At 35.0% G+C, this 72,089-nt stretch overlaps 2 long non-coding RNA genes and 1 pseudogene across 2 annotated transcripts in view; 2 read left to right on the top strand and 1 right to left on the bottom strand.

The window, feature by feature from the left end:
• The window catches only part of LOC132613521 (uncharacterized), a 4,023-nt gene extending 1,086 nt beyond the window's left edge, over positions 1-2,937 (bottom strand). The window contains exons 1-2 of the long non-coding RNA XR_009571997.1: positions 2,742-2,937; positions 1-2,287 (exon numbers count right to left, since the gene is read on the bottom strand). The exon at positions 1-2,287 is cut by the window's left edge and continues 1,086 nt beyond it. This is a non-coding gene — a long non-coding RNA (uncharacterized LOC132613521). The remainder of the gene's footprint in view (positions 2,288-2,741) is intronic.
• A 2,000-nt stretch (positions 2,938-4,937) lies between these two features.
• LOC132615180 (uncharacterized) lies at positions 4,938-6,451 on the top strand. Its single transcript, XR_009572603.1, has 2 exons — positions 4,938-5,091; positions 6,114-6,451. It is a non-coding gene; the product is annotated as an uncharacterized LOC132615180 (long non-coding RNA).
• Positions 6,452-30,984: 24,533 nt separating this feature from the next.
• LOC132615223 (probable peroxygenase 5) lies at positions 30,985-41,868 on the top strand (annotated as a pseudogene).
• Positions 41,869-72,089: the final 30,221 nt, after the last annotated feature.

Genomic DNA, 72,089 nt, shown 5'->3' with positions numbered 1-72,089 from the left:
ACAAAAAAGAGGCAACTGCAAATAGGACAAACAAACATAGCACAAGTAAAACAAAGCACAGAAAAGTCTAAGTACATGAAGATGGTACAGGATTACCTTTTTAAATTCGAGTTAAGTTTATTTAGTGACAGCAATATGTGACAAGTATTTGCAGGATTCATACACAAATGTAAGCCCAGGACAGATGAAGAGGATGCAAAGAGAAAAAAAAAACACAAACATGCTTCTTTAGCAGAATCCTTAAAGAAAAACGAATCACATAACTCCAGTGATCCTAATGGTTCAGTACTTAAATATTTAGATTTCATGCTTCTTTTAAGTTCTTCCTTTTGTGTGTCTAATTTAAGCATACACATGCACCCGGATTACCCACTTAGTCTCAGCAAGTTATTCCTAAGTGCATCCTTAAATCTAATCTAGGATTTTTTTGGTCCAATGGTAGAATCCATATGACTCCAAGGTCCTTTACAGTAAGTATGCACCCCCACAGGCCATAGAAGTGTCATGGTGCCCTTTATGTGAAGAAGAGGTGTTATGAACAAAGCAAGGCTTGGTTCTCCCTTAATCCTTTCTCCAGGGCACCTTTTAAAAATGATCATCTTAGGCTATGTGGTCTTAGCTCACTTTCAGCCCCTTATGATCATATGGAAAACTTGACACTTAAATTGTCCACAACCAAGAATTCAACCAAGCTCAAATGCATGTACACATAAACAGACAGTCATTTAAGCTAGGATTATGATCATTTCTCACCACTAAGGTCTCATTAAGTTATTTAGAGTCACAACATGGGTCAGCTTGTCATTAGTAGGCTCCTTGAGTCATTTTAACTTCACAGAACCATCACAAATTGGTCTAAGCTTTCTACAGGTCATGCCATGTCATAAGGTCTATCCAACCAAGTCCCAGAGATTTATACAACTAGATAGTCAAGCAATGGTAATTAAACAAACAGACAGTGTATTCTCATAGATGCAAGAAGGCAAAGATTCAAGCAATGACACAATATAGACCAATTATCAAAATTCAGATCAAAGGCTCAAAATAGTTCAAGAATGGACATTGCAAGCAGGTTTTCATTGATCCGGTTAACTTTGAACAAGACTATGCAGGAACTTTATGATTTAAAGCATGAATTCAGGTTTGGTATTTAACTAAGATTCTTTTACAGACCTCAGACATGGAACAATCACACACATGGATGGAAACCAGTGTCATTCAAGAAAAGAAGAGAAAACATGTAGGCAAGTAATCAGACAGACTAGGATCTAATTTTAGCTTTCAATACTGATCTCTCAAACTTCCAACATAGATAAACTCTTAAGATTCTTAGCACAATTAGGTTCTCATAAGCAGAGTATTAACCTCAAACAAGTCCCAAGAGATAATATACAAATGCACAGACCAACAGAAAGCAAGATATTTATGTTATCAAGCAGACCACGGAGCAAATATTAATAAACAGTACATTACTATGACTAGTGACTCAGTAATTTAGACCATTAATAGGTTGGACTTTAGGTAGAACTATTCATATCAATAAACAGTACATATGCCAAGGTCATACAGATCTAAATAGCTTCATCTCTCCCTTCCCCTCTCCTACTTTATCTTAGATACTAAAGAGATCAATCTTATAAGGCAATTTATCTTCCTAATTCATTATTAACAATCAATGACCTATATTTAGTCCACACCTTTCACCTTAACAGTCTCACAATTAGTTCAGGCCCCTTCTAAACTCCTTTTTATCATGGTTATGATTTTGATTATTGTCTAATACTAACTTAACAACAGTGAGTTTATCCAAATAGGGCTAAATCTATTCAGTACCCATCAATACAGACTTAAGTTGTCATATTCAGGACCATATGCCAACATTTTAAGTGTTTAAAGGACTACACAGCATTCAAGGTTCAGTTAAGAGTTCAAATACACCTCAGTGCCTAACACACTATCAAGCTAAGCCATTGTTTAGTTTCTGCAAGCATCTCATACCCTTACCCCAACAAAACACCTTAGTAATAACTAGCTAAACATTACACTAAGCATGAATTGAGGATTTTTATGCCATTACTTCAGCCAGCACCATGTTAATAACTAGCTAAATATCACATTAGCCATAAGCTGAATATTTCTACACTATTACTCCAACAAACATCACATTAAGAATTAGCTAAACATTATATTAAACTGAACATATAAAGGGGGGCAAGAAAATGATAAAGGCTTACCCTTTTTGATGTGCAGCCGTGTACAAGAACGAACTTGAAAGCCTGAGTGCTTCCTTTCCTCGACTCAGCCACACACAAGAACAGATAAAATCAAATTTTTGAACTAGAAAACATAACTCTTTGAAGTTAAGAATAAAATTTTACTAAAACACAGCTTTAAATTCGAGTGAACTCAAATTTTAAGTTTTGCTTTGCTTGAGGGTTCAAGACTTTGTTTCAATTGTGAGGGTTGGGTTTCTATTTATAGAACCCCAAAGTTCATACAAAGGAGTAAAAAATCAACGATGTGGGACAAACAATTTGCCCAGAATTTAACCTTTGCAAACGACATCTACGGCTTAAATTGATTCAACAACAACGAATAGTCAGATCTGAGCCTTGTTAAACTCGATCCGACCCATTGACCTTCAACCAATGAGGTTTGAATAAATACGAACACAGTACAAGAAATAAGACAGCAAAGATCAACTTTTTGACTCAGTAATTTCAAAAGAAAAGGGCGATTACCGCGTTTGGGAGAGATTCAAGTGAAAACAAAGCTTGAAATTAATTATTTCATGTAAATGACTCTGAAAAAGTGCGTATCTTCTGTCCTATCTGTGATTACCATTTTTAGGCGAGATAGAGTATAGGCGGCAGCTTTAGGGTTTGCGAGGAAAGGGAAAGAGAGAGAAAGAGGGTGAGGATAGGGTTCGTTTGGCATGAAATGAAATGTTAAGGGGGGGGGGGGTATTACCCCTTAAGCTTGCACGGACTTAGGCCGGGTCTTAGTCCATTTTTGGACTGGACTCGATCCAAGTTACAAAGAAATGAGGATGGCCCTTTCACGTATGTATATAACGTGTATATATATATACGGGTATAAAGGTAAGGTGGGTAAATTGAATAAGCGGGCAAAATTTAAAATGGTTGATTATTAACCATACTATTCCAATTATAACCTAATTAAGACATAATTCTGATTAATTGATTTAAAATCGGCTAATTATGTAAATGGGCTCAACTTTGCAAATATAGCCTTAATTGATTATTTCAATTATGGCCCTATTTGGCTTAACTAGCTAATTAAAGTTAAATTACACTAATGACCTCAATTAATTTGAGTCAATGAACTTGGTTATTTAAATTAAGAGGATAATTTTGCAAACATGACCCCAATTGTCTTAAACCATGAATTGGTTAATTCAATTGTGGCTATAATAGGAACAGTTAAACAATTAAAAGTCAATTTGAAATAACGTTCATAATTAACTAATCAACTAACTATCATAATTAAACACTAGAAATAATTATTAAGGATTGAGGGACAAAATGGTCAATCTTTTTAATTAATCAAATTCTTTGGATTAAAGGGAATAAAATATATGCTATTTTGATTTTTGAAAATTTAAGCAATCAAATAAATAATTATTTAAAAAAATTCTCTTTGGTTAAATCTAATTGTTATAAAATGTACTAATTAATTCCTAAATGATTTCTACTATCATAGAAATTATTTTATTAATTTAAAGAGTAAAATATCGACCTAAACAATTTTACAAAAATCATCCTAACCTCTAAAAATGCATGATTTACTTTGTTTATCATCCAAGGACTCTGAGTAATTAAAATAAATTACGGGAAGTCAAAAATTAGGTATAAACAGACCAATCAATTGCTACTGCAACTAAAGATAACAGAATGATATTAGCTCAAATTCAGTCCAACTTTTTACATGAATGAATTTTAGCGGGTTAAAATGGGTTGAGTAATAATTAATTCAAGATTATGTGTTTGTATTTATCTATTAGTACATTTTAATCTCTGGTATGGTTATCGGTATAATCTTAAAATTAAGGATTGAATATCTTAAAAGATCATTCAACTATAACAAATTCACTACCAAAGCCACTCATGTTTGTTTTATATCTATAAAGTCACTCAAGTTAGAGTAATATATCAACAAAGTCATTATAGTAAAAAACTAAAGGAACAATTACATAAACCAATCCTCAAGTTTGATTTTGTTTGACTTACCTTCTTTGTGGCTTTGCTTAATTCTCTTATTATTATTTGTAAAAAAAAATTAACTTAATTATTATTAATATAAAGATATATAAACTAACTTGTCCTTTATGATTTATTATTTTGTTTAATAAATTATATAAATATTGTTTTAAGAAATAATTATTTTCAACTCCATTGTTATTTATGTGATATATATAGAGAGAGAGAGTGTGTTTTGCTAACCTATGAAGGTAGTAGGTTAGGACCCTACCCATTTTTGTTCACTTAAATACCCTTACTATTTCATTATTAGTAAGGGCTTTTTTTGTTTTTTCACGTAAAAATTTAGAAATTTTTTGTCTTAGTTTGCCAGAAAAATTTGCAATTGTAGGTCAAATTATTCTCAATATTTAATTGATTATTCACCTAAAAGCAGGAGAAGAAGGATGTTCAGGTGTAATCCAATAAAAATGTGGAGCTCCTTTTCCATTTTCTTTCTCAGAGATGGTGAGAAAAGGTCCAGATTTTTACTTTACTATTATTATATTATAGAAATGGGAGTTGGGGTTACGAACAAGGGCAAATTGGGGTATGAACAAGGGCAATTTTGGAATTTCATGAATTTTCAAGGGAAAATTGGGGAGTCTAACATGCCTTTTAAAAGAGACAAGTGTGCTCCAATAGATTTTACAAATTTGAGTCTCTTCTAGACTCTTTTCTTCTTCTTCCTAATAGCCTATTCCAAAATTGCTTCTCTCTCACTTTCCCTGTATTTTCTGTGCTTCTTCTTCCTTTTGAGTTCTATGTTTGCATCTCTATTTAGTATTTAGTCATTTATGGTTACTTTTGATTCTTCAAGTGTTGCATGCTGGTAATTTCTCTTACTTTCTATTTTCATTTATGTAATTCGATATTTAATCTTCAAGTGTTGCATGTTGGTAATTTCCCTTACTTACTATTTTCATTTATGTAATTCGAGATTTTAATCTTGGGTTTTGAAATTGAAATTTGAGAATTTAATTAGAGATAGACCAAATAAAAGAAGGTATCAAACTGCGGATTGAATTTTTCTTTTTGAATTCATTGAGAAGAAACTACACGGCGGTGATCTTTGAGTCTCTCATATTTGAAAGGTAAGAAATGAACTTCTCAATTCCTCAATAAATTAGTAGTAACAACTTTCAGCGGCTATTTCGATGGTGACTGGTAAGACATCTAATTATATATTTTTTTTCTCCTCCTTCGTTTCAATTGGAAATCTCCTTCTCTTCTAATGTTCTATGGTTTGTTCACTTAGTTTTTCTCTCTTTCGCCCTTACTTATTGGATTGGAGTTACAATTTCTTAGTTCTGGTTGTTGCTTTCATGACTTTGCTGCTTTTTTTTACTCTGGGCGTTTGATGTTTATTTTTTAGCAGTCCCTTTTTTTGGGTCCTTTTGTTGCTTACTTCTATCAATGCGTATAATTCTTTAGGCCTCATTTTTACATGCATGTCAATATTTTGTTGAAATGGCAAGAATATGATAGTAAATTATTATTGTATTAGTATGCTGAAATGGTAAGGATAGAGTAAACTTTACATGTTTATGTACATCCAAAGTGATGTTTTCATTTATAGTCAATTTGCCAAATTTTACCTCCTTGACCCGTTTATTTCTCCCTGTGGACTTAACCCATATCTTCCTTTGGTAGGGGACTTAGTAGGAAACATAAAGTTACATTTTATGATTGTGCTTATCTGTTTGAATATGAGAATTAAGTTAGTTTTTTTTTTTTTTTTTTGCAATGTTGATAAGTTGGTATTTTCCAACTTATTTCTTCTTTAATTTTATACTTTTGACTTGTTTGATTGAGAAAATAGTGCATTTAATATCGTTTACTTCTATTTTATAGGTTTTACATGATTTAGAAGTGATCGGAAAGAAACCAAACGAAAACGAGGCAAAAAGGAGCTAAAATGAAGAAAATGAGAAGAGTGACTAAAATGCAAAGTATTTGATAGATCTACAAATCTGGGGCTATTTTCGTCATTTCCAACTAGAAAAGTTGTGGAGCTGCAAGAAGAAAGACTTGGAGAACATTATTTTCATCTTTAGCCATTTTACAATGTCACGACCCAACTAGGGGCCATGACGGGTATCCGGGGCTAACCACCGAGCACCGCTCATACCATTACCCATTGTACTCATCAAGCGTTCATTCATTAATCTTATACTCAAATCATAGGAAAACCATTTTTCACTTGGAAACATAATTACCTTTATATACATAAGCCCTTCGGCTATCAAAATAATGTACATACAATAGAGACATCGTGAGACCATGCTACCCACACATACGTATCTACGAGCCTCTACTAGAGTACTAGACATATGGACGGGACAGGACTCCGTCATGCCTAAAACATATATATATATATATATATAGACACACACACACAAAAGGATAAATCAATGGCACCTCCGGAATAAATGGGTGCTCTCAAAGTCTGCTAGTAGCTCTTACGAGTCTGGATCACCTCCCTGCCTACCTGTGGGCATGAACACAGCGTCCAAGGAAAACGGACGTCAGTACGAACATTGTATTGAGTATGTAAGGCATCGATGAAATGAACATAACAGAGAATCATAAGACATAAGATGGAAATATAACCTGCTTAACATTTAAGAGTGGATGCATTTCATACATATATCATATATATTTGTAGTACATGTATCATCATATCATATATATATATATATATATATACTAGTGTCATTTGGCTCGTGCTAAGCCCGAGCCAAATCGACGTTAAAAATTAAATTTTAGATTTATTTTAAACTTTTTTTTGGCTCTTACTTCTTTATTTTAGTAATATTAGTTTGCCGCTTTCTAAAAGATTCCAAAATATTAAAGTACAAAAAGGTATCTGAAAGTTAAAGGAAAATAATTTTCTTAGTTTATATATTAGACTTTTCAAAACAAAAATCAAATAAGTGAAAGCTTTTCTAATTTCTATTTTACTAAAACTTATTGAGATTATATTCTCCAATGATCGAAATTGAGAATTTAATATGTAAAATTTTCTCTAAATTGAGCAAATATTAGCTCAATCATTTTTTCAAAATGAACTTCGAATACTCAATTAGTGTCAAAAATAGATAATGCTATAATATTGTTGTACGATGAAATCAATAAAGTTAACTTATAAGTAAGTATAAATAATTAAAAGCCTTGTTATTACAAGATACTTTTGTAGATGTTCTTTCAAATTAAATCATACAAAAAATACTGAAAAGCCAAGATGCATGTTAAAAAATACGTAACGTTTTTTCAATTTTTTTTTAAATTTAATGAACTTTTTTATGGAATGTAGATTGCAATAATTTTGTCATGCTAAACTTAGCTATTTTTATCTTAAATTATATAAAATATTGACTATCCCGTATTTTTATATTTAAAAAAAAAAAGTGAAAATATACTTTTTTGCAATTGTTTAATATTATGATTGTCCGGAGATCAAATTGCATTTTCTTAAACTATTTTTTTTTCTAATATTTTCAGAACATATATGAAAACAATGTTTTATAGTTCCTCTTTTAATATATTCATTTATTACGTAAATTTTATGTTGAAATTATGCGAACATAAAATTAGATAACCTTACTTTGGAATTCAGTTTTAGATTGAGACGGGAGGACTATAATTTACATTTTTGATACATTTTAAAATATTTTAACAATGATATAAGTTATTTGTGTTTATTCTTTTAAATTAAAATTTAATCCCATCTTAAGTGAAAACTTTGTTAGTTACTAATGTTTGCAAGCATGTACGACACAAAATTACAGGAGAAAATAAAACAAAATATACTTTACATTTATCTGGCGAATAAAAGTTTAAATAGCAAATGATGAATGGTAAGTAACATCAAGAAAATTCATGTGAGAACTACAAAAATGGGTATTATGTCCCATATATAGAGTAGTAATGTTGTCCTAAACAGAATCCAATATCAAAGATGAGTATACCAACATCAAATTCATTCATTGTTTAATGTCATTCAGCTTAAAAAGATTCTTTTTGGGATTAAGAACTCAATTTTTATTTCTAAAATAAATCAGAATGTTCTTAGGAACATAAAATAGCATCAAGGTAAGTTTGATAAGATTTGACAAAAATGATCTTGAAGAACATTTTCTCAAAGTTACTTACTCCAAATATACAATTTTTCATGAATTATTCAACTTTGTGCATACTGTAAGAAGAAAAAAAGATGGCGTACAACATTTGCTGGCATCATCACCTTTTATGCCTTTTTGGGAGTTTAAAATGTCATGAGAGACGTCTAAATTTACAGAAATGTTTGTAATAATTTAGTAAATCGAGGCTGGAAAGAGACTTGATAAGAAGATACTTTTTCGTGTCCCATTGCAACCAAAAAAGGCATTTTGATTAGTGTATCAATCAGTAATTCCATAAATAGTCCAACTTTCACAAAATAATGTACAACAACCAATGCATAGCAAAATTCCAATTCTAGCAAAATGCAAATCCTTTTAGTTAGCAAATTACCCAACCAAATGGTTGAGATGTAATCAGGGACGACAAAATCATTGGATTGTCCCTTATTACATATAGTAATATATATATATCCTCATCGTTAACCCGCGTCCAGGTAAACCTCATACGCCGCCCACTAGTGGTGATCGTGTCCGGCCTTCTAGGCGCGGTGGAATCATAAGCAGCTCGCTTTAGCGGTGACATGTCCGGCCATTTGGGCACGGTGGAATCGCAAGCAACCCGCCTTTGCGGTGACATGTCCGGCCATTTAGGCACGGTGGAATTGTAGCATCGTGAGCACATCATAAACTTAACATTACTGTACATCTCATAGGCATATCATGACCTTATCATAACTTAGCATCATTATACATTTATCATCAAATCATACATTAGAACTTGAAGGTAACTATGGTGATGTCGAGGTGACATAAGGTCGTGAACCCCCGATTACATTATGGAGTGATCATAATCATTATGTCTCACCTTGAGGGGACTAATATTTTAAGGTGAGTGTACACAAGGAAAAGCATCAATGGAACCGTGCTTAGGATCATAAACCTCATGGACATCGTATATTACTCGAGGATTCTTTATACTTAAACTCATCATCATCATTATCATGCTTGTATCGTATCTCTTTTCTTTATCATGTGCGTCTGTAGCTCTTTATAGTCATGGACTCGTAATTTCCGTTATTTAGGAAGATCATGGAAAAATAGGAAGATTCATGCCATAGGAGTCATGCCTTAGAAGGAAAGGATTAGCCTTACATACCTCTTTCGTTTAGCTATTCTATCGTTTGATCGTTCTCCTTCGATGCTCGCGTTTCTACCTTCAAGAAAGTTCGTATTAACATTAGCTAATCGATTATAAGAACATGCTTACTAAGGCTAGAGAAAATTGGGCAGTATTTCCTTTGTTTATACAACTTTTCTCATATTACATATCAACTCTCAACCCTCAACCCTCCATAACAACATTCACAATATTATAAGCAAAAATCGTCACTCATCTACATTATTCACATTTCACAATTTCACTTCAATTCCTCCATAATCATGGTCATAGTACACTATTACGTTCACTCATATACACTGTTTATCCCATGTACTTAATTGTTTATCCCATGTACTTAATATCATTTATAACATGATCATAATCATAACATATCAAGAATCATGACTCAATCCAAGCTACTACTCAAAAATGACACTATTCCCACATTCATGACCCATTTTCTATCTCCTTCTACAATCCAAGTCTTCCAACCTCTCAATACCTTAAATAACATGGAAAGACCGTAAAACTTACCTTAGATAATGTAGGGATAAGCCTTGGGTGGAAATACTTCACTTGAGCCAAAACCCTTGTTCACCTCTAATGAAATTTCTTGACTTGGATGATTCTAATGAGTTTCTTACACTTGGTTTTCTTAGTTTGATGAAGTTGATCATAAATTTCTCTTGAGTTCTTATGGATGAAGAGTGGAGAGGGTTCTAGAGAGTTCTTGAAGTGTTGGGTGAAAAATGAAATGAAATAATGAACTTGGTCCCCTTTTTAATAACTTAAAAATCTGATCCGTCGAGAAAATATACAGACACTTATACGGTCCGTATAAACTTATACGGTCCGTATAAGTGACCGTGAAATCGTCGTTTCAACATCTCGCTTCTGTGACCATTATACGGCACATTATACGGTCCATATAGTTTTATACGGTCCATATAAGTGACCGTATAATCCCATCAGTGAGGGACCTTCACTGTGACGATTCTACGTACGGACCGTATATTCGGCCGTGTAACCCATCTTTTCTCTGATCTTGTTCTCGTCACTTCGTTTGATCTCCAATCCTTATAGAACCTTCTTGATACTTGTTTAACATCTCATTATCGATCTAAGGGACGTTATAATTCTTCTCTAAGACACTATTAAATCATCATTAACTTATTACTCATAAATCCTTTCCGATACACATCGTATGCCTTGCCCTCTCTTGGCAAACTTTCTCCTCTTACTCCGAATGTCTTTGAAAATCTCAATTAGGGTCATCAAATGTCATTTCTCACTTATTGCAATACCGTATACTTCGTGCCTTTCGTTAGTCTATTCACTGTGCATCAACGGGAAATTTTTCGGGGTGTAACACTCTTCCCTCCTTTTGGAACATTCGTCCTCGAATGTTAAGCACTCGAGAATTCTACGAAAATTTCGCCAGAGTTTCCCCTGTAATATGGCAGTACCATCCTGTCACAACAGCCCACAATAACATTGCCTCACAGGGCCACAACACAACAACAATATAAGTTAGCCACACACGACCCATATGCATAAAAAGAAAGCATACATACCTCATAATCCCGATGTCTTATCGTGGATCTCTTCTGGGGGCTGAAATAAGTGCGGGTATATGGATTTCATACTCTCTTCTGCTTCCCAAGTCATTTCTTCTCGGTTGTTATTTCGCCATAAGACTTTAACTGGGGCTACTTCCTTATTTCGAAGTCTTCGTACCTTCCTGTCTAATATGGCAATGAACACTTCTTCATAGACTAGCTTTTCTGTCACTTGAACATCATCTACTGGAACAATCCTCGTAGGATCTCCAATACACTTGCGGAGCATTGAGACATGGAAAACTGGATGGATTAATTCAAGTTCTAGAGGCAAGTCCAATTCATAAGCTATTTGACCCACCTTGCGGATAATCTTATAGGGTCCAATGTATCGAGGACTTAACTTTCCTTTCTTACCAAATCTCATCACTCCTTTCATTGGTGACACCTTTAAGAATACCCAATCATCAACTTGAAATTCTAAGTCTCGCTGGCGGTTGTCCGCATAAGATTTTTGGCGACTTTGGGCTGTCAATAATCGATCTCGGATCACCTTGACTTTTTCTACTGCTTGTTGAATTAACTCGGGGCCTATTAGCTGTACTTCTCCTATTTCAAACCATCCAATTGGGGATCTGCATTTCCTTCCATATAGAGCTTCATACGGAGCCATTTGGATACTGTAATGGTAGTTATTGTTGTATGCAAACTCGATTAGAGGTAAGTGGTCATCTCAACTACCACCAAAATCTAGAACACATGCTCTTAGCATATCCTCCAAGGTCTGAATGGTACGTTCAGCTTGCCCATCAGTCTGCGGATGAAATGTCGTGCTAAGCTTTACTTGAGTACCTAGACCTTCTTGGAAAGATTTCCAGAACTTGGCTGTAAATTGCGCTCCTCTATCTGTGATAATGGATATCGGAATACCATAGAGTCGCACAATCTCCTTGAGATACAACCTTGCATAATCTTCTGCTGAGTATGTGGTTCTAACAGGAAGAAAATGAGCTGCTTTCGTCAATCTATCCACAATCACCCATATAGAATCGTACTTGCTTCAGGAACGAGGTAATCCCACAATAAAATCCATATTGATCACTTCCCATTTTCAAGTAGGGATTTCCATTGCCTGCAATAATCCTCCTGGCTTTTGATGTTCGATTTTCACTTGCTGGCAATTTAGACATTGAGCTACAAATTCTGCTACGTCTTTCTTCATGCCATCCCACCAATATATTAACTTGAGATCATGATACATCTTCGTTGCACCTGGGTGAATAGAATACCGAGAATAATGAGCTTCTTCGAGGATTCGATGACGTAATTCTGCAACATTCGGAACACATAGCCTGCCTCGGTATCTAAGAATTCCATCCATAGAAGTTTCAAATGGAGACTTCTCTTTTTCATGAAATGTGTCTCTATAATGGCTCAACTGAGGATCTTCATATTGGCGCTCTTTTACTTCCATATTCAGGGACGAAACTGTGGGATTATTAATACCAATTCCTGCACTACCTGAATCAATTAAACGTACTCCAAAATTAGCTAGTTGGTGGAGCTCATGAATTAATTCTTTCTTCTCCGGAGGAACTTCACATAGGCTGCCCATCGATCGGCAGCTAAGCGCATCGGCTACTACATTTGCCTTTCCGGGGTGGTATAAAATACTCACATCATAATCTTTCAAATATTCTAACCACCGTCTCTGCCGCAGATTTAACTCCTTCTGTTTGAAAATGTATTGAAGACTCTTGTGATCTGTATAAATACCGACATGTACACCATACAAGTAGTGTCTCCACATCTTTAATGCATGAATAACTGCAGCCAATTCGAGATCATGAGTTGGGTAGTTCTTTTCATGTTTCCGCAGCTGTCTCAAAACATAAGCGTGACTTTACCGTGCTGCATTAACACACATCCCAACCCAATACCGGAAGCATCACAATATACAACATAACCATCTGACCCTTCTGGGAGTATTAAGACCGGAGCTGAAGTTAACCTATCCTTCAATTCCTGAAAGCTATGCTCACAAGCATCATTCCACTGAAATTTAGCTGACTTCTGGGTTAGCTTCATTAATGGGGCGGAAATAGAGAAAAATCCTTCTACGAACCTTCTATAGTACCCTACTAATCCCAGAAAACTACGGACTTCTGTAGGTGTCGTTGGCCTTGGCCAAGTCTTCACAGCTTCAATTTTCTGAGAATCAACTCGAATGCCATCATCTGAAATAACATGACCCAAAAATGTCACAGAATTCAGCTAAAACTCACACTTTGAGAATTTTGCATACAATTCTCGAGTTCGAAGAATTCCTAGAACAATACGTAAATGGTCTGTATGTTCTGATTCTGTGCGAGAGTATACCAGAATATCGTCAATGAATACTATTACGAATAAATCCACGAGAGGCCTGAATACGTTATTCATCAAATTCATGAACACTGCCGGAGCATTAGTTAATCCAAATGACATCACCCGGAATTCATAATGGCCATATCTCGTTCTAAAAGCTATTTTGGGAATATCTTCTTCTTTAACTCTCACTTGGTGATAACCTGACCTCAAGTCTATTTTGGAAAACCACTTGGCACCCTGTAGTTGATCAAATAAATCATCAATTCTCGGAAGAAGATATTTGTTCTTTATCATCACCTTATTCAACTGCCTATAATCGATGCACATTCGTAGGGAGCCATCTTTCTTTCTTACAAATAGAACAGGTGCTCCCCACGGTGATGAACTGGTCTAATAAACCCCTTCTCAAGCAAATCTTTCAACTGTACCTTTAACTCTTTCAATTCTGCTGGAGTCATATGGTAAGGAGGAATAGAAATAGGCTTGGTATCCGGGAACACATCAATAGGAAATCAATCTCTCTTTACGGAGGAAGGCTTGGAAGTTCATCTGGAAATACATCCGGAAATTCATTCACTACTGGAATGGATTGGAATGTTAGCGACTTTGTTTCGTTGTCATGAACTCGGACTAAGTGATAAATATAGCCTTTTGCTATCATCTTTCTTACATTAAGGTAGGAGATAAACCTACCTCTTGGAGATGCTGTATTACCCTTCCATTCAGGCACGGGCTCTCCCGGAAATTGAAATCGCACTACTTTCATTCAGCAATTAACATTAGCATAACATGAGGCCAGCCAAACCATACCCATAATCACATCAAAATCTAACATTTCCAGCTCAATTAAATCAGCTTTAGTCTGGCGGTCGCATAACACAATTACACAATTTTTGTACACTTGTCTAGCTATCACGGGATCACCAACCACAAAAGGTTTAATTGGCTCAGGTTTCACCCCAATACGACTAGTAATATACGGAGTAATATAAGATTGGTTAGAACCCGAATCTATTAATACATACACATCATGGGAGAATACGGATAATATACCTGTAATAACATCCGGGGAGGACTCAAGATCCTGTCGTCTGGCTAAAGCATATATATGGGGCTGAGTAGGATATGTCTGCCTAGATCCCCCTCTATAATCACTACTTGCCCCTATAGATCTGGCCCTCTTGCTTTGCCCTCTATCAATATCACGATCACCCCTTTGTGGATGTTGTTGTCCTTCTAAATTCTGGTCACGGGCTTGAATGCAGGAAATATCCATTCCGTCTTGCAACGAAGCCGTCAAACAATCCTTAAATAAATGTGTCCCTAAGCCACTCACAAACCTGTGCACCCTATCTCCCATGTCGGCCACCATAGTCGGGGCATATCTAGCCAATGAATTGAACTGAAGGCTATACTCCCGAGCACTCATATTTCCTTGTTTCAAATTTAAAAATCTATCCGCTCTAGCGTGGCGGACCTCGGGTGGAAAATAGTGGCGGATGAAGGCATCTACAAATTCTTGCCAAACGGGAGGAGGCGCGTTCTCTTTTCTTGATGACATCCAATTATTGTACCATAAGACCGCCACATCCCGGAGTCTATACGATGCCAACTCCACAGATTCAATTTCGGAGGCATGAATAATCTTCAATGTTCTCAACATTTCATCGATAAAACTTTGCGGGTCTTCATCCGGCTTTGACCCGAAGAATTCCGGAGGATTCAAACTCATGAAATCACAGGCTCTAGTACTAACGGCCCTGCCACTTTAACCCGAACCCTGCCACCGTGCCTAGGCGGAAACTAACTGCGTTAATAGATGCATAGTATCGGTCACTTGTTGACCTGAAGTAGCCGGTGGAGGAACTGGAGGCATAGGAGCTGGAGCTGAAGCTCCCTCTTGTTCTTCTAAATTGGGCGGAGTAGAGGAAGTATTAGATGGGGCTTCATTATGTGATTCTCTCTCTTCTACATTCATTGGTGGCTCTCTCTCTACCCGTCTTTTCATCGTAATCTTGCCCTTCTGGGCGGCTGTAACTTTTCCCTTTGGCGGCATTTCTGAAATCATAGCACACTATTAGGGAGGAGATAATCTTATAACACAGCTCTATCGCACAATCTCTTAAGATGAAAGATGGTCATTTTCCTAAATGCCCTGTAGCCGCCCGTTTATTAGTGTGGCGTGCAACACACCATAAACAAGACTCTACTAGACACGGCTCGTAGACACTTCCTAGGACTGAACTACTCTGATACCACTTTAGTCACGACCCGACTAGGGGCCATGATGGGTACCCGGGGCTAACCACCGAGCACCGCTCATACTATCACCCATCGTACTCATCAAGCGTTCATTCATTAATTTTATACTCAAATCATAGGAAAACCATTTTTCACTTGGAAACATAATTACCTTTATATACATAAGCCCTTCGGCTATCAAAATAATGTACATACAATAGGGACATCGTGACACCATGCTACCCACACATACGTATCTACGAGCCTCTACTAGAGTGCTAGACATATGGACAGGACAGGACCCCGTCATGCCCAAAACATATATATACATACAAAAGGATAAATCAATGGCACCTCCGGAATAATGGGATGCTCTCAAAGTCTGCTAGTAGCTCCTACGAGTCTGGATCACCTCCCTGCCTACCTGTGGGCATGAAGACAGCGTCCAATGAAAACAGACGTCAGTACGAATATTGTACTGAGTATGTAAGGCATGGATGAAATGAACATAACAGAGAAATCATAAGACATAAGATGAAAATATAACCTGCTTAACATTTAAGAGTGGATACATTTCATACATATATCATATATATATTCGTAGTACATGCATCATCATATTATATATATATATATATATATATATATATATATATCGTTAACTCGCGTCTTGGTAAACCTCATACGTCGCCCACTAGTGGTGATCGTGTCCTGCCTTCTAGGCGTGGTGGAATCATAAGCATCCCGCCTTAGCGGTGACATGTCCGGCCATTTGGGCACGGTGGAATCACAAGCAGCCCGCCTTTGTGGTGACATGTTCGGCCATTTAGGCACGGTGGAATTGTAGCATCGTGAGCACATCATAAACTTAACATTACTGTACATCTCATAGGCATATCAGGACCTTATCATAACTTAGCATCATTATACATTTATCATCAAATCATACATTAGAACTTGAAGGTAACTATGGCGATATCGGGGTAACATAAGGCCGTGAACCCCCAATTACATTACGGAGTGATCATAATCATTATGTCTCACCTTGAGGGGACTAACATTTTAAGGTGAGTGTACACAAGGAAAAGCATCAATAGAACCGTGCTTAGGATCATAAACCTCATGGACATCGTATATTACTCAAGGATTCTCTATACTTAAACTCATCATCATCATTATCATGCTTGTATCGTATCTCTTTTGTTTATCATGTGCGTATGTAGCTCTTTATAGTCATGGACTCGTAATTTCCATTATTTAGGAAGATTATGGAAAAATAGGAAGATTCATGCCATAGGAGTCATGCCTTAGAAGGAAAGGACTAGCCTTACATACCTCTTTCGTTTAGCTATTCTATCGTTTGATCGTTCTCCTTCGATGCTCACGTTTCTACCTTCAAGAAAGTTTGTATTAACATTAGCTAATCGATTATAAGAACATGCTTACTAAGGCTAGAGAAAATTGGGTAGCATTTCCTTTGTTTATACAACTTTCCTCATATTACATATCAACTCTCAACCTTCCATAACAACATTCACAATATTATAAGCAACAATCGTCACTCATCTACATTATCCACATTTCACAGTTTCACTTCAATTCCTTCATAATCATGGTCATAGTACACTATTACATTCACTCATATACAATGTTCATCCCATGTACTTAATATCATTTATAACGTGATCATAATCATAACATATCAAGAATCATGACTCAATCCAAGCTACTACTAAAAAATGACACTATTTCCACATTCATGACCCATTTTTTATCTCCTTCTACAATCCAAGTCTTTCAACCTCTCAATACCTTAAATAACATGGAAAGACCATAAAACTTACCTTAGATGGCATAGGGATAAGCCTTGGGTGGAAATAATTCACTTGAGCCAAAACCCTAGTTCACCTCCAATGAAATTTCTTAACTTGGATGATCTCTAATGAGTTTCTTACACTTGGTTTTCTTATTTTGATGAAGTTCATCATAAATTTCTCTTGAGTTCTTATGGATGAAGAGTGGAGAGGGTTCTAGAGAGTTCTTGAAGTGTTGGGTGAAAAATGAAATGAAATAATGAACTTGGTCCCCGTTTTAATAACTTAAAAATCTGATCCGTCGGGAAAATATACGGACACTTATACGGTCCGTATAAACTTATACGGTCTGTATAAGTGACCGTGAAATCGCCGTTTCAACATCTTGCTTATGTGACCATTATACGGCACATTATACGGTCCGTATAATTTTATATGGTCCATATAAGTGACCGTATAATCCCATCAGTGAGGGACCTTCACTGTGACGATTCTGCGGACCATTATACGGACCGTATAATCGGCCGTATAACCCACCTTTTTTCTGATCTTGTTCTCGTCACTTCGTTTGATCTCCAATCCTTATGGAACCTTCTTGATACTTGTTTAACACCTCATTAACGATCTAAGGGACGTTATAATTCTTCTCTAAGACGCTATTAAATCATCATTAACTTATTACTCGTAAATCCTTTCCGATACACATCGTATGCCTTGCCCTCTCTTGGCAAACTTTATCCTCTTACTCCGAATGTCTTTGCAAATCTCAATTAGGGCCATCAAATGTCATGTCTCACTTATTGCAATATCGTATACTTCGTGCCTTTCGTCAGTCTATTCACTATGCATCAACGGAAAATTTTCCGGGGTGTAACATACAAGTCTTGGAGAGCTAGGGTTCCAACACCCACACTTGGGGATTGAAGATTTGAAGTTTTGATGAGAAATTTCTTAACCCTTTACTCATTTCTTCAATTCCTTGTTATGTATTGAATATCTATGTGTGTAGTATTTCATTTCTATACTTGAACCTTATTTATGGAAGTATACATTATTAAAGTTTGGATTGAAACTCTTGTTTTGCTTATGTATTGAATGATTTTTATTCCTAATGAAGTGATTTAATGTTGTTTTAGTTAATCTTATTCTTTAATATTTCTTAAGGGATTAGCTAACCCTAAGACCCGCCCATTTACTTCGATTTGAGCTCGGAAGAGGAGAATTGAGTTGGGAAATATTAATTAACAAGAATTTGGGGCTTTGAAACCTATCTAATAACTTGAGCTAGAGATAGGAAAGTTACTTGAGATTATATTGATTGTGGTTAATATCACACTCTAAGGCTTGAGAAAGCTTAGAGTGACATTAATTGATTTGGTCGAGAGAATTTTGATGAGACTTTAGAGATCATTATCTAATTAGCATAAACTCACTCTTAGTTGTACAATCATGAAATACATTGGATCGTTACTTGAACGTGATTCCCTTTGTATCCATACTTGTGGCCATTGATCATTTTACCCGCTTTATAGTTAGTTTTATTTTTGTTAGTTGTTAAACCAAAAATCAAATATCGAAAAAGTGTTTGGCTTAGCCTAGTTGGTGATAATTCCTTACTTGTTTAAATCGCCTTTATATTGTTCCCTGTGGATTCGACCCTGAATCATAGTTGGGTAAATTATACTGCGACGACCGTGTACACTTTCTCTCTGAGGAGTGAATTTGGACGTTATCAAATGTTCCTAAGGATCTATATTAGTGGCATAATATGATCTTCTCTAGGAAATAGTTTTAATGGTATAATATGCTTATGATTGTTTAAATTTACCTTAATGAAATAGTGAATGACTATTTCTTTTTCTAAATAGGTTACAAAGGTATGTCTATATTGAGAAAATAGAAGTAGATGCCAAATTTGCTAAATCTGAACTATTTACTGCAAAGGGTTATGTGCCAAATTATTGTATTGTTGTTTAGGTGGTACCACTAGCCTAGATATTTTCCAATAGTTTGAAAAAAAAAATCTGTTTTTCTTTATGGTAGTCTATGTTGGAAACGCTGAGTAGCCTATATCAATTTGGATACAATTATGTGTATGAATGTTTTTGAAGTTAATCTTCTGTCTATTTAAATGGTCATTGATTTGCCCCTAAGCATCAAAGGGGTACATTCCAGTAACCTATTTTTCGGGCTTTAACCTATCATGTTTGGGAATGTTGTGTTTCACTCATTTAGCAGATTCTCCATCATTTTATTCCTTCTCTATTTCTTTTTGTTAGGACAGGAATGGTATATTTCCATTGGAGATGCAGAAATTTTTTCATGGAGAGTAGTAACTGTAAACCATATCCTTAGTTGTCTTTGCTTTGTGTTTTGACTGTTTCGGTGTTGGGTTTGATGTCTGCAACTCGATGTGATTTGAAGCATCTGCTCGCCCTTGAAACTCTTTGTTGGTACCGAAATTACTCTGCCTTCACCGACCAGTGATGCTGACATTGACGTCTTCACTTTTCTTGAACTTGTAAGTTCTCTTTGGTACTGCGTACTTCTCTTTTGGTCCCTCTTTAAATTTCTTAGAAACAACTATCCTTTTTCTTCCTATAATAATTTCTAATGGTAACCCCTCTCATATTTAATTCATCGTATTTTTCAAATTCTTGCTACGGGACTTCTATTTAATGTTTTCTTTTTAAATGTCTATTCTCTTTCTAGAATAGGAGGTGGGACTTCTATTAACGTTTTATGTTGAAATGTTTAATATCTTATTCTCTTTCTGGAATAGGAGGTGCAGTTCTTTACATGCTAGCTGGTCATCTACGATTGTAGTAACATGTCGAAAATAGTAGAAAGAAATATATGCTAGCTGATTGGCACTGCGGCAAAAGTGGCTCGGGGAGGATATCCTAGAATTGCACCACCAAGATACTGGACGATGGAATGTCCACACCCTAGCAGTTTCTTCTGGGGACTAATCATCTATAGGATAATAAAAGAGAAACAAATTTAGTTTTGTGTAGTCATGAAAACGACAGCTGGAACAAACATGTTAGTATCTGAGGAAAAGATTTGCAAAAAGCTGATAAGGTAATAAGCTTATTAACTCAAAGATGAGATAAAGAAAGGCTCTAAAAACTCATATACAAAGGAAAAATTCTCTAAACACCTAAAACCAATGGATAGGAAGTAAGGAATTCAGACATCAATTGGTATTAGCTTAGCAAGCTGCAAGGTTGAACTTAAAAACAAGCTTTTAATCTATGCATGGCACTGGGTTCTACAGAAGTAGGAAATGCCATAGTGACATAGTGGAACACAAACTTAAATCCAACATCAGTGAGATACTAAGATACAAGCTCTAGATGTACCTTCGAGGGCATCCGATATAAATGGGATGATGCAATTGGAATGTTGCCTTTTCGCTTCAATTTAGTTCAATCCTCTTGCTCAATTTCCTGGTTAACTTGTGTATGAGGTGAATGCTATTATGTGGATTTACATATATGCACGTGGTATTTATGGTTGATATTATGATTAGACAGAAATGTGGGTAAATGATAACATGAAGAATACTTGTGGGCTACATCAATAATTTCATTTTTTATATCCTCTGTCTTTAGCATACTTGCCGACCCATTGTATTCATTGATGATCAAAACATCCGTCCTCTATCGACTTTGCTAGAATATCAACTATGATTTTATTCTTATTCATATCTTCACAGGTATTAGGTATTTAGAAGTCGGACCATTATCATTGGGCGTATATGGTAGACTAAGTTAATATTAATTTTATGTAAGAGCTCTATGTGTTTGACTTATAATACTTGATAGAAATGTTGCTTGCTAATAAAGGAATAACTTTGATTTCCGCCTGACCAGAAATAGTACTACACTATTTCGATGGCACAATTTATATCGATAGCACCCATTTTTCCGTATGTACTTTCTTGAACATACTCACATAGGCATATCTTCTGCTTTTATCTTTTGGAATTTATGTGACACAGATTATTAGTTATATTCAGAGCTATAAATATTTGAGTTGCGTATTGCTTTGTCGTTACTAGAATTTTGATGAGATGAAATTTCAAAAAGAATTTTGATGAAATTTCTAAATTATTTACCTCATTTTTTGGCATCACCTTTTCTACAGCTTAACTATCTGGATTTTATACTTCTTTTAATGGCTATTAATATTCAATTTTTCCCTTATTGTTCCTTTCTTTTCTACTTTGGAGTTTGGACTAATGTAGCATATTTCTAGTTAGAAATGTTTTTTTCATTCTTTCCTATGTACAAATTTCTAACAAATGAGATATATTAATGAATGAAGGATACGCCTACAAAGCTAAAACGAAGATGGTAGCTTATTTCAGTTATTATATTGTATGATGTTTTAGGACCGCTTGGGAAATTGTAGACTGTTGGAATTTTGTTTAAATAAAATTAAGTATTATAATGAAAATGTGTCTTTTAAATGAAAGGTTGTGTCCTTTCATTCTTTGGTTACCACTATTTCCATTTAAAGCCAACTTCTCAACATTCCAACGTAACTTTTTTTTTTTAATTCAGCAGAATTTTCTTCTCTGCAAAATACTCTTTCTTCTCCAAGTCCAAATGATCAAGTTCTAAGTTCTTGTTTTTCAATAGAATTTCTTCACTATTTGCTTAGTGCAGTAATTCATAGGCTTGTCATATCCACTAAAACTATTTGCGCACAATCCCATAGCAATCTCGTAGAGGAGAGGGAGCAAATATCATTTTTAGAAAAGTGTTTCGCACGTGTTTCAAGGCTCAGTCCTATGTTCATTGTTCGTATTGTCAAACCTTCATCTTTATGTTCTTCTTCATATATTTTTGTGTTCTTGGATTATAATTTTCCAACAATCTAAAAATGATATTTGATGAAGACACTGCCAATTTTGGAGACAAGTTTGATATATGGTGAGAGAAGTGTCTATGTTGTGGTTGTGGTGATTGTTCCATGAAAGTCATATTCTAATTGGCAGAGTATAATAAGAGTGTTGAAATTTCTCAAAATTGGTTTAGAAGAATTAGTGATAATCACTTGTGGTGGTTTGTTTTGTTTTGTTTAGAGGTAATCGAGAATTTCAGTTGGTTAAGGTTTGGTGGCACTTCACTTTTGGTTTCCCTGAGCGTACATTGGACAAGTCCAATTGAGAGTGGGAAATTAAATCCTCCTGTCATTTGTTAGGCAGACTCCAATCTAAACTACAACTGTTATAAAAAAACAATCCCCAATAAAGTTACTCCTTTATTGTTTGAAGAATGGTATATTGTTTGATCCGGAAGAGGTTATGAATTTTGTAAATTTAGGGGTCTATGATGACGTCTTCTACAAGTGAAAAACCAATTAGTGGAGTTGACGACGAGTGTCAATGGCCTTGAAAAGGTGGCTATCTAGGAGGTTTGCGACAGTTCTATTGAGGCAACGACTTCGATATAGTACGGCTGGATCAGAAATAAGTGACAAAAATCGGGGTCTATTTTCTTTAACTTGACTTATTATTTATTTATGAATTTTTACCCTTTTACGTTTTTGATGAAACACAATTGATATAAGTGTTAGGGTAGATAACTTGTTTTGTGATGATCTTAAAATGCTTACTAATTATATGAATAACATTTTCTTATGGTGTTCATTGTGATTTGTTATTCTTGTAAAAGATCATATGTGAAGTTTACTTTCAAGTTGTAGAATGATATAAAACATTATATTATTTGCAAGTATGTGTCTATACTTGAAAGTAGTTAAGAATATGAGATCTAGAGAACATAAGTGAGTGAATTGAGTTGTCTCTAAATGTGATATGAAAAAACACTTGATATGTTCAAAGTGTGGGGGTATTTGGCTTATGATCAGTCGGCAACATTAGAAGATTATTTTATGCCTTCAAAGTGGAAAAGTTGTGTTCTTTCATGAAGGGGGTGTCATTTAAAAATTGCGCTCTTTCATGAATACTTAAAGGTTGTCTCTTTTTATGAAAAGTATTATTTTATGCTAGTATATGTTATTACAAGCAATTATATGAAGAACATAATAAAAACGAAAAGGTTTCTATCTTCCTTTCAAAATGAATGATCACGGATAAATTAGTACCATGTTGGGTATCAAGATTAAATAAAATAGTGGGGTTATGTATTGAATTAATCTCATTACATTGAGAAAGCGCTAAATAAATTTAGACACTTAAACATAAAGAGGTTAATACCCTATTTGATCCTGGATCGAGTTAATGGAAGAATTGTGGCTTAACTTGTGCAAGCAAGCGCTATCGGAAGGGCCAATAGCCAAGTTCTTGATTTTCTTTAGAAAATTAAAGATTTGAGAAATTCTAAGTTTCATATTATTTTGTACGGATATACCAATACAAGTTGGTTATCGAGTTAGTGAGAAATAAATCCACAAAAGTTTGGATGTTTACTTCAGGAGGAGGTTTAATTTCTCAAATTTCAAGAAACAAAGACACGTTCACATAAGGAGTTGAGTGGTTGAAGGTAGGGTGGGCATAAACACCGAAAACCGAAAAACCAGACCGAACCGAATTAATTCGATTTTTCGGTATTTCGATTCGGTTTCGGTTTTTTTTTTAAATAACAAATTTGGTGTTCGGTTCCGGTTCATCAATTTTTCGATTTTTCGGTTAAACCTAAAATTTACTAAAATAATTTTTACACCCCTCATATCACTCAGCCCACTCCACTTTCTCAAGCCCAAATTAATATATGCAAGATTGCAAGCCCATCCCTACGACGGTCAGTAAGACCCAAATTAATATATCCTCTCCTCTGTGGCATTACCCAAATTGAGATCATTATAACTTTGTCTAATGCATAGCACAGTATGACTCTGAATAGTATTGAGATCATTATAACTTTGTCTACTGCCTAGCACGAAATTTGTCACATCTCACATATCAATTCTTCCTTGGATTATTTTGAATTTTGACCATATTGAGAAGTGAGATCAAAGTTAACTAGCCAAGTTCCTACCTTCAGTTTAATAATTGGTGTCATCAATTTCTAAGGACCAAGAGGTATTTTGGACATGTAATAACTAAACGTATTTATATACTAAAACTTGTAAAAGAAAGCTTCAGCTGCGTCTGTTAAAGAAAGTCCATTTTACAAGTACAAAACCAAATTAGAAAAATCGAAACCGAACTTCAAAATACCGAACCGAACCGAATTAATTCGGTGCGGTGTTCGGTGTCCACTTTCAAAAAATCGAACCGAAATTTGAAAAAACCGAATCGAAGAACCGAACGCCCACCCCTAGTTGAAGCGTATTTTTTTTTTATAAATTTCATGATTTTGCAAAGTGTGAGCTTAGCTTTGTGATAGTCAAGCCACTTTAACTCAAGTATATAAATATACTATGTGAAATCAATCACATAAATCTTCGACAAGATTATGTGAGCAAGTTAATTCAAGAAGGAATAATTTCTCTCATATTTGTGGTTAAAAAAAATGTAATTATGGTGATCCAATTACTAAAACACTTATAAGGAAGTTGGTGAAAAACCAACCTCGGGTAGATTAAATTAAAACTCCTTAGTAGATCCACCATAATGGCAACCCTACCCGATACTATTAAATTAACAATTATGGGTTCAAAGGGTAATAACAAGTTATTGATACGTGGATGTTTCACTACTAAATTAAGAGATATACTAGTACTGGTTCTCACCGATTAGAGGGTTGAGTTCTTATACTCTTAATGAGGTTCAGTTCTAGGAACAAGTGTTTCAAATGTGACAAAGACACTGAAAGAACTTCACCTATGTGAACATAGAAGTGGTGCCGCTTCAATTGAGAAGTGGAGTTATTCTCATTAATGTTTATGAATTTTGGATAGCAGATTGCCATAAAAGTGTTAAGCATGTTTGAGTGGAAAGCAGGAATGAAATGTTTATGTGTATAATGTCACCAATGTTATCACAAGGAATAACATGTTCAAAACTATTATGCTATATGGGATTTCGACTTCGTCTTGTGACATTGTACTAAGGTAATGTTCAAATCCAAAGATATGCGTGAACATAACTTGATCTTTGTGTCCTAATTTATATTTAAACAAGTGGGGGATTGTTGGAATTTTGTTTAAATAAAATTAAGTATTATAATGAAAAGGTATCTTTTAAATGAAAGGTTGTGTCCTTTCATTCTTTGGTTACCACTACTTCTATTTAAAGCCAACTTCTTAAGATTCCAACGTAACTTTTTTTTTTTTTTTTTTTAATTCGGCAGAGTTTTCTTCTCTGCAAAATACTCTTTCTTCTCCAATTTCAAAAGATTAAGTTCTAAGTTCTTGCTTTCCAATAGAATTACTTCACTATTTGCTTAGTGCAGTAATTCATAGGCTTGTCATATCCACTAAAACTATTGGCACACAATTCCATAGCAATCTCGTAGAGGAGAGGGAGCAAATATTATTTTTAGGAAAGCGGTTCGCACGTGTTTCAAGCCTCAATCCTGTGTTCATTGTTCGTATTGTCAAACCTTCATCTTTGTGTTCTTCTTCATATATTTTTGTGTTCTTGGATAAATTTTCAACATAGACTTATAAAAGTTGGTATATTAGAGTTCTTTTTCTGTAATGCAGCCTACAATTCTTAATACCCTCAAGTTCCTTTAAGTGGGAGAATTAAGTGCAATTAATTGCCACCCAAACATGTATTGTTGAAATTTTTAGAATGAGTAAAGCAAATGCTTTTGGTTTCTCCCATGTATATGCACTCAGCTTCTTCATTTGGAATGTTATCATACGACTAAGGAAAAGAAAACGCATGGCAAAGTTACTCTGAAAAATGTCTATGTTCGGCTCCAGTTACGGTTATTTCTCTGCAATATGTAATTTGGGGTCTCTTACATCTTGCGCCATCATTCTTGAAGATCAAGACCTACTGCTGTCGGGCCCGTGTTCATCTAGTTTATACAATAAATGTCACTAATTTGCTAACTATAAATAACCAACAAAATGGGGTGGAGTTATCAGGATATGGCGTCGAATTCAAAGCATTACCGGTTCGAATTTTAGCTTTGGTATACTCGTGATCCTTGTTTAATTATAAAACAATATTTATAAAATTAATTAAACAAAAAAATATATCATCAAAGAGAAATTAGTTAAATTATATATTTTATATTAATAATAATTACGTTAAAAATTTATTACAAAAAATTAAAATAAGAGAAGTAAGCATAGCCACAAAAAGAGGTAAATAAAACAAAACCAAACTTGAGGGGAGGTTTATGTAATTATTTCTTTAGCTTTTGGCTATAATAACTTTATTGATATATTACTCTAACTTGAGTGACTTTATTGATACTAAACAAAAACTAGTGATTTTGGTAGTGAATTTTCTATAGTTGAATGACCTTTTAAGGTATTCACTCAAAATTAAGCATACAAAATTATGCTTGCTGTAATTTTATCGTTGGCAACAACAATTATTTTGGGATGTAAATTTTTCTTCTATTCGGTCAATTGATATGATTGATTTATAAATTTTCTAGACCAAATTTTTTTATTTTTGATATTACTGAATTATTTAAAAAATTATATATTGATGCTTTTTCTTTGAGCCAAAACAAAGGCTGACAGTATTTTTAGATCAAAAGGTGAAAGGATGGATATTCTTGAGCCAAAAGCCAAGATTAAAGGTATTTTTAGATACAAAAGTTGAAATGAGGAGATTGGTAAACCATTTTTCATACGGAAAAGGGCCAAATATATCCCTGTACTATTGGAAAAGGGTCAAATATACCCCTCGTTATATTTGGGTTCAAATATACCCTTGTCGTTATACTATTGGATCAAATATACCCTCCTCCATTAATGTTGTCCAGGTTGGACATCCAATGCTACGTCGCACTGACATTTGATGAGGTGGATGTCACGTGGCATGCCACCTCATTACCTCTAACCCATTTTATCTCTTCCCTCTATTTGTTCTTCCACCTTTAAAATTTCCTTCTCCTCCACCACCATTACCACCATTAATGTTGGAGATGGAAGTAGCTGTAACTGTCAATTTCTCAATCATTTGGACCTTAATTTGCAACTTACTAATTATCAGATTGAGATCTTTTGTTCGTATTTATATTCAATGTCTAAGAATAAATGATTAGTTAGTTAATCTAATCAAAATGGATATTTTAATCTTTACTTTCATTGTCGTCCATATACGAAGCAGATAGTGCTTGCACAATCGGTGGGGTTTTATCATAATCTCTTTGCAATTTAATACATTCCAAAGAATATGTATCTAACTTTACATCCCTACCTCCATCCGCCTTCTACTTCTTAAGCAATGGAAGGCGGAGGAGGGATATGACCAGAGCTATTACGTCCCTACCTTCATCTCCAACATCAGTGGTGGTAATAGTGGTGGAGGAGAAGAAACTTTAGTGGTGGAAGAACAAGTTGAGGAGAGAGGTAAAATGGGTTAGGGGTGATAAAGTGGCATGCCACGTGACATCCACCTCATCAAATGTTAATGTCACGTCGGATTGGATGTCCCACTTGGATAACTTTAACTGAGGAGGGATATATTTAATCCAATAGTATAACGACATGTGTATATTTAGACCCAAAGTATAATGAGGGGTATATTTGACCATCTTCCAATAGTACGGGGGTATATTTGGCCCTTTTCCATTTTTCATACGTTAGGGTATTTTTTACCCTGTTCTGTAGCTTCAATTATTTAATTTTGTCGTATTGTAACTGCATATATAACGTGCAATAGGATGCAATCAGCACGCCTATACAGTTGTGATAATTTAATATTTTTGATACCTAGTTTTGTGGATGGACGGCACGCCTTACCTTCCATTTCAACTTCAATTTAATTTTTGGGGATGTTACTGGACCTGCTGACCATCTAACTTATTAATCTCAAAATCTAATACTTGTACTTATTTAGGTGAAATTATTGATTTTAAATTAAATTGATTTGAAGTTAAAATTTTATTTGGACATGCAATTTAGATCTCAAAAAAAAAAAATCTCGCAAGTACAAAAATCTCATAATTTGCAAAAACTATCAAAACTTCTTCAATTCTTATAATCCTACAAAATGAGCAAATCATAGTCCACACACAAGCTATGTATAAGAATATCCTAAGGTGCCACATTAAAAGATCGCATATTCATGTTTTTCTTTTATAAATAAATGTTTGTAATTACATGCTATTATAAACTTTCAAATGCACATAATTTTACAAAGATTCACTGATCCAATAAATCAACAATTATAGTATCTAGCTATTTTCTAATATAATTCTCTCACATGATACGTATGATCTCTTCTCGTCTAGCATTAGTCTTTTGTTGCAAAATTTGAAATTATGGATCTTTTTCTACAAAATACAAAATTATGAATCAAGTTTTAAATTTTTAAAAAGTTAAAATCACAAACTTGTAATTAAAATCCTACTTTTAATAGGATTTGGATTTGAAGTCAAAATTTCAAAGAAGTTTAAGTTTTGTTCAAATATCATAAACAAACACTGATTTCGAATAAAACTTCAGATTTGAGCTTTAAATTGTATGGCCAAACACCTACTTAATAATTTTTCAACAAAATAGTCACTAGGGTCCCACCTAGTGATCTTACTTTTTAAAAAAAAAATGTCTGTATGTTTTAACTCGAAATTTTAGCGTGAAAAAAAATTCAACACATATATAGGGACTGAATCAAAATCACTGAGTTCGGGTAAATCGTAGGTTTGATTGTACATCCGTCTTTACTCTCATACCACCATCAAAGAATGTAATGAGATGGATGCGATCACTATAGTCTTAATCAAAATATCATATTCAAGCTCTTGGAATATAAAATTCATGGTAGAATAAAGCGTCTCTCCCTTTAATGAGCCCTACGCGATATGAATTAATGTGGATTCATCGGGTCAGTGTGCACGAAATATCAAATGATTATAGTAATAAAAACACTCTTCTGACGACTCATATTGCGTACACGGCCTTGCCTTAGAAAGTGCAGCAGAACAGCGTGTGACAAAGATGACACTTCGGTTATAAATGGAAAATACTTTACTTGGAACCCATTATACACAGACACACACATAAATGTACTGTTTTGTTAAAGTTACAATAGTATTATATATAAACTGATAACAAAGTTTCAGATATTGTTCAACTTCATATTTTTCTCGTACTATTAAATCTTTTCTTGTTCGTAAAATTCTTAATATTTAGGGCTTTAACATTAACTAAAATCTTATTATTAAATCTTTCTTTATTTGAACTATGTTGAGAATTTTAATATTTAAGACTTTAAAATCAATTAAAATTTTATCAACTTATGGAAATTCTTTCTTTATTAAACTAATTAATTCTCCATCAAAATTTTCAACTCACTACACACGTGTAAAAAAACAAAAGGGTCTAGAATTTATTTCACATTAATATGTTGAGATCCTTTTATTTTAATGCAATCCGAAAAAGAAAAGAAAATAGTGAAACACAACATACTGTAAGTTGTTTCAATTAATCGAGTGTTCTTATTGTTCACTCTCTTCAGTTTTTTAGTTATCTTAAGTTAAATCTATACTATTATAAAAATATGATCAATGTGAAATGTTGATCGACTATCATTTAAACATAATTTTTATACTAGATAAATCATAACTTAGTTATTTCCTAATATTAAAAATTCTGAAATTTATAAATATTTTGGTTATTAGATATTTTCAAATTATATAGGAAGTCCTAGTATTTAAGAATTTAAAATCGATTAAGATTTTGTTTATACCTTTTATTTTCTTATTTGAACTAGGTAACATAACTATAATACCTTTAACTTATGTTATATTTTTTAAAAAGTATTTAGGACCTTAAAATCAATTAAAAGTATATTGATATAATTTGTCCTTATTCGAACTAAGTAGGAAGTCTTAATATTTGAGATTTTAAAATCAATTAACATTTTAATTTCACTATTTGCATCATTTCAATATTTGAACATGTAATATACTAATATTTTAGTATAGGGTAAGACTAGAATATCATGAAACGCATAAAAAGAGTACGTTAATATTTTCCCTAACAATCAAGGGTTGCGATGAGATGAATAGGATTTTTCCACCTTTAATGAAAGGCCTTCGGTCGAGCTCTAAGAATGAACTCTTTTCATGGTAGAGGGTGTTTCCTCGTTTAAAGGTTTATGCGAGGCGAATTCAAGATTTGAAGTTTATGAATTTAAAAGTCTAACACTTTTAAGTTACTGGGCTCTAAATTAATAACTATACTTATTAAATAGATTTCTTAAAACAAATACAGAGTTTGAACTCGAAGTTACTGGGTTCGATCTAAGCCGTACCTTGGTCTCTGGCTCTGCCCCTGTATGTGGGCCCAATCTATATCTGTCGGGGCTCCAAAACTAGTACCTAACACCGGGTGTTTTTTTTTTTTTTAACGTAATCTCAATTTATGTTCTCCCTTCATCTTCTATTTATTCCACATTTTTTTTATATATATATAGTTTCATTCTTCTCCACACACACACATCTTATCGCTGGATATAGATTCCACATGGCTACCTCAACTAGCAGCAATCAAGCTGACGGTATGCAATTTTCTTTCTCCTTTATGATCAAAAGTTTCTTAATCTTTTTATCCTATATTTCATATATCTGCATCCAATCGATGTAGGAATAATGGGAAATAAGGAGCTCACTCCATTGGAAAAGCATGTCATGTTCTTTGATATTAATAATGATGGAATAATTTACCCTTCAGAAACGTACCAAGGTTTTTCTTTCTTTTCTTACCTAATGTAGAGTTAACTTTTTTTTTTAATAGTATGCTTTCCCCTTTCTTGACTTGTCCTAATTATTTTCTGATTTATTAATTTTGTCAGCTTTTAGGAAGATGGGGCGTGGTTTTTTCTATTCTATGTTTTTGGCAGTTCTGATTCATGTTGCTCTCAGTCAGAAGACTCGACCGGTAATTCAAAACGCATAACTTAATTTCCTTACAGGTGGTTTTGATATATCTTTTGCTCTTTGGTGTTACTGACCAGTAAAGTTATAAAAATCATTGTTGTTGCGTTAAAGTAATTTAAATTTATTCATTGTGATATTAAAGTCACCAATCTTTATTCATATAACATTAAAAAAAAAGGGACTATTTGTTGCCCTCTTAAAGCAATTTATGAGCTTTATGCACTATAGCAATAAAATCATTAAACTGACTATAATGAAAATGCATTCCCATCAAACTGACTTTGTTGTCATAGTGAGTAAAGTTTTGTATCCTTACTGTTATAGTGTTTTGCCGAACCCTCCGAAGCCCCCGCCCCCTTTCTGGAGCTAGCGGGGTCTGAATGACCTCCCTTTCTCTGTAGGTCGGGCCTCCTTTTCAGTCGTTCTCTCACTTCGTTTGAGCTGAATTTGTTGGGTTTTGATATAGGTGAATGAGAAATGATGGGATGAAAAGTGAAGGGAATGTAAAAGGTCCCTTTTGCTTTGAGGAATGTAAAAGGTCTCTTGTGCTTTGGTTAAAGCATTTGTCTCACATAGGAAAAAGAGAGGTGTATATATATTACATTACACCTTCTCTAGCCGCTAAAAGGGTTGAGGGGGCAAGGACCCCTCGCCCGTCGTCGCTCGCTCGGCTTCGGCTTCGGCTTCGTCAAAGATTGATTGATTGATTATCTTTTTGGACAAACTTTTCTTTAATTATTTATTTATTTAATTAATTAATTATTTAATTAAATAGGAAAAAAACCAAAAAACATCCAATGCGGATCGACCCTGACCCGCGACTTGTGACCGACCCGGTCCGTTTTTCTCTTCCCGGATATTTTCGAATTTCCCTCCAAAAACCTGGTGACTGATTCAGAATCAGTACCTCCAACTGCTATAAATTCCTGATTTGTTCCAGAATTCACAACGAATTTTCTGCGCTAAAAAACAAAATAAAACCTTGCTCTCCAAAACTCTCTTGTTTTATTCTGTGTGATACACTGCCGTTGAGTGGTTCGCCGCTACCTGAATTTGGAGTACTACTATTCTGGTAAGATAATCGTTTTATCCTGGGAGGGGATATTCCATCAACCTCGAGTATTGTGAAGGGAATAATTTCCTTAAGGACACACTTTGAACTAAGTGGGCTCGATTATATTCTGAAAAATATTTTTAATCTTCCAACACTGTTTTTGTTCATTTTCCAGTTTCTGTAGTTTACTGGTTTTAAGTATTTTACTGTTAAGTATTTTATACTGTGTAATCTGTTTTTACTAAGTATTTTACAGATTGTGTTGAAACTTTATTTAAACTTATACAGATTATTTTGCGAACAATCTTAAGGAAATTAAATATAATATTATAATCTGTATTCTGTTTAAGGAGATTAAAACTTGTGTAGTTTTCTACTCCATATGAATATTAGTATTCTGACTCGAAGATATAAAAACTTCGTTGGAATACCATAGTTCATAATTATACTGCGATTTGAAGAAATAAAATCTTCATCGTTTAAGTTTGTGATTTAATTTCTATTCTGGTTTTATTAACTAAAACAGTTTGTCGATTTGACAGTGACAAATAAATAATGGCACTTGAGACCGGAACTCCCTCTGCGAATATTGCACCAGCGATTACTCCTACAACCCGTACCGTTGTGCCACCGGCTGAGAAGCTTGCGAAGTTCACCGGTGCCAACTTTAAAGGATGGCAGCAAAGAATGTTCTTTTGGCTTACCACCCTTGGTATGCAAAAGTTCACCTGTGAGGACCCTCCCGTGCCTGCCGCCGACATGCCTGACAACCAAAAGTTCATGGTTACTGAGGCTTGAAAACAGGCTGATTTTTTGTGCAAAGGCTACATTTTGAGTGCCTTAGAAGATGACTTGCACAACGTCTACAGTGCAGTAGAGATCTCAAAAGAACTATGGAGTGCACTTGAAAAGAAGTACAAAACCGAAGATGCTTGCTTGAAGAAGTTTGTGGTTGCCAAATTCCTAGACTACAAAATGGTGGATGGAAAAACGGTTGGGACCCAAGTTCAAGAGCTTCAACTTATCTTCCATGACCTTATTGCTAAAGGTATGGTAGTGAATGAAGCATTCCAAGTGGCTGCAATGATTGAGAAGTTGCCGCCCTCATGGAAAGATTTCAAGAATTATCTTAAGCACAAGAGAAAGGAAATGAAGTTGGAGGATCTTGTGATTCGTCTCAAGATCGAGGAAGATAACAAAACCGCTGAGAAGAGGTACCGTAAGAATTCACCGATTGAAGGGGCAAATATCGTTGAAGATGCTGCTCCGAAAAAGAACAAGAAAAGGAAGAGGCCTTTTGGAAAGGAGAAGGTTCCTAACAAGGAAAAGTTCAAGGGCAACTGTTATAATTGTGGTAAAGCAGGCCATAAAGCTCCCGACTGTAGTGCCCCCAAGAAGGACAAAGAGAAAAACAAAGGTCAGGCAAACATGGTGGAAGATGTTGATGACCTGTGTGCAATGCTGTCTGAGTGAAACCTGGTTGGTAACCCAAAGGAGTGGTGGCTTGATTCTGGCGCCACTCGACATGTGTGTGCCATTAAGGAAGCATTTGCAACCTACACTGGACCCGAAGGGGAGCTATACATGGGAAATACTGCAACAGCCAAAGTTGAAGGATATGGAAAGGTTCTGTTGAAAATGACATCCGGAAAGGTGCTGACTCTCAACAACGTCATGCACGTTCCAACAATTAGGAAGAACCTCGTTTCAGCCGCACTACTCGTGAAAAATGGGTTTAAGTGCGTGCTGGTTAGTGATAAATTTGTACTTAGTAAGAATGACATGTTTGTAGGAAAGGGCTACCTCACCGAAGACCTTTTCAAACTTAATGTAATGGTTGTTGACAGTATTAATGGAAAATCTGCTTCTTCTTACTTATTGGAGTCAAATAATTTATGGCATGTTCGTTTAGGACATGTCAATTACAAAACCTTGCGAAAAATGATTAATCTTGAAATATTGCCTAAATTTGAGTGTAATATATCTAAATGTCAAATATGTGTTGAATCAAAGTTTGTTAAGCATTCGTATAAGTTTGTTCAGAAGAATTCAAATCCTTTAAACTTAATCCACACTGACATTTGTGATATGAAGTCAATACCATCTCGCGGTGGGAAAAAGTATTTCATAACTTTTATTGACGATTGCACTTGATATTGTTATGTTTATTTGCTAAATAGTAAGGATGAAGCAATAGAAGCATTTAAGCAATATAAGAATGAAGTGGAAAATCAATTGAATAAAAAGATTAAAATGATTAGAAGTGATAGGGGTGGGGAATACGAATCTCCTTTTGCAGAAATATGTTTAGAATATGGATCATCCATCAAACTACTGCCCCCTACACACCACAATCCAATGGAGTTGCGGAAAGGAAAAATCGGACATTGAAAGAAATGATGAATGCTTTACTAATCAGTTCCAGTTTACCGCAGAATTTGTGGGGGGAAGCTATCCTTACAGCAAACCGAATACTCAATAGAGTACCCCACAGCAAAACACACACTATTCCTTATGAAAAATGGAAAGGAAGAAAACCCAACTTGAAATATTTTAAAGTGTGGGGGTGTCTAGCAAAGGTACAAGTTCCTTTACCCAAAAGGGTGAAAATAGGATAAAAAACCGTGGACTGTGTTTTCATTGGATATGCAACAAACAGTAAAGCATGCAGATTTTTGGTTCATGATTCTGACAATCCCGAAATTCATAATAATACGGTAATTGAATCTGATAATGCTGAATTCTTTGAAAACATCTATCCGTATAAAATTGAATGCGAGTCGTCGAATGAAAGATTTAAACGACCACGGGAAGAACCAATGGAGAATTCCCCTAGCGAATAAGATCCAAGGCGTAGCAAACGTCAAAGGACATCTACTTCCTTCAGTCCATATTTTGTGAAATTCCTGCTTGAAAATGAGCCTCAAAATTTCAAGGCGGCTATGTCATCTCCTGATTCAGCATTTTGGAAGAGGCAGTCAATAGTGAGATTCAATCAATCTTAGATAACCACACATGGGAAGTGGTTGATCTTCCTCCTGGAAACAGGCCTTTAGGTTCTAAATGGATTTTTAAAAGGAAAATGAAAGCTGATGGCACTATTGACAAATATAAGGCAAGGCTTGTGGTCAAAGGTTATAGAAAAAAAGAAGGTCGTGATTATTTTGACACATACTCGCCTGTAACAAGAATAACGTCCATTCGGGTGTTAGTGGCTCTGGCAGCCGTGTATGGTCTTGAAATTCACCAAATGGACGTTAAAACAACTTTCTTAAATGGTGATTTGGAGGAAGAAATTTACATAGAACAACCCGAGGGTTTTGTGGTTCCTGGTAAAGAAAAGAAAGTGGGCAAACTTGTAAAGTCGCTTTATGGACTTAAACAAGCACCCAAACAATGGCATGCTAAATTTGACCAAACCATGTTGGCAAATGGATTTAAAATCAATGAGTGTGATAAATGTGTTTACATTAAAAACACTCTAGGCCACGAAGTCATTGTTTGTTTGTATGTTGATGACATGCTGATAATGAGCAAAGATATGTCAGATATAAATGCTACAAAGCGCATGCTGGCTAGCAAATTTGACATGAAAGACTTAGGAGTTGCTGATGTAATCCTAGGAATCAGAATTCATAGAACTCCACAAGGTATAGCATTATCACAGTCTCACTACATAGAGAAAGTACTTGACAAGTTCAAGTACTTGGATTTCAAGATTGCCAGAACTCCAATTGATGTGAGTTACGCACTTCAAAAGAATGAAGGTGAAAGTAAATCACAAGGGGACTATGCGAGAGTGTTGGGAAGTCTGATGTATATCATGAATTGTACACGACCAGATATAGCATGTGCCATTAGCAAACTAAGTCGGTTTACAAGTAATCCCAATCACACACATTGGATGGCAATGAAACAAGTTTTGGGGTATCTGAAACATACTCAAGACTGTGCTTTGCATTATAATAAATATTCCAAAGTGATTGAGGGATATAGTTATGCAAATTGGATCACTGGATCGTCTAAAGTTAAATCCACGAGTGGATATGTTTTCACAATTGGGAGTGGAGAAGTGTCTTGGAAATCATCCAAATAGACTTGCATCGCCCGTTCCACTATGGAATCTGAATTCATAGCTTTAGACAAGGCCAGTGAATAAGCTGAATGGCTCCGGAATTTCTTAGAAGATATTCCATTCTGGCCCAAACCTTTAGCTCCTATATGTATACATTGTGACAGTCAAGCAGCAATAGGTAGGGCAGGGAGCGTAATGTATAACGGAAAATCTCGTCACATACGACGGAGACACAATACCGTTAGACAACTCCTCTCTAGTGGTGTTATCACGATTGACTATGTAAAGTCAAGAGATAACGTAGCGGATCCGCTTACAAAAGGCTTATCTAGAGAGGGAGTTAGTAGATCATCAATGGGAATGGGGTTAAGGCCGAGGATAAGTCATCATGGCGGTAACTCTACCTAGCAGACTGGAGATCCCAAGAGCTAGGTTCAAGGAGATCAAACAAAGTTGTGACTGACGGTTCAACATTGTCAAATAACTCAACCCATTCTCGAATGAAGACAATGTTCAGAAATAAGGATAAAACTTTATGGCTTGTTAATGAGTTAATAAAGCATTAAGATTTTTAATAATTATCTAAATCTGGCAGTGTATGACCAGATAATGTGGCTATAGGACCACATGTTTAGAAATCACCTATGTGAGTGTTAAGTGTGGCTACTTTAAAGGGGAATGACAGTGAAGGCCCATTCTCTATGCACTCATGAAACCAGGCAGTGTTCATGGCTGAAACGAACACAACCGTGAGAACCATAAACGGTTGAGGGTTGATTGTGTGACTTATGTTGTCTAGGTATACAACAAAGTTCGACGGTTCAAAGATATCAAATCTACCGATTGATCGAGTATATCCGATATAAGTTCACTACGGAAAGTTCAAAGGGAAACCTACTTATCCAGATGCAGTCAAATCTTCGCTTGTATATCACACTTGTCCGCGCATTCTTTTATATTATGGCCACATTCATGTGGGGGATTGTTGGGTTTTGATATTGGTGAATGGGAAATGATGGGATGAAAAGTGAAGGGAATGTAAAAGGTCCCTTTTGCTTTGGGGAATGTAAAAGGTCCCTTGTGCTTTGGTTAAAACATTTGTCCCACATAGGAAAAAGAGAGGAAAAGAGAGGTGTATATATTACATTACACCTTCTCTAGCCGCTAAAAGGGTTGAGGGGGCAAGGACCCCTCGCCCGTCGCTCGCTCGGCTTCGGCTTCGGCTTCGTCAAAGATTGATTGATTGATTATCTTTTTGGACAAACTTTTCTTTAATTATTTATTTATTTAATTAATTAATTATTTAATTAAATAGGAAAAAAACCAAAAAACATCTAATGCGGATCGACCCTGACTCGTGACTTATGACCGACCCGGTCCGTTTTTCTCTTCCCGGATATTTTCGAATTTCCCTCCAAAAACATGGTGACTGATTCAGAATCAGTACCTCCAACTGCTATAAATTCCTGATTTGTTCCAGAATTCACAACGAATTTTCTGCGCTAAAAAACAAAATAAAACCTTGCTCTCCAAAACTCTCTTGTTTTATTCTGTGTGATACACTGCCGTTGAGTGGTTCGCCGCTACCTGAATTTGGAGTACTACTATTCTGGTAAGATAATCGTTTTATCCTGGGAGGGGATATTCCATCAACCTCGAGTATTGTGAAGGGAATAATTTCCTTAAGGACACACTTTGAACTAAGTGGGCTCGATTATATTCTGAAAAATATTTTTAATCTTCCAACACTGTTTCGGTTCATTTTCCAGTTTCTGTAGTTTACTGGTTTTAAGTATTTTACTGTTAAGTATTTTATACTGTGTAATCTGTTTTTACTAAGTGTTTTACAGATTGTGTTGAAACTTTATTTAAACTTATACAGATTATTTTGCGAACAGAATTACGTCCATCCTCGCATGGTTAAAAATTTGGTTAACTATATATCTTGAAAAAATTCATATGATCCATCTGAATTGTATCAATTACAACCAACTTTACCTCCCCGTCTCTTTCCCTAACGGAAAACTAGTCCAGTCCAACTTATTTGTTCTATGAATGCTAACCAAGTGACACTGGGGGCATGGGTCATGAAAGAGGTTGGCCCCTATCCTCCAACACTATGTATGGCTTATTTCTTTTAATGTAACAAAAAAAATATATAATTTTGTGATTTAGTTCCCATAGTGGATAAACTTCACTGACTAAAGGTGAAATTATGATTGAGGGTGACATATGGGTGGGTGGGGATGAGGTAAATCAGGCAGCAAAAGAGTGAATTCTTTATGGTATTCATTGAAATTAGTAAATATTAAAAGAATATTATGCAAAAAACAATTGATAAAAATCAATTTGCTTAAAATTCTAAGAGAAAAAATATAAAACATTTCGAATTTAGTGGTCTGCGGAGTACCTGAAATAAAAGAAATAATTTCCACACTGTATCGGGTCATTTGCACTTTCGTCCTCTACTTTATGCTGGTCTTTAATTTATGCCCCTTATAACAAAAAGAAAAAGTCGCAGGGGGCATAAGTTATATTGTCGTATCATAATATCCACAAGTTATGCCTAGACATGACTTCAGTTTCTAAAGAACTTATGCCTCCCTGCGCAAAATTAAATTGCTAAAGGACAATAATTAAAGACTAGCTAATTGAAGGAGTATCCTGTCGAAACAAGATATATTCCATAAGCCCAATTTACTAAGGAAGAAATATAGCAGAGTCAGAACTTTAACTTTAACACAAACTTGATTATGGATAAAAATAGATAGTTAGTTGGGTGAACCTTGATGGATCTGAATTTCTAATTAAATAAATCTCAACAAAATTGTTCAAAGCACATCCAACGTACAGTATATGACAAACTTCCTTTTGTCAAGTTTCGCAAAGTAATTTAGACCTGGATCTTTTTCAGAATAAACGTAGAGCATTGAAAGTGGTCATGGATCACAAGCAAGTCATATTTCTTGTAGGATTTGCATTAATTTTCTCAACAATAGAATTCATTCGAATTTTATGTGATACGAATAGAATCTTGAAAACAAGTAAATTTTGATGCCTAGTGTTGCTTTTAATCAAGCAAGAAAGCAATTAATCTATCTTGCATGTGTCAAATGAATTTCTACTGCTGGCTGGATATTGATTAGTACTATGTAAATGCTTTTTTGTGTCGCATAGGGAAAATTCCCATCTTTGCTCTTCCCCATTGTGGTAAAAGATATCAAATATGCCATGCACGGCAGTGATACTGGTGCCTATGACGCTGAAGGGAGGTAAATTCATGAATACCTTGCAAAGAAAAGGGCTTTTTCATTTTTGGTCCGTCAGCCGATATTAATTACTAGCACTAGCTAAAATATACAAAACATATACATTGATTATGTATATAATATGTATATTTATATTTGTATTTATATTTAGGCTTAATACGTCGATTACCCCTTAAACTTTCCAGCAAATTTCTTTTAGATACTAGATCTACAGCTTGTTCCAATTGAGCACCTCAACACATGATAAGATGTTCCTATTAGACACTTTTGGTTTAAGCTTTTAATTGTACACATCAGCCTCAACTAGAACATGTCTGAGATTGTACGGCTTATTGGGGGCGAATATGTATAATTAAATTAGATGACTTATTTTAAGTGATTAACTTAACTACCTAAAAGGCGCTATAGAACACGGGCAAAACTTTTTCCAAATTTTGAATCGAAGGTGTCTAATATGAACAGTTTTATCATGTATTCAGGTGCTCAATTGAAACAAGCTATAGTTTGAGTGTCTAAATGAAATTTATTAACAAGTTTTAGAGGTTGTCGATGTATTAAGCCTTATAATTAATATACTAAACATATACATTAATTGCCTATTATTTTTTAGGGCTGCCCAAAAGGTAATTTATCCCAAAATTAATTTCTGGCTAGCTATATCCAAAGTGATTCGCACAGTGTTACACTTGGTATGGTGACTAAATTGAATTGGCAAATTGCTATTATTGAAGGTTTGTGCCAGAGAAGTTTGAGGAGATCTTTAAGAAGGATGCACATCAAAATGCAGATTCCTTAACATGCAAAGAAGTGAAAGAATTGCTTAAGACTAACAGACAACCAAAGGACTACTGGGGATGGTATCCTCTCTTTTTCCATGTTTCTTGTTAGTTGTTACTCCCTCCTTCCCAATTTTTGTGGCGGTCATTGAATAGGCATAAAATATACGAAACAAAGAAAAAAAAAATTGTGTTTTAAAATGAGTTATATAGATTTGTTAGATTATAAATTATCTCATTAAATCTTAGAAGTGTACAATTAAACAGTTTTTAAATAAGGGAGTACGACATTTTTGCAACACTCTTAAAAATAAAATAAAAAACCACATAAATTTGGACAGAGGGAGTACTTATTTGTGTATAGTGTTTCTGTTCATTATCGTCGTCTATTATTTCCTTGCAAAATTAGTGTTTTTAGTCCTTGAAGCGATAAATTCTGATGTCAATCATTACGATATTTTGTTAAGTAAATTTAACTTTCAACTAATTGAAATGTGTACTTTCGATCATTCTGCTTATGAGTCTTCACAAATTTAACTAATTGTTAATTAACTATATATAAACTCTTGTTAATTAACTATATATAAACTCATTTAGTTACTCATGTGGTATGTTAAATTTATATGTTACTCCCATATTTAAGGGTAATTTAGTTTAAGAAAATAATCCAAATATAACATATCTCGTATGGGGACTAATAAAACACGCATTTTAATTAATTAAAAATTTAATATGTATTGTGAAATATTACAAACACAAAGATTAGAATTTACCAATTGATCAAAAGTGTAGTTATCTTTATTGGTGAGACTCTTTTCTTTAATTTTTTTTTTTTAATTTTAACTCAATCGTTTATATTTGTAGCGCAAATGCTTTTGTAGATTGGATGTCTTTATATGATTTAGGCAAAAGTAAGGATGGAATATTGACGAAAGAAAATGTAAAAGGTGTCTATGATGAAGCCTTTTCGAGCAAAAGGCAAAAGAGCATGCTGCAAAGTAGTGACACTGTAGTTCCACTATCATTGTTTGATGTACAATATGGTAGTTATAAGGCTAATTAAGTTATTGTCTTCTGCTGTTAATTAATGTTACTATGTACTGTCTTTTCTGCTGCGTACACGTCATCCTCTCCAGACATTATTTATGAGAATACATCAGGTATGTTATTGTGATTGTTGTTATTATGTTCATGTTTTGATGTTAATGTTACTACTAGTGAATTTGGCTGCGCTTTGCGCGGTTTGAAAAAACTTCATTAAAATAATTTTCTTAAATTATCGAGATAAAAGTCTTCATGTATAATGGTGTCCGTTATATAGATAAGATTAATATGATAAATATATTAATCACAAATATATGTCTTTAATTTGATTTAGAGTTTAGAAACGTGATGCATCATACGACTAAACTCATGAGACAGAGAAAACAGTGCTATATGTTTACATCATTCAAATCAATTACGCCATTACCTCAAAATTGTTCTTACGGGAAAATGATCTTCATCTTTTTTTATTATTATTAGTAATTGTTTGGGTGATACAACACTTATATAAATTCTATATATTTTATTAAAATAAAAATCAGTAGTAAAAAAAAATTGTATCTAATATAATCGTGTCGTTGAACCAATTAATCAGAAGTGTATCACCATTTTTTTTCGGGAAAAAAAAAACCCTCCAATTTACTTCTTGTGTACTTGTCTTTTTTGCACAACTATGAAAAACTTAATTGAATATTATTTCCATAATGTTTATAAAAGAAATGAGGGAACGAAAAAACATATTATTATCATATGGATATGGACACATGGTAATTAGTTTTTTTCTTTAACAAAAAGGATGAGCAAAAAAAATGTTTATCACATCTATAGGGAAAGAAAGTGGGAGAATCAAAATTGATCACTGAAATTACTTAAAATGATTCTGAAAAGAGCAAATCCGACAAACTAGGAAAAAACGACGATATCTTTCTACAATATATCTAAATTTCAATAAATTCAAAAATCCAGACACTAATAGCCTCTTCCAACACCCCATCCTCCACTAAAAATCATGCAAAAAACGAGAATTTTATGATGTGTCACATGTAATTACATAAAGATTATATAAATTCAAATCTGCAAAATGATGTTTCAAAAACTGTATAAGAAAATTTTCCTGATATAAAGCATGAGAAAAAGGCATGCATATCATGATATCAACAAAGGTGTTCACTGCATGATCACTGCAAGTTTACAGCTGAATCAGCAAAGCCGCAAAAGAAATTTAAAAGGAAAATAAAGAATTGATCAATTCCATGAAACACGGATATAGGATATAAGAGAGTAAAATATAAAATTTACACAATACTCACCAATTCCCTGACAAATCAGAGCAGCACAAAACAAAATAACAACAGTTAAGTCAAATTCATCACAACAGTTAAGCCCAAATAGATTTTTAGTGGTGCAAAGAACAAATGGCTTTTGAAATTGGTTGGTGGGTGGTTTTGTGGAGTTTTTTTTTTTCTTTTCCAAAAACAAGTATTGGAAGAATAGAAGTTAGAGCAGCACTTTAAAGTTGAAAATGTTAAGCGTTTATACAATATGGAATAGGAAAAGCTTGGAGTAGTAACAACAGTGGCATTTATTCCTATAATTAATATAGAGGCATTTAAGTTTATAATTATAAAATAACATTGAAAAGAAAAAATAGGAAAAAGTCCAAAACAAGGAGAAAAAGGATAATTAGGAATGATGATCATAGAGAGGTGTCACATCATCTCCCTGTTGACTAACTTTATATATTATATATACATTGTTGTAGTTATTTTAATTCTTCTCATTTTTAGCCTATTCAATTGGCTTTAACGCCGGATGATCTTATACCAAGAGAGTGACATACACTTTCTTCCTATATATTTCTTTTTTTGTTCACTTGATAATTTTAAAAAAGTAATTTTTTACCTTTACAAATTCACTCTTTTTTATCATCTTTTTTCGAGTCGAATTAGAAAGAAAAAAAGAGAGGCTAGAACTCTATTATTTAGGCTAAATATTTTATTTTACTAAAAATGGAGTTTCAGACCAAAAAGAAGAAATATATAGTAACAGATAATCATTGCATATTAATAAGATATAAAAAGAATTATACGTGTTGGAAATTCATTATTCTGACTAAAAAATTTCATTTCGCTAATAATAATACAGCTCTAACCAATTTTTTTTTTTTTACAGTCTTGGCCTGAAGAAAAAAATATACCGTTGCAATAGTTAGTTATTGCATCCAAAGAAGAAACATAAATGGAGTACATAATTGCAACTCCATTGTTTCGGATAAATCTTTTTTATTTGGCTAAAATAATGGAGCTCTAAGTGTTAACTTTGATAAATTGATTTTGGTCGGAAAAGAAAAATAGACAATTGAAATAAATAAATATTGGATCGAAAGAAGAAAAATACCGTCGGCACTTCCTTATTTGGATAAAATGACGGAGTTCAAGCAAATTTATTTATAAGTTGGCCTAAAAAAGAAGCAATACACAGTTATAAAAAATAGTCGTTGCACCTAAACAAGACATTTAAAAAATATCAAAGTTGAGGCAAAATATGCATTATATATTAAGATGAAGCATTAACAAATACACTATTGAAACAGATAAATCATGGACATAACTATGTAGCGATTGACTATTGAAATATCCTATCTAGGAGTTGATTTTTCGATTTTTTTCGTACCCACGTGCAGGACCAACCAGAAGGACAAGCCACTAAAGCGGGGGCTTTAGGCCCCAAACATTTGGGGGGCCCTTTTTCATTCGGTGTTTGGTACTTATATTGAATTTCCCGATTAAGAGTGGATGATGCCTAATTTTACATTTAATAGATTTATAAGTTAATTTTTCTTTTAAACATATTGAGCAAAAAAAGAAAAAAAAAAAAGCCCTCCTATTAAAGTTGATTTTAGACCACCGATCTTATTGACCTGCCCCTGCCCGCGTGCCTAAAAGAGAGTGGAGCTGATAAGTTGGTAGTTTACCAACTTAGCTCTTCTTTAAGCTTAGATTTTTGTTATGTTTGATTGAGAAAATGGTGCATTTAATATCGTTTACTTTCATTTTACAGGTTTTATGTGATTTAAAAGTAATCAGGAAGAAACCAAGTGAAAACGGGGCAAAAAGGAGCCAAATTGAAGAAAATGACCAAAAGTGGCTAGAGGCGCAAAACTGGCCAGATCTGCAATTCGAATTTCTTTGGTTATTTTGGTCATATTTTGACATGGGAAAATAGGAATTTATAAGAGCAAGACATGAGGCAAATATCTCTCATCTTTGGCCACATTTCAAGCTTGGAAGCTAGGGTTCATCATCAACTACACCATTGGAGGAGAAGATTGAAACACTTTAATGAGAAATTTCTTAGCCCTTTCTTCAATTCCTTGCTTTGTATTGTATATCTAAATGTGTAGAAATTTATTCCATCACTTTAATCTTGTTTATGGAGATATTCATTTGCAAAGTTGGATTAAATCTCTTGTTATGCTTATGTATTGAATGATTTTTATTTCTATTGAAGTGGTTCTTTTTTTCTTTAATTAATTTTGTTCTTTAATGTTTCTTAAGGGATTAGTTAATCCTAGGACTCACCCATTTACTTCGATTTAAGCTCGGAAGAGGAAAATTGAGGTTGAGATAGATTAATTAACAAAGATTTGGGGCTTTAAACCTCATCTAATAACTTGAGCTAGGAATAGGATAGTTAACTTAAGGTTAAATTGATTGTGCCTAATATCACACTTAAGGCTTGGAAAAGCTTAGAGTGAAATTCATTGATTTGGTTGGAAGACTTTCAATGAGATTTTGAAAATCGTTATCTATTAACATAAACTTGCTCTTAGTTGTAAAATTGTGAAATATATTGGATCGTTACTTGAGTGTAAATTCTCTTGTTTCCATGCTTGCGACCATTGATCATTTTACTTGCTTTCTAGGTCAGTTTACATTTTCGCAGTTTGGTCTAGTGTAGAAAGTGAAAATTTCTTGTTTGATCGCCTTTATATTGTTCTCAGTGGAATTCGACCCCGACTCGTAATTGGGTAATTATATTGCATAATACCGTGTACACTTTCTCTTTGAGAAGTGGATTTGGACGTTATCAGGAGCTACACTCTTTACCATGTCAAACATCCTCCGGGTAATAATATCAAATAACCAAGTTTAAAGGTAACTAAGAATACGAATAATTAGGCATACAACTATTAATCTGTACCAAATTTAGGTAACACTCTTTGGTATTTTGCCTCATATATTTGGAAAAAAGAAAAAAGAAAGAAACAGAGATGAAAAAATATTGCAACCTTGAGTTTGATAGGGAAAAGTTAATCATGCAAATGCCTAAACTAGATAAAGTGATAATCAATATTTAATACATAGCAAGGAAATGAAAGCAACAAAATTACTACCAAACGATTAGAAAATAACTTTTTAATCAATACACATTTACATTAGCATGACTATTGGGCCTAGTAAGGTTTTGGGGGCTAATGGCGAAACTATGAAACTTATCATTGGGGTCAAAGGAAAAGAACAGGTGGTCCCCCCTCAGAACGAAATATAGTAGCTATATCATGGATTATAACATATACACAGGTAAATCATGCTTGTTTGGGACTTGGGTTTAACCTCATTAAAACCGAGGCTTATAAGCCCAGTCCAAGTCAGCCCGCTGGCCCTTGAACCTTGATCGAGGTTGGGCCGAAGCCGGCCCGTGGGCCAAAAGGCTATTTAATTTAAAATAAAAATATATAAAAATATTATGAAAAAGAAGTATAAAAAAAAAAAAAAAAAAACTAGAAATAGCGCATACCGAATAAATCCTAATCACCTAGTTTAGAAGTTGTATTCATGATTGTGATTTTATTTAAACTAAATTTAAAAGAAAATTGTGAAAAAAATAGTAAAAACTAGGAATAGTAATTACTGAATAAGTCTTAGTATCTTACGGCTTATGCAATACTTTACTTTTTTAGGATTAAATCCTTAATACTAAAATTCCTAATCACCAAGTATAAACGTTGCATCGATCATGAAATGTCTAGAAAATTGTTGCTGCTCAAAATTGGTTGCACGACTTTACCCAAATTCAAAATGATAATATTTTTTAAGTGAATTAAATATTATTAGTTTTTGAAATGTAGTTATTTGATAATGTTTAACTAATTAAATTTGCATGTGGATGTAGACAAAGATACGGATGTTAATTAAGATAACTTTATCACAAAACAAATTTAAATGTGCTTGATGATGTGTAAGTGTTGAATATGCTGTAAGTTGTCGGAGAATTATATACTGCCATATAATTATATGTTAGAACTGTTAACAAATTGGCATACTAATATGTAGGGGCGTACATGGACCTAGTTGGATTGGATTTTTTAAATATCAAACCAAACCAATTGTGTTGGATTTTTAAATTTATAAACCAAAGCAAATCAATAAAAGTCGAGTTTTTCAACTTTGAGTTTTCTCGGTTTTTTTTTTTTTTTGGGATAAAGTTTTCATACAAAACATATAACTTGTGCTTCAAATATTTCTTTATTCCTTGTAAGATACAACTATCTAATTAAGGTGTTTCTTAAAAATTAACACAAAATGTGAGATGAATGATGACATTGTACTACAATATTCAATAAAAAAGATAATGAAATAGCTAAGCCATAATGAAAATGATCATACTCGAAAAGTACTAAGTCATACTAAAACAAGTATGGCTAATAAGTATTAATTATATGACTAAAAGTTAAAAGAAGAAAATAATTGTGTTATGTATCTTGGGTCTATTATACAAGACAGCGGGGAGATTGACGATGATGTCACACATCATATTGGGGCAGGGTGGATGAAATGGAGGCTCGCTTCCGGAGTGCTATGTGATAAGAAGGTGCCACCACAACTTAAGGACAAGTTCTACAAAGTGGTTGTTACACCGACTATGTTGTATGGGGCGGAGTGTTGGCCAGTTAAGATCTCTCACATTCAAAAGATGAAAGTTGCCGAGATGAGAATGTTGAGATAGATGTGTGAGCATACCAGGAGTGACAGGATTAGGAATGAGGCTATCCGGGACAAGGTGGGAGTGGCCTCGGTGGAAGACAAGATACGGGAAGCGAGACTGAGATGGTTTGGGCATGTGAAGAGGAGAGACACAGATGCCCCAGTGCGGAGGTGTGAGAGGTTGGCCATGAATGGTTTCAGAAGAGGTAGGGGTAGGCCGAAGAAGTATTGGGGAGAGGTGATTAGACATGACATGGCGCAGTTACAGCTAACCGAAGACATGACCTTAGATAGGAGGGTATGGAAGACTCAAATTAGGGTAGAAGGCTAGTAGATAGTATCGTTTATCCTTTCATATTAGTAGTCGCATTATCGCGATATGATTTCTTGTGCTTTCATTTCTGCTACTATATGTTATTTGCCATACTTTGATAATCTTATTTTATCTGTGATAGCTACTGCCCTTTGCACACTGCTTCATCATGGTTTAGTCGCTTTCGTTATTTTCATTTTCATATTGCTTTGAATTTCTTAGCCTTATCTGACCTCTTTTTATGATTTCTATTGAGTCGAGGGTCTTTCGGATACAGCCGTCCTACCTTGGTAGGAGTAAGGTCTGCGTACACTCTACCCTCCCAGACCCCACGTTATGGGTGTTGACACCTAATTTTCACCTCATAAAACGCGTATTTTAATTTTCAAATCCAAGACGGAGTAAGGATGCCCTTAAAAAATTAAAAATTTAAAAATCTCGAGAAAATTGAAAAAATTGACGTTTAATTATTATTTTTCATAAAAATTAATAATTACAAAAAATTACGAGTTATTTACTTTGACAAACGTGATTTGAAAAAAAGATACATATCCCGCTCCGTCTAACTCGGAAAAATTGTTAATTAAAAATGACGTATGAATTACGACCTATTTTGACCGCATTTTTTCACATTTTTAAATATTACTGGAAAGTATATCAATATTGGGCTTGTTTTGAAGCTCGTACTTTAAAACGACGTATTATAATTTTTATTTCATCAAAATATTATTTTACAAGGGGTGTATTAGACTAATTAACCTAAAACTATATAGAAACTATCCTACATTTTTATAGAAAATAAGAAGGGGATTTTATCCATTTGTACCTTTGTTGGTACTATTTGGATAAGGTCTTTCTGGGGGAAAAAGTACGGCCAAGTTTGTCCATAGATTTCTAAATGCTTAGTTGGATGATCTTAAAAATTTAGATAAGGATCTTTGGAGGTAAAAGTACGGCCAAGTGGCCTATTTTTGTCCATAGAATTCTAAATGCTTAGTTGGATCATCTTGAAAATTTAGATAAGGATTTTTTTGGGGGGGGGGGGGGGGGGAGTACGGCCGAGTAGCCTATTTTTGTCCATAGAATTCTAATTGCTTAATTGGATGATTTTTGAAAATTTGAATAAGGATTTTGGGACGAAAAGCTATGGCCACATGACCTATTTTTGTCCATGAAATTCTAAATTGGCTTGCCTACAAATAGAAGGGATGGACATTAAGAAAAGGGGAATTTTTTTGGGGAGGATGTTTTTGGAGAGAAAAAAAAGGGGAAATCTTCTTTTTCTATTTTTAGGAAAAAGAGAGTTCAAATTTGGCATCCTAAAAGCTAAAGTTTGATTTATATATTCAAAGCTTAGCAACAAAAGATACAAATATAAGATATACATATAGAAAAAGAGAAAACAAAATTCAAAAGAAAAAGAGGTTTAAAGATTTGTCAAGTGTTTGGTACTTGAAGTAGATTGAACCAATCCTCATTTTGATCTTTAGGTTGTCCCATCAAAAGGTAACCTCTTATTCTATCCTTTATTTCATTTCTAGTTATGATTATATATTTATTATGATACTTGTGTTAGTTAAAAATAATTCTTTGCTAGCTTAGTCTTGTTTGATGATTAAGTGGATATTATGTGAATTTGATACCATTTAAAAAAATGAAAATAAATTAGAAGTTTAATTTAGACAATGTTAAGTGATTTTAGGTTAGTTAAATTGATATCCTTTATTTCATTTCTAGTTATGATTATATATTTATTATGATACTTATGTTAGTTAAAAATAATTCTTTGCTAGCTTAGTCTTGCTTGATGATTAAGTGAATATTATGTAAGTTTGATACCATTTGAAAAATGAAAATAACTTAGAAGTTTGATTTAGACAATGTTAAGTAATTTTAGGTTAGTTAAATTGATAAAACATAAGGAAAAATTCCATCCTTTATTTCATTTTAAGTTATGATTATATATTGTTTACGATGCTTGTGTAGTTGAAAAGGAATAGGTGCTAGCCTAACTTTGTTTACATGATTAAGTGAGTATCCTATGGATTTATTACTATTTGAAAAAATTAAAATAAATTAGAAGTTTGATTTAGACAATGTTTAGTGATTTTAGGTTAGTTAAATCGATAAAAATAAGAAAAAGAGATTCCATCCCTTATTTCATTTTAAGTTATGATTATATGTTATTTATGATGTTTGTGTAGTTGAAAAGGACTATGTTTACATGATTAAGTGAGTATCCTATCGATTTATTACTATTTTTGACAATGTTAAGTGATTTTAAGTTAATTAAAATTGATAAAAATAGTAGCTTAAGTTAGAATTTTGACATTGTGTGGATAGGTTTAGTGTGATTTATTCATTCTTGTTAGCGTTTGATATAAATAAATAAATAAATAAATAAAAACCTTAGTTCTTGTGAGTTTGTTATAATTCTTAGCAACTATTGGGCCTTTTGCATAAATTGTCCTTTCATTTATAAGTATGATAATTATGGGCTTGGTTTAAAAGTATTGTAATTCATTTTTTTTGGCTTTGTAAATTAAATTAATTGACCTCGGCCTATTACTAATGTTTTGTACACCTATCTTTTGTGACCTCCCCAATTTGTTGATGGATCTTTCGAGGCCCACTAACATTTCTAGATCGAATCAACCCCTATCATGGAAGGACTAAGGCATGAGAGCATAATTTGAAGCGGAAATATTTATCTAAAATTTACTTGGCATAGCTTACATTATTACCTATTTATGGAACATAACTAAACTTTACAATAATTATATTTAGTAGATAAAATATAACATATTTACTTCCTATAGCTACCACTTTTTTACCACTCATCTGATAACATCCCACACCCCTAAATTAAACCAAAAAAACGTTTGTCTCTCCTATCCCCCTAAATACACGCCATTATGCCCAATATCCCTACCTGAATCGGACAGGAAGACCGCCCGCATCCAACTATGTGAAAAATTGAAGGATGTACATGCCGTTATATGAACCGTTCGCCCTTGGGTTTGGGTTTTTACTTTTTAGTTTAGGAGTTGTACCCTTGTGCGGGACTGATATTTTGTATACCCGTTTCCCCTATTATGTATCCCCATTCGATATTTATCAATGTTGTATATATTGGGGCAAACGGAATGTCTTAACGGTACCTGCATCCTTCAAACAATAGTATACCTTTGTTAATATATTGATTACATGATATATATTGTTTACATGCTACGTGCTATATACTCTGCTTTGCCATGCCTATTTTTGATTTACGCATATAAAGACATCTGTTTTGCTCCAAACACAAATAGTCCATAGTTTGGTTCCCAAAATCTTAGAATGTCGTCAAAACGCACCCCAAAGTACAATCTCGAAATACCACGTCAAAAGTCAAGTTTTCTAAAACTTCTAAAATGTCGTTCGATCATCATCCAATCCACGTGAACCACGTCATTTCTAAAAGCACATTTTTTGCACTTAATATTGCTAAGAGTCGCACCCCTCGGTCCTTGCAACCTCTAAAGTTTTAAGACAAATAGCCCAGCCGTCGCAAATTGCTGACAACTACATTCCTAAAAAATCATTCTTATCAGACCCAAAAGATCGTTAAGGTCATACTTGGCCCTTTCAAAGTCCAAACACTTCAAGTCCAAAATGGTCGAGTCATCATCCAATACTCGTTGACCGTGTCATCCTCAAAGATCACTGTCACATACAAAGATTACCAAAGTCGCACAAAAATCAGTCGAATGGGAAAAATCCTGTCCATCCGGGTTATCTCCAAAAGTCTCTATGTGAGCCGAAGTTTGGAAGATGTTTCAAGTAAAACAGATGTTACATGTCTTATTATGATTAACGAACTAACACGTTATCTCTTGAGTTTTCCTTCTCTTTTGATTGACTCGTGGGGACCACCGAGAGGTTTCGGTAACTAAACTTAACTCGTGATCCGTTTTAGCCCATCCATATGCTATGCTATCGTGATCTCACAAAATTCAAATCACAACTTTTTTTAGCTCACCCATGCACTACACTACCATGATATTACAAAATTCAAATCACAACTCCTTAAAAAATTCAAGATTACGACCTATTTTAGACCACCCATGCGCTATGCTAAAATGTCCGACATCTAAAAATGACAAGCCTGCGCTTATTCAGATAGACAAGCCAAATGCATCAGTTTCGAATTCCGGACTACGTCAGAGTTGATTCTTGTTCCAGCAAGATACGTAGGCAATCCTATATAAGTGTGCGGTTCCCCACTGTTTCAAACCACAAACCCCGATAAGGAATCGGGGTACGTCTTTGATCCAGTCTTCAAAAACTTCATTCTTCCACTGTTTCAAACTATGGACTCTCCGAGCAAATCCGGGGTATGTCTTTGAATCAGTCAAGCTATTCCAAATTTTCAAGCGCAAAAATCTTAAACTAAGTGCCCTAGGACTGGAAACCGGGGCGACTGGTTCAAAGCAGTTCGACAATTCTGATATCTTCATTCATTAGAGTTGCCCAATCAAACGAACAACTCCTTCCCTTAAGCGAATCCAACATAAGAACGTTAGTGGCTTCTTTCGAACAAACAATTCATCCTTTTATAGAAATAAAATAAAAATGAAACGTGCCTTACGTGACATCCTATATCAGTTATTTAGCCTTCGACTCACTTAATACTTATCCCGGGGATCACATTCCCGTTTCCTTTAGTCTATCATGACACGCTCGGTAAGGTCAACACGAGTTAATCACTTTTACTCTAAAGAATTTTCTTTGAGCACAGTGACTAGGAGGCTACAAAACAACAAGCCTTAAGTCGAAGTCAAGTCCAACCAAAGGAGTTATTGATCCTACCATCGCCTCAACTCTATAACCCAAAACCAGCTTCATTCCTAACTTAGCCTTCAAATTGGATTCGTTTCACTTCGTTATGTCCATTGACACTTGCTTTTAGAATATTGCAGGTTACGACATTATGCAAATTTGAACTCGAGAATCAAGATTATGAGACACTGGCTGGATCCTCACCAATCCACATAAGCCAAGACGGGTTCATCACTAACCTTTTGCGTTATCCTTATCAAAACAATACTATGATTCTACTTACAATAAAGTCGAATCTCGCAGGGATCATGCATCAACACTGCCAAAGACTGGCACATCAAGACTAAAGGATCAACAACGTCACTTGCCCGAGCATAATCATCACAAAACAAACATCAATCCTTCAAAGACGACCGAAAATCTCAAAAGCCTATTTAATGGCCTAGGACGAACGACGGCATCTCTAACTCTTCTCCCAATTTTTAAAGGCTACTTTTAACGACTTTGCTTTAAAATTTTGCAGAGTCAACTTCAAGTCAACAATGACTCCCATCGACCCCAAAACGGGACAACTTGCTTAGGAGGAATGCCGAATCTCCTCGAAAAATAGAAGCTCCACATCAGGCTACAAAGTACGATTGAAGATCGAGAAAGCCGACAGAGAGCAAGGCCTACCCCTACAAAAGCAAGAAATTGCTCAACGGTTTCGTATATCCTTCTAAAATCTTTTTTAGATTATCTTGACTAAAGTCACTGGTAAAGAGACCACGTAGCTACTAATCATCTTCTTTAAGTACAAGTGATTGCTATAAGATTAAGAGGCATCAAAGGAAATGAGTCAATTGAGCCAAAGGGTCTATAAAAGGACAAAACACCGCGAGGGCGACACAATTGAGCCGAAAAGGCTATAAACAAAATCAAGCAAAAGAAGCTACAAATGGACGAAGCACCACAAGGGCGATGCCATCAAAAAAGGCTATAAGATAGATATAGTGTCGTAAAGACGGCATAAAAGAGCCAAAAAAAGGCAAAACAACCATCTAACCCAGAGAACCACAGTCCTCGGGGGTTGAGATGACGATAAAGAAGTCAAGAAGGCTACGAAGAACGCTGAGAAAGCTGTTCTTAAGCGATACCAAGAAGGTTATAACTATAAATCAAAACCAAGGGGTTATAACTACGCGAGAATGTTAGAATAGAAACAAACTTATCTTCGTGACAAAGCAGGGTTGTCCGCCTAAAAATATGACAAGCAGGGTTGTTCGCCTTAAAAATGTGACAAGCGGGGTCGTCCGCCCTAAAAACGTGACACTTACCTCTTAAGTAGACATTGCGTATCTCTAAAGTGGATTGTCATAGGACGATACGCTGGTCTCGAAAATTTGAGATGACGTCATAAAAACATTACCACCAATTATGTTTATAACATAATTCACAAAGTGGGATTACATAGGCATTTTTCGAGTTTGGTTGCACCAAACGAAAATCGTAGATATTCCTAGATAGAAACTGGGGTAGAAATTTTGAGATCTTTTTGGGAGATCTCAAAACTCAACATGATAGGTCGCTGACGCAGCTTTAACTGGGGCAGAATTTTTGAGAGGATCTCATAAATTCTTTCGGTACGACAAGTTTAAGAATTAGCGAATACACCTCTACACTGGGGCAAAAATTTTGCGGGAACCCTCAAAATTTTCATTTTTCAGACTCAGAATAATGTCGTTGCCTAGCGACATGATACTATCAAAGGCATCAACTAGACAAGAGTTTCCACGGCAAATGGTTTCATATCCAACTTTATCTGTCATACCTTACTAACTTTGATATACGGGTTTTGCAGGTAACACCGTCAAACATCGAGGACATGCCCAAAAATGACGGACGAAAGTGGACATCAAATCCGCAACAACGACAAGAAAATCAAATAAATCCTCTTGAATGGCGAAAGCTGAACAGCTACACTTTGAACTCTCTTCTTTTCCTTTATGAATACATTGTCGTTTCTGTTGACTAGTTTAATGCCTTTTTTGCTTCGCGTTTTGCAGAAAGTCACCATCAAGTCATCAACGACTTCCCTTGACCGTAAATAGAAACAATTTGTTGAAAAGGAATACCAAACTCTTCAGGAAAATCAGAGATCCTACAAAGTGGGTCAAGGACCACCACGAAGAAAAAGCATGGAAAGCGCGGCCTGCCTCTGCAACGAGCAAAAGATGCTCGGTGGTTCGCATATACCATTAGCCATTTCCCTAAGTTTCTTTCTTAAGAATTGTTTTAACTACGGTCGCTAGCAAAGTGGCAACGTATCTACTAATCATTTGCTTTGAGTATAGGTGGTAGGACCATCAGAACGGACTTTGGCAATACAATTCAAAATTCAGAAAGGCATCAAGATTATTGCCACATCACAAAGGCTTCAAAGAAAGCAAATGAGAGCATTTTAGCCACCCACAATGAGACATAAACCATATCAAACCCATGGTTCTCGGTATCTCAATTTATTTTTACCAAGACAATATTTGCTTGTCAACCTTAGAAAGGGACATTATTTGCTTGTCCACCTTAGAAAGGAACAATACTCGCTCGTCCACCTTAGAATGGGATGTATAACTGTTTGTCCACCTCATAAAGGAACGTATAATTTTTCCACCTTAGAAAGGGACATACTTATTCATCCACCTTAGGTGAACGTTTATACCACATTATCTACTGATAAGGTTTCTAAGGTTTTGCAGTTTAAACATGCTAAGGAGATGACACATACAACCAAGAGGGCTATTCATTGAAATTGCTAAGAGAGCCATCCATTCAAACAAAATGCCGAGAGGACCATGCAATTAAGATAAAATTCAAAGGAAGAACAACAAAAGCTGCAATTCAACGAGGGAACACCCGGAAAGGGTAACAAAGCTATTTAAATAGATTTTTTCTATTAACTTGTTTGTTGAGTGATTGAGACAGGAAATGGTGCTAGAGGAACAAAACAAAGCAAAAAATCAAAAGACAAACAACAAAAGCAAAAACAAAGACGAAAAACTCAAAGACAAAGCAATAAAAGCGAGAAGCATCCGAAAATGATGACGAAGCAAACAAAGACAAAAACTTGAAGAGATGTGATAAAGCAAAAGCATTCGAGAAAGGGTAACGAAATCCTCCCTAAGTAAAGTTTTGTTTTACACTAACAAGTTTGTTCGTTTTGCAGAGCACAAAGATTTTTACAAAAAGAAAATTTTAAAGACTACTGAAAGATATAATCACGATACCAAAAGCTTGGTCTGCACGAAAAAGTATTGTGTCAAGGTATTGAGACCCCGGCCTAGACGTCGCATGGCTTGCCTTGATATATTGACTGATTAGACGTCATAAAAATCTAAAAATTTAAAATGACGCGTTGATATCGGTATCGAAATGTCGTATTCACAATCGAGTCAAGTCCTTTTGGAAGATGTGAACCCTGTCGTCGGGAGGGTATTCTTCCCCTGAGTCAAAAAAGGAAGGTGTAAGTCTTGCCATCGAGGTAAGCTTCATTCGTCAAAATGACGATATGGATTAAACGACTACGTGCCGAAGGGCTGAGTTGTCATCCATATATATAGCCAAAAATATGTGGCGTAATTTCGAGATTGATGTCCACAATCATTGAAATACGAATGTGATTCCTACATCATGATTTGTGGTCGCTATTGCAGTCTATTTCAAGTTAACGTAATCATGGTTTAGGGATAGTGGTAGTCATGAGAAAAGGCTCCGGACTTGAATATGTAGTAGCTAACTTGAATATTCTGACTAAATGTTGTAATTCTAGACACAGGGGTTAGTAGTCATCATGAAAGGAATATGATACTGCCCTCTGATGCGCAGTCTACATTTGGGTATTTTTGACTATAAGTGATGTGGTCCCGAACTGGTATACCGCAAGCTTCGTATGAGGATAACGATGCAGTCGACACCAGATTTGCAATAGTCACCGCAATATGTGAAAATGATATGAGTCCAAATTTTCAGGGGTGTCGGATGTCATAAGAAAAAAACCGCACTTGAAAATATAGTTTTCATTAGTATCATCCTGCTTACGAAAACGACAACCGGACTGGGGTGTGTAGGTTCGCAAAATGCAGTATAGCCCGACCCAGATCCCAACCGAATTTATCATTGAATTATGAAAACATCCGAAAATGATGAAAAAACAGCCGGTCAAAGTATCGTGATTATTATCCAGAGTAGATCATTTTTTCAAAAAAAAAAAAGTCACGAAAAACACACCCTTACAGGAGAGAAGAAAGAAAACAGACAAGCATTTGCAGACGGACATGATATTGGAGGATGACTACAATGTCAACAAAATGGCAAAATGCCACACAGGTATGACTACATTAAAATCAAAATTTTCAAAAGACTAACACGCAAGACTCAACATTTGGAAACGAGCTAGAAGCTACCGAAAATGGAAGCAAAAGCCGGATTCAAAACATGCGGAGCATACGTGGAACTTTTTCTTGGGCAACTGGTCAAAAACGTGTACGAGAGTCAAGCTTTCTACACCGAGGATTGGAGATCATTTCAAGCATCAACACTAATAAGTCCTTTCCTAAAACCGCCTTCGGTTCGAATTTTCAACCGGAAATAGCCAAAGGGGTTCCCACATAAAGGGATATTCCTTTTCTGGCTATCGAGTCGAACTATAATTGGCCTGATTCTCAAAGCTAGGGATATGTAGGCTACTCAATTTTCGAGGCTCGGCCATATTCCTATAATTATCTCGAGACACCTCGACGTAGTTTAAAGAAAACGCTTTATTTTCATAATCCTCATAGAGTCAGAACTACAAACGGCCTTAATTCTGATATAACCTGAGATATGTAGGAAGCCCAGAAATCGAGGTCCGACCATACTTTCAAAAGTTTGCGTAAAAGAAGGCTGTAATTTCTTTTATTCGGTGAAAATTAGGTTTGTCAAATTCGCAGCTCAAGGATGGCCTTGGCCATCCTTGAATTTGAATAAGGATTTTGGAGGGGAAAAGCTATGGCCACATGACCTATTTTTGTCCATAAAATTCTAAATTGGCTTGCCTACAAATAGAAGGGATGGATATTAAGAAAAGGGAATTTTTTTGGGGGGAGATTTCTTTTTGGGAAGGACGTTTTTGGAGAGAAAACAAAAAGGGGGGGGGGGGGGGGGATCTTCTTTTTCTATTTTTGGGAAAAAGAGAGTTCAAATTTGGCATCCTAAAAGCTAAAGTTTGATTTATATATTCAAAGCTTAGCAACAAAAGATAAAAATATAAGATATATGGATAGAAAAAGTGAAAAATAAAATTCAAAAGAAAAAGAGGTTTAAAGATTTGTGAAGGGTTTGGTGCTTGAAGTAGATTGAACCAATCCTCATTTTGATCTTTAGGTTGCCCCATCAAAAGGTAACCTCTCATTCTAACCTTTATTTCATTTCTAGCTATGATTATATATTTATCATGATACTTGTGTTAGTTAAAAATAATTCTTTGCTAGCTTAGTCTTGTTTGATGATTAAGTGGATATTATGTGACTTTGATACCATTTGAAAAAATGAAAATAAATTAGAAGTTTGATTTAGACAATGTTAAGTGATTTTAGGTTAGTTAAATTGATATCCTTTATTTCATTTGTAGTTATGATTATATATTTATCATGATACTTGTGTTGGTTAAAAATAATTCTTTGCTAGCTTAGTCTTGCTTGATGATTAAGTGGATATTATGTGAATTTGATACCATTTGAAAAAATGAAAATAACTTAGAAATTTGATTTAGACAATGTTAAGTGAATTTAGGTTAGTTAAATTGATAAAACATAAGGAAACATTCCATCCTTTATTTCATTTTAAGTTATGATTATATATTGTTTACGATGCTTATGTAGTTGAAAAGGAATAGGTGCTAGCCTAACTTTGTTTACATGATTAAGTGAGTATCCTATGGATTTATTACTATTTGAAAAAATGAAAATAAATTAGAAGTTTGATTTAGACAATGTTAAGTGATTTTAGGTTAGTTAAATCAATAAAAATAAGAAAAAGAGATTTCATCCCTTATTTCATTTTAAGTTATGATTATATGTTATTTATGATGTTTGTGTAGTTGAAAAGGACTATGTTTACATGATTAAGTGAGTATCCTATCGATTTATTACTATTTTTGACAATGTTAAGTGATTTTAGGTTAATTAAAATTGATAAAAATATTAGCTTAAGTTAGAATTTTGACATTGTGTGGATAGGTTTAGTGAGATTTATTCATTCTTGTTAGCGTTTGATATAAATAATAATAAAAAAAACCTTAGTTCTTGTGAGTTTGTTATAATTCATAGCAACTATTGAGCCTTTTGCATAAATTGTCCTTTTATTTATAAGTAAGATAATTATGGGCTTGGTTTAAAAGTATTGTAATTTTTTTTTTTTTGGCTTTTAAAATTAAATAATTAACCTCGGCCTATTACTAATGTTTTGTACACCTATCTTTTGTGACCTCCCCAATTTGTTGGTGGATCTTTCGAGGCCCACTAACATTTCTAGATCGAGTCAACCCCTATCATGGAAGGATCAAGGCATTAGATCATAATTTGGAGTGAAAATATTTATTTATGCATTTTTCTATTGGGCTTGGTCGGCCCAATTCCCTACTCTTTAAATTATTTACTTGATTATCTATATGTATGCTTGTATATAAATTGGAGCCCTGAATGAGATTATCACGCCTAAGAGTTGCTAAAATTGATTTTCAAAATTAAAAAAAAAAAAACACTGTTTACGCAAATTTAGGATTGCGGATGATTTTGAGGATTTTGGATACCTTTGATATGATTTTGAACTTATAGGCAAACTTTAGGACTACTATGATTGATTTGAAACTTGAGTTGGAAAAGATGTTTTGTAAACTTGGATTATTATTTTGGGTGAACCGTTTTGACTATTAAAAAGGCTAATGAGTTAACTTTGAGACTTTTTGTGAAGATTAAAACGAAGAATTGGATAAAAGTTCTAAAAATATGGCTAACCTACCGAGTATATTAGTATGCCTATAAAAACTATTTTCTATACTTAAAAACATTTTTTCTGAAAAACCTTTTTCTAAACTCAGGTGGACTTATGTAGTGTTCTACTTAGGTTAACGCCTTCGGGTTTTAACCTAGGTGTTCTAGTCCGAAATCTAAAAAACGCCCAAGTTTGGGCAAAACTCTACCATTTTTCGTTTTCTTGAAAAGGAGTGTTTTTAGCATGAATGACTATTTTCTATTTGCGGGAATATGAAACAAAAACTGTTTTTATCACAAGCAATTTATATCTACAAAGGCATACTATTAGAACTTGTAGGTCAACTGTATTTTACGAATCTTTAATACCGGGGTGCCTAACACCTTCGCCGGGAGATCACCAGAACCCTTACCCGTACTTTGGGTAGATTAGGTTTCTTTTAAAACTTAACCGTTTTAAATGAATCTTTTTCGAATTAGTTTTCCTAATTTTCTAAAAATTAGGTGGCGACTCTAAAACATTATCCATTTAGAGTACCATTATGTAGAGGTATATTTTTTCTTTTTCCCGGTACGATTGACAACCGTATTTCCCCAGGACACTTTCCTTTTTAACTGAGGCAAGTGCAAATGCGAATCGGAAAAAATATCGACCAGCTACAGTGGGATTTCACTGGGTTGTTGTTGTATGTATTTTCACTCTATAAACCAATGCAAAAATAAAAATAGATATCCAACCGTATTGTTATTTCTAGTGTTAGAATTGAATTTCTTTTGTTAGCATTAGTATTGATTTGATTTTGTTTTAGGCTTTATTTGAATTTCCAACATATATGAGCTATAAAACTTATTGGACCATTCAAAATGCTAAGTCCAAACTTGAAATAATATGTTAAAAGATAAAAACTACGAAAAAAAAGAAATATTTATAAATTACATTACAAATAAATATTTTTATGTATGAAATCTTTTTTAAATTTTTATCCGTATAATGTCGAGTTGGTTTGGTTTGGTTTGTTTTTTTTTAGTTAAAACCAATACCAATTATGGTCAGATTTGTTTTTCTCAATAACAAACAAAGTCAAACCAAACCACTAGTCGGGTTTTTTCTCGGTTTGGTTCAGATTATCTATTTGGTGTGGTTTGCGGGGTTTTTTTGTACACCCCTACTAATTGGTTTGAATTTAGGTCGAAAATAATTTTTTTATAAAAAAATATAGGGCTAGCCCCGCCCATCCCGCAGACCTTTTAGGACTAGGTTGGGTTGGTTATTTTAAGACCCTTTCAAAAGAAGCGTCGGCCTGCCCGAGCCCATAAAATTCCTTGGCCCACGAGACTTGGGCTGAGTTGGGCTGGGCTGACCCATTTTGACAGCTATATTCACGAGTCCAAATCTATAATTAGATTCTCAGTCTGACACCAAATCGACCTCCAAATCCCAAATTATTCATTTTAGGACCTAGAGCAAAATTCCCCAATTTAATACTTTAAAATTGTAACGACCCGGTCGGTCGTTTTGAGAACCGGTGCTCTAGTTTGCATGTCGTCTATTCCTGAAGTTCCGTTATAATTATTTTGACTTGCTAGCCAAATTTGAAGTCAAACAAATATCATTTGGTTCACTTCGAGAGAAGGTTTCACTTTGAAAATTCCGGCATTCAATTATTTGGATAAATTGTTTACTTTGCGAAAATGTGCTCTGATGAAGATCCCGTTAGACTTGAAATATTAGTTATGATCTGTGAAAATTGACAAGGATAATATTAGAGTTCTTCTGGTTGGTTTTTGACAATTAAGTCGGTTAATGTTTAATATGCCTATTTATGGTGAAAAGATGGTCACGGGAAGAAATTAGACCTGGATTCGAGATTTGTTGTTTCTGTTAGCTTTGTTGTGATGTTTATGACTTGTGGGGTGACTCCATTCCCGAGGTGATCGGATGAGAATCAAAGAAGAAAATCTAAGTTTTGAAATTTTGAAGGCTTAAGTTTGAGAAGTTTGACCAAAAGTTGACTTTTGGGTAAACGTGCCCGTAATCAAATTCCGACAGTTCCATTAGGTCCAGAATGTCATTTATGACTTGGTTGAGTCATTGGTTTGGTTCCCAAGAGCTTCGGGTGTGATTTGGGTGGTTGGTTGAGAAGCTAACTTTTGGCATGATTTGGAGTTGACAACGGTCAACATCAGGTCAAGACGGTCCACAAATTTTGAGAGTTCGAGCAGGTTCGTATGATAATTTTGCACTTGTCCACAAATTTTGGTTAGATTCCGTTGAGTGTCGGATGTGTTTGGATTGTATGATGTTTGTTCTTTTGTTTCGACGTCGTTTTGAGCAAAAAAAGGTACCATAATGAGCAAACGAGCTTTGATTTGTGTTTCGATTGAACCGTTAGATCCGTATTATAATTTTAGAACTGTAGCAACAAGAATCGTCTTGCTTCGCCATCGTATGAGGGAGATATGGACATTTTACTAAAATTTTGCTGTGCTTATTTTCTAGTGTGATTTTTGCTGAAAATTACGAAATTGCCACTGAGATCGTCCTTTAAATTTCTGCCTTCTTCTAAGAATTGAAACCACCATATCTCACTCATTTTAAGGCCAAATGAAGTGATTCAAAGGCCTAACTTGAGTGAAATTTCGCAAGGAATCTATAGGAGGTATCAAAAGCAAGCTTTGGGATCGTTCAAATTCCCTTATTTTTCCCATTCCATGAGTTAGGTTTTGGGACTTGATTAGGAATATGGTTATTTGTGTATTTTCTTTTTTATTTTAATTTCATAATTCAGATATGATTAGACTTTCATTATCTCGAGGCTCAAAGGAAGGGAAAAACTAAGGTCTGACTGTTGAAGATTTACTGTTCGGCTTTCCAAGTACGTTTCGGTTTACCTTATGGTGAGAATTCGATTAGCGAAGCGTATGTTTAGATTATATTGTCGGAGAATACAAGTAAACCTTCGGGTATGAAGTTGGATTGGATATTGTCTCAGGTTGGGCCTTGTTGTATGATTTGGGGGCTAGCCACCCCGTTGTGTCGTTGACTTATCTTGATCTATTTACTTATTGGCTCGTTGCCACGTTGAGACATTAGATATGAGTGATTGGTGATATATTATGACTATGATATTGCGTACTTTACTTGATTTCGTATTGAGATGAGAATTGTGATTCCATTGTGGCTTATTGTGTAGCCTTATTATTGATATTACTTATGTGCCATATGTGATACTGTTTGGGATTGAATTGGTTGTTGATATTACATCTCACCGTATTCATACTCATTTCCATGATACATTGATATTGCATGGTTATGGTACTGATGATGATAAGTGAGAGAGTGTAGCCTCTGAGGTCTTTTTTGGAGAGCGTAAAAGAGAGATGAGAGTCTGTGATTCGAGGTCATTTACTGGAGTGGAATGAGTGTATGTTGCTTGAGATCTCTTTCTATGAACGAATGAATGCTCGATGTTCGAGGTCTCTTGCCGGGATTGAGAGAGTGCTCGTTGCCGAGGTTGTTGCCGGGACGAGCGGTACATGGACTTCGCGGGTCCCCCATAGGTTGTGCTGCCGCGATGTGATGTTCCATTGTCGGAGTTCATGTGTACGGTGCATATGCATTGCATTAATCATATATACATTATTGCATTGCATTGCATTGTACCTTTTGGTTTCCTGTGATATTGTTGTGATGTACTGGTTCGGATTGATTGTACTGAGACTTGGCACAGTTGGGCTTAAATGCTATAATATAGGTGATGACTTGTTGTGATATGATTGTGATGTACTCGTTCGGATTGGTTATACTGAGACTTAGCACGGTTGGGTTTAGATGCTATAACATAAGTGATGACTTGTACCGAGGATATGGATTCGTGTTGACTTGTACCTTGTTGTTTTACGTGTTTATCTTGCTTTGTTGTCTTTATGTACGTTCGCTAGTCTTAGTCGGCCTATGATACCTACCTGTACTTGTTGTTTGTACTGACTTGCACTTGATGCATTCTTTTATGAATGCAGAGTACCAGGATCCATTTCTACCCCTCGTGGCTGATATTCGAGGATTGTTGATTCGAGTCTCTTCAGGGTGAGCATGAGGACGTTCGTTGCCCGAAGACTCTTCCTATTATTATGTCTTTCTTCTCATTCCGAGACATGATTTTGAGACTATTTATGTATCATTATTTAGACTTGTAGTTTTTATTTTAGATGCTCTTGTATGACCAGACCAGATACTGGGTTGGATTTCTTTTACTTCCGCACTTATTTATATTATATTGAGAGACTTATGTTATTTTACTTTCTTTCACTATTTTATATTATTTGTGGATATTGAGTTAAAGGTTCGCCTACTGAGGTGGGAAAGTTAGGTGCCCGCACGACTTAGTGAAATTAGATCGTGACAAAAATCAATGATTAAGGGCTTAAATTTAATGGGTAATGATAATATATAATCAAAAATGGGTTTGAAAGACTTATCCAACTCAATTGATGATTTCCTCTAAAAAATCGCAGCAAGCTAATCTTAAAACCCCCAAAAATGAGTTGGAATGAAATAATTTCCATAACTTAAGCTTTTATACATGACAAACCACCTCTATGTGATTACGAAGAGGAAATAGGTGTGGCCCATATGCGATCACAATTAGGGTCTTGCGACTGTAATGACCAAAAGTTCCACACAATGATCACAACACTAACCTTCGTGATCCATCACGATCACGAAGGTCTGTACACTGACACTAAAAAAAAATTAAAAAAAATTGCATAGACTATTTTGTGTTTTCTTGTTTCAAAGACCCGAACCACTCAAACGAGACCCAAATTGTTATATTGACTTGTACAAAGTCTTGTATTCAAAGTCTTGAATCTTAATACAAGACATTAGAATTTAAAATTTAGAGTCAGGTCATTACAAAAGACCAATTAGGCTATGCAATTTTTCCAATAAAAACCTATTCAAAATTTTGGCTATGAGTATCAGTCCCCTTCTTCCTTACCATTTTCTTTTATAGAATCCATCCATCCTGCCTGTCTCTTCCTTTCTTTATATCTGATAACTAATTTGATTTGGTCAGAGACACACAGTTTACTGAGAATATCCTCCTTACCCAAAAAATTATGTAAGGGATCAGGCCACACAACAAAGGAGGTAATTTTGTGATAAAATTAGATATTTCTTAAGTCTATGATATGAGGCCAGGGAATTTCTTAACCTCTGTCGTGAGGAAAATGGATTTTGTTGAAAATATCATTAAAAGAAGGCGGAATAGTCTAGAGACCCCTGTACTTGTCTATTTTTGTCATCCCGATGTTTATACTTACGAGTTTGCCAACTAAACCTTTCTAGCCTTTAAAATTAAGCATTATAAGCCCCTTTGACTGTTGACTGATCCTGTGTGGCAATTTAATGGTTGAGTTGGAACAATGCGTGAACTGCTCGCATATAAAGAGCATGAACATAAGAATTTAGAATAAAAAATGATTAAAATGAGAAAAAAAAACAATTTAAAAGACAGAAACTAGAATTAAAAAAATTGAAGAACCCCACCCTTCGTTCTCCCCCATCCCTCCCCCATTTTTTTCCCTTTCTTCCACCTCCCAATTTCAATCACCTTCACAATTTAAAGCAATATTTGAGAAAAATAAATAGAAAACCTTCTCTGGATAGCAATCAATTTTAGCTTCTTTTTTTTTTCTTTTCTTTCTGTTGGCCTAATTTTTATCTCCTTTGTCTTCCTCAAATTTTCTTTATACACAAACCCAAAATACAGAGAAACAAATTGTAATGACTCGTTCGGTCGTTTTAACATTTTCTGAAAATTTTGACTTGACGGTCCTTCCCAAGTCCCATTAAACGTAACTAACTCACGAGGAGCATAATATGTGTCGATTTTATTGGCTTTGTAAAATTAAAGGTTGTGTGATTTAGTCCAAAGATTCTTATATGTTCGACTCGCTCGGACTATTTTTTAATTCTTTTGAAAGTTACCCTGAAATGGTAGAGTTCGTAGGGTATCATTGGAATAATTCTTCTTAATCAATTCAAGTCCGGAAGGTCCTATTTTTCCTCTGTTGCAGGTTTGAACATGGAGAGTCTATCATTAATACAGAGGATTGTGAAGTGGTGGACAACATCAGGTATAGGGAGATTGAAGTATATTTATCAGGCTGTCCCAGCTATCATCATATGGGAATTGTGGAAAAGAAGGAATACAATCAAGCATGGAGGCAAAAAGTCTGTAGGAAGGGTCATATATCAAGTGTTCACAACAATTCAAAGGATGGTTATGATTAGAAATCCCAAAATTTCGCAAGTGCCTAATAATTGGAGGGACATGATTCAAATGCTAGAGGAGGGAAGAAATCATCTTAAAGTCACAAAAGTAGTTTGGGAATTTCCACCAGAGGGATGGCTGAGCTGTACTACTGATGGAGCATCAAGAGGAAACCCTGGTAGAAGTTCCTATGGTTTTTGTTTGAGAAGCTCAAATGGTAATCTAGTATATGCCCAGGAAAAAGATATTGGAGTCACAACTAACACTGAGGCAGAGGTTAGGGCTATATTGGAGGTTGTATAGTTCTGCAAGAATAATCACTTGGATCATGTTTTGATTCAGACTGATTCACAAATGATCCAAATAATTCTTTCAAATGGTTGGAAACCTCCTTGGAATATAGCAACATGGGTTGATGAGATTCAGGAGATTAGTAATACCATGAAGGTTAGATTCAATCATATTTTGAGAGAGGGCAATCAGTTAGCAGATGCTTTGGCTAATCAGGCTTTAGATACAGGTTCTTTTCAGTGTCATAACTTTCAAGAACTAGATGTGGATAAGAGGAAGATCCTAAATAGTGACAAATCGTAGATTCCCTACCTGAGAATTAGAACTAAGCAAGGATATGGTTGAGGATAAGGAGCGGAGTAGAAGAGTGACTAAATCGGATTGGAAATTTGGAGATCCTTACTTTCAAATCCTAAGGGATGAGAAAAGGAAGGATTTTTATACTAACAGTTTGTTATTGTTTCCAAATTTTGGAGAATTCATAAATCAGCAACATCACAATCTGAGACATAGAAAAGGCAAAGCAAACATAAAAGCAGGTTTGGAGCATCAGGGTATCAGAATTTGCTATATTTTCATGTCTGTAAATTGGGTGAATGTCCTATTTGTGTATTAGCATCAAATTATGCTCAATCAAACAGACAAACATCAAATTTATACACATTGGTTTATAGCAAAACAGAAATAAACAACAAAAATTATGGTCAGGATTTCCAGGAAAAAGTTTGTCAGAGTCTTTGCTTTAATTTTAATCAAGTAAATAAGGTGAATGTTGTATTTGTATGTCGTATTTGTGGTATTAGCATCAATTGGTGCTCATTCAAATAGACAAACATCAGGTTTACGCAGATTAGAATTAAGTATTATAGGATTCAACAACAAAAAACTTGGTCAAACGGAGGAATTCTATCAATTTCAGCAACATAAGAGAAGATTCATGAACAAAATAGGAACAATTTTACATAACGGGGGTCAACTTCCTCGATCGAGCAGAGCTATCAATATGAATTCATACACAGCTCGTTTGAAGATTGAAGAAGCAATGCATGGGGCTCTCAGATCCAGCAACGACAGCAAATACAAATGCATAGCAAAGAAGCAGCTAAGATTAACTAATTTGGGTAGATTTCAGACAAAAGTCAACAGATTATCACATTTGAAGAATTACTTGATGATGCTGATGCGAGAAATTAAAGAACCTTCCATACTTGGAGGTGTGAATCAGAAAGGTACTATCAGAATAGCATCATTTGGGTTCATCATCACCTTCACACCACCAGCGGCGACGAGTTTTCAACAGAGAGAATCATGGAGGAAGAGAGAGAAAAGGCAACGAGTGTGTAGGGTTTCATTTAGGAAAGTAGGACAAATTTTATTTTTAGGTCTTTTATTATTTCTCCTGTTTTTTGTTTTTTCTTTTTGGGCCAGACCTAATTTTGGGTTGGGCCATTTGAACCTTTTTTTTTATTTTCTGCACATTAATAAAAAGACTGGATGGGCATAATTTAATTTTAAAAAAAGAGTCCGAAAGGTCCCGAAACAAAATACGAACGACGGGAAGTGAGAGATTGGACTATCCCCCATTTGGAAATCGTAGACTCACAGCGGGCAAGTCTAGTCACGCAGCTGTGTGGTCGCCCCTACGTAACCTGGCTCATACTGGCGAACCTCGGCAAGAAATGAGATCTCGCAGGAGTGAACAAGGGCCCGCTACGTCGAGTCCGTACCTGCGAAAAGATTTGCGCAAAGGCATAATTCACTGAAACAGACCTATTATTTAATCTCTCATTTCGGGATTGGACCTCATTTTCACCCATATACACTTTTCCAAAGCTGGTTGGAGGCAAGAATGGCTAGGAGACCTAAGGCATCAAGAAGGTAATCTTTTGAATTCATTTAAAACTCTCACCATTCTTACTCCAATCTTAATCTATGGAAGAAGTTGAGCTGTAAAGAAAACCCATGAAACTAGTAAAGCCCTAAAATAGTTAGAACTGATGGGTAGTAAATGGATATTGGTAAATCAAGAGTAGTTATGTAGATGTTAATCTTGGGAAGGCTAATTGCTAATTCAAAACCTTAGAGTTGATTGATTTGTATTTTGGTTGGTAAAAAAGAGCATTTTTGAAATTGGGAATTCTTGAAGAATAAAGGAATTAGAAACATTTAGTGGGAGCAATGATTGTAAATGCGTTACACCCCGTAGTTTCGTATGTTGAGATTCGAGTTACCGTTCAGGAGGTATGTGATCTTATATGTGTTTAACTTATGGTTATAAGGTTTTAAGGAAATTAAGGATTGGCGGGCAAATGAATCAAGGAAATTAAGTTTGTCGGACTTTGGAGAAAATATGAGGAGCAATTTTGGTCCAACTTGGGGGACGAATATCTCTTAGCATATGAAGTGTTTTAAGGTGAAACAAAATCCCAAAATGAAGTTGGTCGAGTCTAGTTTCCAACTCAACAAACCGCCCGTCGATAGAACATCAGAGTAGAGAATTATGGACGTTACAAGTTCAGCTGACAGAGCAGAAACGCGTGCTATAGTACTGCTACAGTACCGACTCGAATTTGACCCTTCTAAAAAGGGTAAGAAGCCCCTTTTTCATCAGATTTTCTTGGAAAATTCCAGAAATTTGAGAGAGAGAGAGAGAGAGAGAGAGAGAGAGAGAAACAAAAAGTGAGCAATTTTTGAGTCGCGGAGTAGTAGTTTAGGTCCGGGTAACGCATGGTTGTGATTCTAGTGTTGTTTTGCGGTGGATTTTAGCGTGGATATTGAGGATATTGCGGTCTGAACAAGAAAGAAGGTATGAATATCTCTCTTTTGGTATTATTTAAGACTTATTTACGGAGATAAAGTCGTTACATAAATTTGTAGTAAGTTGGTTAGTTATGGAAGTTGGAAAACAGTGTGTGGGCTGTTTTATGGTACATATTGGTGTTGATAATATTGTTGTTGATGTTGGTATTGTTGTTGTTGTTGTTGGCTGGTGAATTGAGATTTTGGGCTAGGCACATAAATAGAGGAGATGCTGCCGAAATTTCGGCAGATTCTAGGAAGATTTATTTGGAGGCTTAGGATAAGTATATAACAACGAGCCTAACAATAGAATGAATAGTTTTATATGTAGATTTCAAGACATGAGGTAGGTTGGAAAGTCGAGAAGCGAGCTTCCAGGTATGTTAAGGCTCGTCCCTTTCTTTCAAAGGCATGATTCCTATGTTTTGATTCCATACATGACATCCATAATATTTTTACTCCTAGCAATGCCAGAAGTCTATAGTTTCTGAAAAATCTTACGATGACTCCAATCCTAGAGATTTTCAAGCCTAAGTTTCTAGATGATTTCATGACGCGACTGAGTATGCTATATAACATATGGCCTCAGCTTATGTCTGAGTGTGCTATGGCCTCAGCTTATATCTGAGTGTGGTATGGCCTCAGCCTATGACTGAGTGTGGTATGGCCTCAGCCTATGTCTGAGTGTGCTATGGCCTCAGCCTATGTCTGAGTGTGCTATGGCCTCAGCTTATGTCTGAGTGTGCTATGGCCTCAGCTTATGTCTGAGCGTGCTATATAACATATGGCCTCAGTTTATGTTATGGATCATTCAAAGTGATACATGATAGTGGTGATGATTATGGTAGTGATGAAGATCCTTATTTTCTAAACGAACCCAGCAAATAAATGAACTCCAAAGACTCTATTCCTAGACAGTGTAGGAGTATTCGTATCTTTGACCTCTTAAGTCCCGAAGGGGCATCCATAGGTTGTGCAATTTCATAAGGTTGTCTAATTCCCGACGGGGACATTCAAAAGGTTTTCTCTTTCCTATGCATTTTACATTTAAATTTTGGAGTCTCGAAGGAGACAAATGAAAAGGGGAAGAAGTTCCCGTTTTGCATTAAAGTTGCTCCGAAGGGAGTCTTTTGATGGTTTTCAAAGATTTTCTTACATTTGAATATTTACATACATGCACGACATCATTTTATGGGGAAGGGAAAAGGTCTAAGGCGTTATATACGTAAACCACCTGATCAGCTGGTATACGATGATTATGATGCCGAAGGGGCCATTATGCTATTATGCCCGAAGGGGCTGCGAGCAGGGTGAAGGCATGCATTATATATATATATACACATACTCATGCTGCATCAAAAGTTCATATCCACGTACATGTTTATCAGAGTTGGTTACAGGTACAAATTGAGCATGTTACTATTTTATCATCCGAGTCGAGATATATATTGTTCCAGTTCTGCCTTACATACTCGGTACATTGTCCGTACTGATGTCCCTTTGCCTGGGAGCGCTGCGTTTCATACCGCGCAGGTGTACACAGACGAGTAGAAGACATTAGCTATAGGATGTTCCCAGGCTATCAGCTGGATTGGTGAGCTCCATCTCAGTTCGGAGTGTTGCCGAGTCAGAGTACTTATGTTATGGTATCTCGTGTATGTTAGATGCTTTTGCAGACAGTGTCCTGTGGTATGTTTGTCGAGATGTCGACAGAGTGATGTCAGTTGAGTCATTTGTGTACTTTAAAAGAGTATGTATTTTAGATGATTTCTATTTGGTAAAGTTTTATGTTCTTAAAAGTTTTGAAATGATAGGTTTGATAGAGCGAATTTCTGAGGGTTCGCTCGACTCTGATGAGAGTCGGGTGCCCGTCATGCCCTATCAGGATTAGGGTGTGACAAAATGATGGGCTAATAACTATTGGAAGTGCAACGAGGTGACCCAAAGGAAGTAACGAAGTTTGAAGCGGATGTTCTTGGCACCAGCTTGACTTCGATGTAGGTTACGGCTTACCTTTTTGGTTAGACTCCGATTAGCGCAGCATATGTGTGGTTAGGAATTAACAGGGAAAGCACGTTGAGACTGTAACCCTATGTGTGTGTACAATTGGTCTAAAATGAATCTAATAAGAGGGTCATTGTCAAGACCCAACCTGCCATGACTGGCACCCATCTAAATCCCAGTGGGCGAACCAACATACAAAACACCTATCCCTTCAATCCGATTTTATATTAACCAAGCTAAACAATTATTACTCATTTAACAACAAAAGAACGAGTAAATCATTCCATAAATACTGTAGTAAGTGCGGAAGTTCTGACTATTACAATCCCCAAAATCCTAAAGTCATTGTACATGACTCTAAGCTAAAAACATGTCTAAGAATTTGAAGTCTAACAATTTAGTAATCCATAATGTCCAGAGTATGAAAAGACATCATAGCAAGAACATCTTCGGGCGGCCTGGCATGGGAAGAAGCTCACCCTATAATCTGTCAACAATTATCCTCCACGCTAAATATGAGGACAATCAACGGTCTCCGTATCAAAATCTACACTCAAAGAATGCAGTAAGGTAGTACCAGTATAAACACTATGTACCGGTAGATATCATAGGCCGACTAAGATTAGTATCATAATGAAGGAGAAGGGAATGATAGAATGGAATTCAATGAACTTACCTCACAAGGTTATCTTGCCCTAGCTTGAAAATTCTCTCTAGGTGCTTGTTGAGAAGTGTGTTGGTGTTTTGTGAATAGAGAATATGAGACTAAGTATAAAAATCCCGGGCCAATGTTTTCCGTCGACCGCTACAGCGGTCATCACGCCGCTGCAGCGGTCCCACTATAGCGGTCAAGT

The sequence above is a fragment of the Lycium barbarum genome, chromosome 10, assembly GCF_019175385.1.
Source record: "Lycium barbarum isolate Lr01 chromosome 10, ASM1917538v2, whole genome shotgun sequence".
Classification (NCBI taxonomy): Eukaryota; Viridiplantae; Streptophyta; class Magnoliopsida; order Solanales; family Solanaceae; genus Lycium; species Lycium barbarum.
The sequence above is the reverse complement of the archived record's forward strand: the minus strand, read 5'-3'. Positions and strand labels throughout refer to the sequence as shown.